The sequence below is a fragment of the Acinonyx jubatus genome, chromosome A2 (assembly GCF_027475565.1).
Source record: "Acinonyx jubatus isolate Ajub_Pintada_27869175 chromosome A2, VMU_Ajub_asm_v1.0, whole genome shotgun sequence".
NCBI lineage: Eukaryota > Metazoa > Chordata > Mammalia > Carnivora > Felidae > Acinonyx > Acinonyx jubatus.
The window spans coordinates 99,524,748-99,596,836 of NC_069383.1; positions in this window are offsets into that span (position 1 = coordinate 99,524,748).

Sequence of the window (72,089 nt, forward strand, 5' to 3'; positions counted from 1 at the left end):
GTCAGAACAGAGCCCAAGGCGGGGCTCAAACTCACAGACCCCGATATCATGACCTGAGCTGAAGTCAGACGCTCAGCCGACTGAGCCACCCAGGCGCCCAAAACAAATAAATAAACTTTAAAAAATAAATAGATAAATACCAGTAAAAGAACCTAAGAGACAGAGAGGGCAAGGGAAGTTTACAGGTAAAAATTTAAGAACACAGAACTAATAAGTGGCTAAGTCATGACATAAACTCAAGTCTTGATTTCAGCACAGGTTTTCTTCATAGCAGAAATTTCTTTTATAATAATCTACCACACTAGGAGGAAAGAATGACAAAATCCAGTCCATGCCTAACCACCAGCTGTGAAAATTTTACCTCCCCTCAAATCTGTAGGAACTATATAAATTTTGCATAAGGTAGTAAACTGTAACAAGAGAATTAGGTCATGATGTGTGTGTGTGTGTGTGTGTGTGTGTGTGTGTGAGAGAGAGAGAGAGAGAGAGAGAGAGAGAGAGAGAGAGAAATCCCTGCTCATCTGAGTACTGTGGATACATTATTAACTCTCCATTTCATTTAAAACTTGAGCAGAAAATATGTTCCAGGTTTCCTGGGTTTTTTTTTTGTTTTTGTTTTTGTTTTTCCTTTTTTGCCAATGTTGTTGGGTAAGGTGACTAACTACACTACTGAATTCTAGGAATCAGTGTGGGGGGCAAGCTTACATAAAGGTAATAAATAAATCAATGTGAAATATAGCAGTTTGTATCAGAGTTTTCCAGGATTTGTGACAAAAATCATTGACAGATATTTGTGAGTATATCATGTGCAGAAGTTATTTGCAAAAAAATAACTATGTATTCTGTCATGCCCAGGCAGTTTTAAAAAGCATGATTCTTAGTTTATGATCCTTGTGCTTTACCCTGAAGACAAGGGTTTAAGGGACCATAAGTATGATATGTCAACTCAGGGTCCTATCCAAGGACAAATCACTAGGAGCTGGATCATTTAAAGTCACTACCTTATTCTTAATGTGCTGGCCTCATTCAGAGCCAGCCTTGGTGACACTCAGCTGTGCATGATTTGGAGAAAAACCTCTGATCTCACGCTGGCTCTTCTCAGATGCTATCCTGCCATAAATGTTAGTAAGAACCACTTTTTAAATTAATAGACATTTTAAAGAAGTTTTGGGCTTACAGAAAAATCGAGCAGAAAAGAGGGCATTCCCATATACCCACTCTCTCTTCTGCATTTCTTCTACCATTAACATTTGGACAAATTGTAGTAAATTTGTTTTAATTAATGAGAAAAGATTACATATTATTATTTTTAAATGTTTTTAATGTTTATTTATTTTTGGGAGAGAGAGAGAGAGGGAGAGAGAGAAGTGTGTGAGCAGGGGAGGGTCAGAGAGAGAGTGAGACACAGAATCCCAAGCAGGCTCCAGGCTCTGAGCTGTCAGCACAGAGCCCAATGCGGGGCTCAAACTCACGGACTGTAACATCATGACCTGTGCCAAAGTTGGATGCTTAACCGAATGAGCCACGCAGGCCCCACAGTGATTATTATTGTCTTAACAATATTTAGCTTTCTGAATCATGATCATAAGATGTCTTCTCATTTATTTCGCTCTTTTTCTTTTATCTCAAAGGCTTTGTAGCTTTTTAGTTTAAAAGTATTACACTTCCGTTAAATTTGATTCTAGTTTTATTCTTTCTATGGCTACTGTGTCTTTTTTTTTTAATTTCATGTTTACATTATTTATTGTTAAGTATAAAAATACCATTAATTTTCAAAACATTTATCTTATATCCTGAAACTTTTCTAAACTCCTTTATTGGCTCTGCTTTTTTTGTTGCTGCTGTTGATCCCTTAGGTTTCTCTATAAACAAAGATCATGTCATCTGGCAATGAAGATAGTTTTATTCTTTTCCTCCTGGATGTTATTATTTATTTATTCATTTTCCTTTTCTAATTTTGCTGGTTAAAAACTCTAGTGCATGTTGAATAACAGGTGGTCGTGGATACTTGTGTGTCTTGTCCTTGATCTTGGATGCCAAGCATTCTATCATATTAAGTGTGTCATTAGCTTTGGGTCTTTTCAAAGCACACTCTAAAAAGTTAAGGAATTTCACTTTTATTGTTAGTTATAGGGTGTTTTGATCATTGTGTTTTGTTGGGTTTCACTAAAGGCTTTTTTCTGTGACTACTGAGAAGGTCATGAGGATGTTGTCGCTCATGCTATGAATACGCTGTATTCCATTTATTGATTTTTCTACTTTAAATAATTTTTTCATTCCAGAAATAAGTCATACTTGGTTATGGTGTCTAATCCTATTTATATTTTTCTGAATTCGGTTTGAAGATTTCTTCCTTCTTTTTGGTCTGTTTTCATAAGGGATTCCAATCTATATTTTTCTTGTAGAATGTGTCTTATTTTGGTATCAGGGAATTGCTGGCATAAAATGAGCTGATGAGTGTTCCCTTATCTTATATTCTTTGGGAACTGTTTGGGGATTATTGGTCTTAAATGTTTATTAAAAGTTTGGTAGAATTCACCAGTAAGGTCATCTGGGCCTGGGATTTCCTTTATAGGATATTTCTTGATTAAAAATTCAATGCCTTGGGGGCACCTGGGTGGCTCAGTTGTTGAGTGTCTGACTCCAGATTTTGGTTCAGGTCATGGTCATGATCCAAGGGTCATGCATCGAGCTCTGTGCTGACAGTGTGGAGCCTGCTTGGAATTCTCTCTGTCCACTTTCTCTGCCTTTACCCACTCACTCTCTCTCTCTCCAAATAAATAAATAAACTTAAAGAAATCAATATCTTTATATATTCATTCATATGTATTCATACATATGTTATTTCTTCTTGATTCAGCTTTGAAAATTTGTGTTTTTCTGGGAATTCACCCATGTCTTATAAGTAACTTTATTTGTTGGCATATAATTGTCCATAGCATTCTCTTTCAATTGTCATTTCTAAAGCACAGTAGTAATAGCCCCTTTTTATTCCTGATTTTACTAATCAAATATTATATTTTTTCTGTATCAATGTAGCTAGAGGTTTATCAATTTTATTGACTTTTGCATAGAACGAGTCTTGATATTTTTGGTTTTCCAAATGGTTTTGTATTCATTATTTCAATTATTTCTGCTCTACTCTTCTTTTCTTCTTCTTCTTCTTCTTCTTCTTCTTCTTCTTCTTCTTCTTTGTCTTCTTCTTCTTCTTCTTCTTCTTCTTCCTATTATTATTATTATTATTATTATTATTATTATTATTTTACTTCTGCTAGTTTGAGTTAGTATGATCTTTCCTCCCCCCCCATTTCTTCTTAAAGGTGTATTAGATTTTTGACTTTCAGATCTCTTTCCTAAACACAGGCATTTATAGTTATGTTCCCCTCTAAGCACTACTGTTGGTCATACCCTAAATTTCTGTATGCTGCATTTTCATTTTATATTCTCTCAAGTTATTTTCTAATTTTTGATTTGTTTTCTTTCATCCCTTGGTTATTTAGGAGTGTGACTTTAATCTTTACTCACTTGGGGACTGTCCACATTTTCTTGTTATTTATTGCTAATTTCATTCTGTTGTGTTTGCAGAGCAAATATCTTCCAATTTCAATCCTTTTCATTTTAATCCTGTGAGGCTGAAGTTTTTCATAGCTGACACAGTTACAAAGTTGTTGGCTTCAAGGTTACCACAGAGGTGTGGGGAGAAGGATGTCAATTCTACAAGGTAAAAGGGCACACAAGTCATGGTTCTTACAAAAATCTGGTCATTTTTCTTCAATAAACCCTCCTCAGATTGTTATATGCCTTTGGTTGGTTTCCAGAGTTATTAAAAAGTGGATTTCATTATTTTTGCCAGTATTCTCATTGTTTTTATGGAGGAGCAGGTTTTTGGATGTCATGCCGTAAGAGCAGTTCCATATTAATCATTAAACACATAAAATATTCCAAGTAACAGAGACTTTTCCTGTACAACCTTAATCTTCTGTCCTGGCAACTTTCTTTCCAAATACCTACTTGGAAAGATAGTATAGGCACTATCAAATATGAAAATAAAAATTATGAAAATTTAACTACCCCATTATTAGCTCTGAGTTAAAATGTGTTTCAGGGCATTGAGAACATGTCTAGGCACATTTGAATTCCTGTGAAATTTCTATTACTTGTTGTTGTTGTTGTTGATTTTAAATTCATTTGTCTGCTTAACAGGCAAGGCAAATGTTGTTGGAACTTTCTGAACAGTTTCAGGGATAAACTCCAGGCCCGAATCCTATGTATGATGTCACAGGACCAATCCTACACAATTCCTGAGGCTTTACTTGGAGGGGGAGGCTCCGCAACCCCCCCTCACCTGGGGTACCTTCTGGAGTGAGTTGCACTCAGGGACCCCAGGATGGACACATATATCTGTATTCCTAGCTCATATGGCTCCCAGTCAAGGTGATTTCAGCTGGGGTCCTTCTAAGGCATCGGGTCTGAGACTTCCTTATTGGAGATCCTTGAAGACACTTCTGTCTACTTTGACTTCTTACTTTATTGTGGGATACTTTCCTCCTTTCCCTTCTCCCAGCCTCTGTGTCCAAATAAATGGCAGGAGCCTTTTGTCCGGGGCTTCTTCTGCAGTGAGATAATCCCCCTTCCCCCATCTGTTGACCCACTTGGCACTTGCCCAGTGAAATATGGAAGAGTGGGGTCCCCTCACCTTTCCGGCCTCCTGTTTATACTATTTCAGTGAATGAATAAAGGCATGATCGTCATTTTTAGTTTGGCTTATCACCCTAATGGACCACCTCAACACCTGGCAGCTCTCTCGTGACACTTGCCATTCTCAAGACCTCTTTAGACCCTAATATACAAAAATACTCTTTCAGTTTTGTTTCTGAACCACAGTAGTGGGGTATGGATAAAATACCACGCCAGCCTCTCTGTAAAAGTATGGTATATTCAAAATCACTTATAATCGGGGCACCTGTGAGACTAAGTTAGCTGAGCCTCCGACTTTGGCTCAGGCCACGATCTCACAGTTTGTGGGTTCGAGCCCCATGTCGGGCTCTGTGCTGACAGTTCTCCCTCTCTCTCTCTGCCCCTCCCCCCCCCACACTCTGTCTCTCTCTCAAAAATAAACATTAGAAACAATTTAAGGGGTGCCTGGGTGTCTCAGTTGGTTGAGCATCTGACTTCCAGCTCAGATCATGATCTGACAGTTCTCAGGCTCGAGCCCCACGTCAGGCTCTGTGCTGATAGCTCGGAGCCTGGAGCCTGCTTCGGATTCTGTGTCTCCTCTCTCTGTCCCTCCCCCACTCATGCTCTGGCTCTGTCTCTCAAAAAATAAATGAATAAATAAATAAAATAAATGTTTAAAAAGAAAAAATTAAAAGAAAAAAAAATTAAAATTGCCTGCCTTCTTCTCTTTATACAGATATTGTGGCAAAAACTCTGGAATATCGAATCCTAGGTCTTCTATGCCTTTCTGAAACTGCTGGCTTCTAGGTCTCTACTACTCTGTTACATTATTCAAATCGCCTGCATTATTCTGGGATATTCCGTCAGCCTTAGCTGCTCAATTTTGCAGTGTTCTGCCCACTCCACAGCCCCACCCAGCACCTAGAGAACCTCCATGGTGCAGTGTTTTTGAAAGATGGCCACCAGGTGTCCTGGGCAGTGATTCTTGGCCCCCCGTGGTTTCCATCCCATTGAGCAACAGAGATCTGCTTACCACTGGTATGTTCCTGCGCTCTTCTCAGGTCAACTTCTGTAGCCCTGCTCCGCACAAGCGTGCCAAATGCCTCCTACTACGACTCCACTCTCAATCTCTCATTGCTTCAGAGAGCTTGGCTTCTGCCCATTTTGCACCCTATCGGGACTCCACACACACCTTTCCGTGACACATTTGGAAGCATCCTGATTCTTTAGCCAACATGCCATGAGGAGCCTGCTCTACCTGAAAGTGCCATTTGATTTGAAATTGTTATATTAAACAACTCATTTTAAACCTGTTCAAACCTCAGAGTATTTATTATGGGTTGACATGTACAGGTGCTAGACAAGGGGAAGCAGATTGTTTCACCATGGGGGACGGACTGCGAATACTGAGTGAATTAGTTTTATTATAAGGGGACACTATATTCTATGCAATCTCTATTCCAACAATAGTCAATTCTCAGGTAGCCGTGCCTTTGACCAGCTGGTCAGGTTTATGGCCATTTGCTTACCGTTTAAAGACAGGTAGTGTCTTGTTTTAACACTTAGAGCTTGGATGATATGCAGAATCCCTTTTTACTAGAGAGATATATGCATCTACTCACTTAAACAGATGCATGTGTCTGAACAGCTGCAGGTTTCAAAGTTATTTCCTGTACTTATTTATAAACATTCTGAATACATTCCCCGATGCTACCATGGCATTGCTATAAAACTAAAAATAAGAAGGGAGAAAATCTTCCAGATGCTGCCGACTCTAAGCCGAGCTGCTGTGCAGAGTAGGATCATAATGCCAATACTGTGAATACAGTTTTCAGTGAGTCTTGTGCAGCCTACTATCCATCTGAAGATTAATTGCAATTAAACAGTAGCAGGAAACAATCAGCAGAAAGGATCGTAGCAAATCACAATGTGAGTGGTTATTGTTTTTTTTTTTCTTTCTTTTGAAAAAACAGAAAATCCATTTAGTAGTTTCATGATCTAAATAATTCAGATTTTCTCAGGTTTCATTCTATCTGTGTGCGGTATCTCTAATTCAACTGCAAGTGTGAAATGTGAAACTCATATTTTCAAAGCTGGACTGTTACACTATGCTGTAGTCCATAGAAATGGCTTCATTGGTCAACCATAAAAAAACAAATTTAGCACAATTTAAACTTTTGCGTTTTATGTAAATGATAACTCTACGATGGGAAGGTACATCTTTCTACTTAAGTGAACACGGAAGATATTGCAGTGAAAGTGTTCCTTGGTGCCCTCATAAGCAGATCCACCTCAAAGCATATGGCCAAAGAAATGTTGCTGTTCTTTTGTATATTATAGACTGATGTATGGCTGCAAATCCCATTCCAAAATATGAATGAGATGATGTACTTAGAACTATCTAAAAATAAGTTTATATACAATAAGTTTATGTATATGTACACATACACACACGGGCATGTTTAAAAAAAAAAACTAAAAATATATATTTGTTGCATGTGAAAATGAATTCGAATTTAGCTACGAAGTTTCTTCAATCAGAAGAAAAAGGAAGACAAGTTGTGCAAGTGTTGCCTGGAAAAAAGTGGGCTTCCCAGGTCCTCAGGAAAGGCAAACCTCGTCTTGATGTTAAATTACAAAAAGAATACATGGCAGAGTAAATGATCTTTAATGCTGTCTATGCAATAGATGCAGATATATTATTTATTTGAACATTTCTAGTAGTGACTCTATATAACAGCCAAGAGCAAACTCCAAGCTACTGTTTGGGGCACCTGGGTGGCTCAGTCGGTTAAGTGTCCAACTTGGGCTCAGGCCATTATCTCATGGTTTGTGAGTTCAAGCCCTGCATCTGGCTTTGCACTGGAAATGAGGAACCTGCTAGGGATTCTCTCTCCCCCTCTGTCTGCCCCTCCCCACTCACTCTCTCAAAATAAATAGATAAACTTTAAAAAAATAAATAAAATCCAACCTATTGTTAGAATAAAATAGACACGTTGCAAGTAGTGATTCTCTTTTGGAACTGTTTTCTTTTTCTTTTTGAGATTTAATTAATCAGAGCAATACTATATTTATTAAAAAAGGAAGACAACCTTTTAAGAAGTCTAACAAAGTCCAGGTAACTCATGAGGAACTAGTTGTTGTTTTTATTTGGTAACACTGTTATAAAATAAATTTACTGTTATAAAAATACTGTTTTCCTATCTTAAAGTTTGTGGAAACTCCACTGAGACAGTTAATATATAACTCACTTTCAAGATTCTGTACTTAACACATTAGTAAATTTTTTTCATTTTATGAGTTTCATTTACCCCTTTTATTTTACCATAATCTTTTCTTGGTTTCCAAAATTACAGTTTTGAGGGAAGTCCTGAAGTTTTATACATAATAAGAGCTAACTTATATTGAGCACTTTTCTTGCCAGAAACTATGCTAAAAGCTTTATGCACTTACATCATTTAATTCACAAAAGAATCCTATTAATCTTGATATTTTAGAAAAAGAAAGTAAAGTAAGGCATATAAAGATTTACTGACTTTCCCCGGTTACATAGTTCAGTTATATCAGAGAGCTAGAGCATAAACCTAAATCTGTTTGTTTCAAGACCTTATATTCTTAACCACTACAGTATATTGCAATAAAAAGTCATTTAACAGTTTACTCTATGGTGTGTCCTAAATATATAAGAAAATTACTATTTTGTAAAACATGTGCAAAAATTGAGAAAGGCTTGAAAAGAAAATAAATGAGTTTTCTTAATAAAGACACTTCTTACAGTGCTTCAACTAAAATTCCAAATTAACCTAACAAGGAGATTCCATGGATCTAATTTATGTCTTTTGCTAAAAATGTTGTTAATGGACTTATGAGCCCTTTCTTAGAGTAAGAAAATTCCTTCATAAGGACAAAATTTCACACATAAATTTGTAAGCAAATCAATCCTCATTTCCTGGATTCCAGAAAAACATTATAAGCAAAAAAAAGAAAAAAAATTGCTTTTGGAGGGATTCTTACACTCGTCCTTTCTTTCTTTCTTTTTTTCTTTCTTTTCTTTCTTTCTTTCTTTTTTTTTTTTTTTAACATTCATTTATTTGTGAGAGACAGAGTGAGACAGAGTATGAGCCGGGGAGAGGTAGAGATAGAGGGAGACATAGAATCTGAAGCAGGCTCCAGGCTCTGAGCCATCAGCACAGAGCCCCACGCAGGGCTCATACCCACAATTGGTGAGATCATGACCTGAGCCAAAGTGAGATGCTTAACTGACTCAGCCACCCAGGTGCCCCAGAATTCTTACACTATTTCTAATTGTAAGGTCCTAAATAACAGAGGTGTGCCCAAGTTGTCTTTGTATCCTAAGAACTTTCTCAATATCTTAGGCAAAGTCAGGGCTTAGTGTATGTTTGTCAGAGGAACACATAAATTAACTAGTCAATGAACAGGTGTTTCACTATAACAAAATATTAATTTTATTGTGGCAGATATATCTAGGTGTTCACCAAATTGCTTTTCCTTCTTTCCTGTTTGCTTAGTCAGACCACATTTTCCAGATTTTTTATGATGTGGTTTGACATGTGTTCCTGTTAAGACCATGAACCCTACAAAAGTAAAAATTATATATGTCTGTGTTAAACTATGGCTTCATAAATCTGTCAATCTCCCTGTCTCTCTGTGCATCCTTTTTTTTTCTGTCCTTGATAATACAAAATAATATAACTATCAATAATTTGATACATAATTTAATAGAATTTTAAAATATTCATTTTCTGTATGTTGCTCTTTCCATATGAACTTAAGGCTGACTAGTTTAAGTCAAATGAAGATATGCTCATTGCTTTGTTTGTCTATGTTCCACAGAGTTTTATATATAAAGGAAATGTAAAATATATTCAAACAATTAGACAAACCATCCCACTATGGAGACAACAAATGAACATCATAAAGAAATGAACTATTGGCTGAAAGGAAATATATAAAATGGGATAAAATGATGTTTTGAATTAGCTTTAAATCTGGGGTGCCTGGGTGGCTCAGTTGGTTGGGCGACTGACTTCGGTTCAGGTCATGATCTCACAGTTTGTGAGTTGGTGCCCCGCGTCAAGCTCGGTACTAACAGCTCAGAGCCTGGAGCCTGCTTCACATTCTGTGTCTCCCCCTCTCTCCACCCTTCCCTTGCTCACGCTCTGTGTCTCTCTGTCTCTCAATAATAAATAAGTGTTAAAAAAAAATGAATTAGCTTTAAATCATTCTTAAATAGGGTGTTTAAGAAGTCTCAAAGTATAAAATATAAAAACAAGGTTAAACATAAAGTCTCAAGTAGAAAGAAAAGGTTATACACATATATTTGGAAATCCTCCTTTATGTTATGACATGCATTGTAGATTTGAGATATATTTGCTTTGAAATTGAAGGGCTTTTCTGTACCATGTTAACATATTTCTTTGTATAAATTGTTCACTTCATAAATCAACTCTGGCTAGACACTGAAACACAAATATTAGTGAACTTGTTAAGCTTCTGTCAGATATACTGCCTTATTGAGAGGATTTAAAAGCACTTTTAAAGAATTCCCTGAGAGGAAAATGCTGTAATGTAAGTTACATGGGATAGCAAGAAACTACAGTTGCAGTTTAAATACATATTTTTGCAGCGGTGCCTGGGGGACTCAGTTGATTAAATGTCTGACTTCGGCTCAGGTCGTGATCTCGTGGTTTGTGGGTTTGAGCCCTGTGCTGGGCTCTGCTGAACAGCTCAGAGCCTGGAGCTACCTCAGATTCTGTCTCCCTTTTTCTCTGCCCCTCCCCTGCTCACACTCTGTCTCTGTCTCTCTCAAAAAGAAACAGTAAAAAAAAAAAAAAAAATTAAACACAGATGTTTGCAAAGGCAGCATGAGAACTGTATGTATTCACGCCGTGTCTTTCATTGTTAACATGTCATATTCGTATGGTGCATTTAGTGCATGAAATGAACCAATTCTGGCACATTAGTAATCAAAATCCATACTTTATTGAAGACTTTCTTTGTTTTCACCAAGTGTTCTTTTTATGTTCCAGTATCCTATCCGGGATATCACTTATATTTAGTCATTATATCTCCTCAAGCACCCCTTGGCTTTGACAGTTACTCAGAATTTTCCTCATTCTTTTTTTTTTTAATATTTGTTTAAAGTTTATGTATTTATTTTGAGAGAGAGAGAGAGAGAGAACATGCAAGTGGGGGAGAAGGAAAGAGAGAATCCAAGCAGGTTCTATGCTCAGCGTGGAGTCCAATATGGGGCTCAATCTCATCACCACAAGATCGTGACCTGAGCCAAAATCAAGAGTCAGATACGTTCAACCAACTGAGCCACGAAGGCACCCTTTAGAATTTTCCTTATTCTTGAAGACCTTGAACATTTTGAAAATACTCATCACATATTTGTAGAATGATCTTAAATCGGGATTTGTCTTTTTTTTTTTAATAATTAGATTTGGAATATGAGTTTTTAGTGGGCGATACTACAGACCTAAAATATCATTTTCTTCCCACAATATCATGGATGCATGCTATCAATGTGACTCGTCACTGCTGTCATTAGAGTTAGGTTTCTCTACTGTAAAGTTAATCTCAACCCTTTTTCTCCATTGTACTCTTTAGGAAGAAGTCACTACACACAGCTCACACTTAAATGGTGAGACGATCAGCATCACCTCTCGCACAAGGAGTATTTACATAAATTATTCAGAATTTTTCTGCATCGGAGATTTGTCTGTCCTCTCACATTTATCCATTGATTAGTTCAAATATGTATTTATATCTATGGACTCAAGGATATTTATTTTATACTTAGGGTTGTAATCTAACACTTTAGTCACTTTGCTGTTCAAATTGGTCCAACTTTGATCTTTGATAGTCCCTTCAGTTGGCTCCGCTGTCTTTGACATACCGCATCATTGTTTCTATGTGAGACCTCGCTTCGGTTTGGGCACTACAAGATGATCCAGGCTCATTTTGGACATTCCTTGTCTCAAGCCTGATAGACACTATTGCAGAAACCAGAGAGAGAAGCTACCTGCTTCCTTGCACTTCCTTGGCAAATCGTATCAGAAAAAAAAAAATATCTGTGTGCTACATTTGCTTTTTGCCACTGATATTCTTGCTTCTAAGCTCTATCAGCTGGCAGAGTGAGAAAATATTATGTATTTCCATTGACCATATATGTATACATTTCTATAAACAACGTATCTACAATGTATCCTTAGATCTAAGCTAACCGTGAGTTCATACTGGTGTCTCCAAATCTAATCTAGTGCTGAATGGGTCAGTCTAAACTTACCCCCTTCCTACTCTGTGACCTCCCTCTAAAATAGTGATAAACTTGGCTCACATCATCTTCCAACAATTTATTTTATTGTTCAATTCCAATATGCACGTATAGTGGGTATTGTCAACAGATTGCTAGCTTATAACCCTATGGGGAACAACTTTTAGCTAGAGTATTGTATTTACATACAAATTCTGTTGATTTTAGTCTTATGGGCTTCATTCATTTCTTTTTTTCTTCCTTTTTTTTTAATTTAAATTTTAGTTAACCTACAGTGGTTTTAGGAGTAGAATTCAGTGATTGATTACTTACATAAACACCCCATGCTCATCACAAGTGCCTTCTCCAGTACCCATTACCCATCTAGCCCATCCTCAACCCTCAGTTTGTTTTCCATCATTAAAAGTATCCTGTGGTTTGTTTCTCTCTCTTCTCTCCCCCTCGCCCACCACTTCCCATATGTTCAACTGTTTTGTTTCTTAAATTGCACATATGAGTGAATAATATTGTATTTGCCTTTCTCTGATTGACTTCTTTCACGTTAGCATAATACATTCTAGCTCCATCCATGTTATTGCCAATGGCAAGATTTCAATATTTTTGATGGCTGAGTAACATTCCATTATATATATATATATATATATATATATATATATATATATATATACACACACACACACACACATATATATACACACATATATATATGTGTGTATATATATATATATGCGTATATATATACACACACATATATATATGTGTGTATATATATATATATATGTATATATATTCCCTTTAGTAAGGTTAATTCACATTATTTCTAATGGAAATAGATTATTTTGTCATAGTCTGTGTTTCATCCTGCTATCCTTGGCCTTCTCAATGTATATATTTTTAATTTACAGACATAAAGGTTTATTCCTTGTTCTCTAGAGTTCTATGAATGTTGGCAAACACATGGTTCCATGTATCCACCATGATAGTATCATACAGAGTAATTATACCTTTCTTTTTTTTTTTTAAGTTTATTTATTTTGAGAGAAAGTGTGAACAAGCAGGGAGGGGCAGAGAGAGAGAGGGAGAGAGAATTCCAAGCAGGCTCCACACTGTCAGCGCAGAGCCTGACATGGGGCTCGATTTCACAAACCATGAGATCATTACTTGAACGGAAATCAAGACCCAGAGGCTTAACCGGCTGAGCCACCTGGGCTCCCCTACACCTTTCTGACACTTTGCCAAGCTTCACATACACAACCCTCCCCACTCCCTAAGTCGCTGACATTCACAGATTTTTTTTTCTATAGTTTTACATTTTCCATGAGGTCATATAACTGGAATTGTACATGGTGAAGCCTTTTCAAAGTGCTTTTTTTTTTCATGTATCATTGTGAATTCAAGATTTATCATAGTGTTTCCACGGTTTGATAGCTTATTCCTTTTTATTACAGAATGGTCTTCTCTTGTGCAGATTTACACATTTTTATCCATTCACTTCCTGGAAGACAGATTGGTTGCCTCCAGTTTGGGGCAATTATGAATAAAGCTGCAACAACATTTGAGTGCATGTTTCTGTGTTTACATAAGTTTTCACATCAGTCTGATAAATACCTAGGTGATGATGGCAAGTCAATATTTAGCTTTGAAAGAGAGACGCAGCATTTTGTACCATCACCAACAACGAATGACAGTTGAAGTGCTTCATCCTCAGTAGTAGTTTGCATTGTCAATTATTTTTCAATGTTCATTTATTTTTAAGAGAGACAGAGACAGAGTGCGAATGAGGGAGGGGTAGAGAGAGGGAGACACAGAATCCGAAACAGGCTCCAGGCTCCGAGCTGTCACACAAGGCCCAAGCAGGGCTCGAACCCACGAACTGTGAGATCATGACCCGAGCTCAGGTCAGACGCTTAACTGACTGAGCCTCAGGGGCCCCTGCATTGTCAATTTTTAAGATTATAGCCATTCTAACAGTTATGTCGTGGTTGCTTTGATTTGTAATACTTTCTCGACAATGTTGGGAATTTTTTCATACATGCTCTTATCCCCTCCATGGATTTTTGGTGAGTTATCTGTTCAGATCTATTTTTTTTAATTGAGTATGTTGTTTTCTTATTGTTGAATTTTAAATGTTCTTTTTATATTTTCAGTACAGCTCCTTTGTTACTTTGTTACAAACTCCATTTGTGTTTTCTGAGTATTTTCCCCATTCTCTGGCTTGTCTTTTCATTCTCTTAATAGTGTCTTTTGCTGAGCAGAGATTTTAATTTTAATGAAGTCTGTCTTATCTATTATTCCTTTTGCACCTCACATTTTTGGTGCTCCATATAAAAGCCCATCACCAACCGCAAGCTTTTGTAGATGGTCCTCATTTTTCATTGAGTTTTTCATAATTTTGCATTTGACATTTAGGTCTCTGTTTCATTTTGCATTAATTTTTGTGTAATGTGTAATAATGTGTTCTGAAACATTTTTCCTTTTCCATATTCAAAATATGATAAAAAGATGATACTTATTAATATTAAATCAGCATGGTTGTCATAAAGGTGGAGTAATTTGAATCTGATTTATCCTTCAGCTTGAAATGACAAAAAAATAATAAGATAAAATATGCAAAACAATGGTTTGGCAGACACTGGCTAAGTGACAATGGATGAAGACATCTGAGACAGGAAGCAGAGAAGAGAGCCCTCTGGCTTTACTGGGGTATAGCACTGAGGTTATAGGCTGTTGTACAGATGGAGACAATGTAGACAGGGCACAATGGATGCTCAGTGGAGAGATGTTGATATGAGTCTGGAGAAAGTAAGACACTAGAATTCACAGGACAGAGCAACAGAGAGCAAGGAACTACAGAGAGAGAATACTCACTCTGGCGGTCCACTAACAGAATAATTGTGAGCACATGTGTGTAAGGAAACTATATAAGGGGGAGGGAATCATTCAAAATGATTAGACTCTGCCCAGAATACACATAGAGCTGGGAAGAGTGCCTGTTCCCACCAGCAAAATAGAAAAACTCATGATTCATGGATTATTGTGTAGAGTACTCTGGAAAACCCTGTTTCATAAGTATGGAATAATTAGTCCTAGATTGAACACTGTGCCAAGCCTTTTGTCATTTTATATAAAAAAAAAACAAAACGGATCAAGCTGTTTCCACAAACTGAACTGCATCCCAGAAAAAGACTGAATGCTATTTGTAGAAATACATAATATCTAAAATCCAGCAATGTCTGCCATCCAATCAAAGATTAGTAGATGTGCAAAAAGAGCAGAAAAATACAACTCATAATGAGGAGAAAATTTAATTGCAACCAATCCAAACTGACACAGACATTAGAATCAAAAGATTCTGATATGAAAGAAGGTCTCATAACTGTAATTTATGTATTCAAAAGTCCAGCACAGAAACTCAAAATATATGAAAAGATATATAGACATAAAAACTATAAGGTCTGAGATTAAAAATAAAGCACATAATGGTAGCTTGGAAAATGTGGAAGAAAGGATTAGTAAGCTAAAATACATAGAATGGAAACCATCTAATATGGCATAGAGGAAGAAACTTAAAGCATCAGTAATCAGTGGTATGCCATCACACAACTGAGTATATGTGGAATTAGAATCCTTGAGGTACAGTACATGGAAAATACAGAAGAATTCAATAAATAATGGCCATGTTTTTTTAAATGTAAAAAAAATATGTACATCGAATTCAAGAACCTAAAATGTTTCTAAGTACATAAAAAAAGAAACATAATAATCAAATTATTACAAACCAGTGATAAGAAGAAACTTTAAAGCAGCCAGGGATGGTAAGAAGACATGTTGTAAAGGAATAAAAATAATGACGATGACACATTTCATATTGAGAATAAATGGCATTAACATAGGTACAAGTAATTAAAAAGTAGAAATTTGAATCTAAGAATATATAAAGAAGATAATATTCTATGACTGAATGACATTTTTCTAGGAACACAAGTGCGGTGTAACATTTGAAAATCAATCAGTGTAATTCACAATATTAACAAATAAAAAAGTAAAACCCAAATAATTATCATCATGGATGCATAAAAAGCATTTGATAAAAACCTAATATCTATTCCTAATAATTTCTCTTGGCAAACTAGGAATATAAGGAAGTTCCTAAAAGTGATAAACAGCTTCCACCAAAGCCCAACACCTAACATCATATTTGCTTAATTCATTTCTCTTAAAATCAAAATCAATGTAAAGATGTTTGTTCTCACCATTTATATTCAGCATTGTGCTACAAGTCTCAGATGATGTATTAATGCCAAGAAAGAAAAGAGAAAATGCATCCAGATTAAAAAGAACAACAAAAAAAAAGAAGACTGTTTTTATTATATATAGGTGTTAATCTAGGTAGAAAATTCAATAGAAACTACAAAAATAGCTACAAGAAGTAATCAATGAGTTATTAAGGCTGTACAACAGAAGATATCTAGATGGCAGATGAGTACATGAAAATATATTCATCATCAATCATTAGGGAAATGCAAATTAAAACCACAATAAGTTGTCAATGCATAGCCACTAACATGGCTAAAATTAAGAAAACTGACAATATCAAATATTGGAAAGGATATGGATGAGATAAAACTTCTCATATGCTGGTATTGTCAGTGTAAAAGGGTACAGCCAATTTGGAGATGTTTGACATTTCTTTAAATATTATGTTTATATTTCCTAAATGACTCATGGATCCTACTCCTAAATATTTATCCTAAAGAAATAAAAGCTTCTGTCTATACAGGGGCTCCTGGGTAGCTGAGTTGGTTAAGCTTACCACTCTTGGTTTCAGCTCAGGTTATGATCTCACGGTTTGTGGGTTTGAGCCCCATGTTGGGTCTGCACTGACAGCACAGAGCCTACTTGGGATTCTCTTTCTCCCTCTCTCTTTCTGCCCATCCTGCACACATTTGCACCACTATCTCTCTCAAAATAAATGAACTTAAAAAAAAATAAAAAAGGAAAAAGAAAAAAGCTTCTGCCTATACAAAGTTTTGTACAGGGATATTCACAGCAACATTATTTGTAATAGCCAAAAACAAAGCAAAAACAAAACAAAACCCAAAAAACAAAACAAACAAAGAAAGAAAAACACTAGAAATCACTCAAATAAACATTAGCAATAAGATGGATGGTCTATTGGTATGCATGGCATGAATGAACCTCAAAATAATTATGCTTCATGAAGTAAGTGAGGAAAAAACACATTTTTATGACCCCATTTCTAAAAATTCTATAAAACAAAATAGAGCAGGAAGTGGCTGGGCAGGGAGCTCATGAGAGGAACAGGAAGCAGGATTGTGGAGAGACATAGGAAGCAGGAGTGATGGACATAGGAAGCAGGATGAGCCTCCGACTCTTGCTTTGAGCTCAAGTCATGATCCCAGGGTCATGGGATCGAGCCCCGTGTCAGGTTCCAAGCTGAGGTTGGCGCCTGCTTGAGATTTTCTCTCTCTCTTCCTCTACCCCTCTTTCCTGCTCATGATCTCCATGTATATAAAATGAAACAAAAAAAAAAAAAAAGAGAGAGAGAGAGAGAGAGAGTATAATATCACTCAATTAGGTACAGAATAGTCACAAACAATGATAAGATATTAGGACAATATGAAAACATTAAGAATGCCATTAAATTAATAGTACGAATAGTACGAATAAAATCTTTTTTAAAGTTTATTTATTTTGATAGAGTGAGAGAGGGCATGAGTGGGATAGGAGCAGAGAGAGAGGGGAGAGAGAATCCCAAACAGACTCCGTGCTGTCAGCACAGAGCCCGATGCAGGCTTGAACCCACGGACCCTGAGATCATGACCTGAGCTGAAATCAAGAGTGAGATACTTAACTGACTGAGCCACCCAGGCATCCCCAAATTTTTTACTACATTTCAATAAACCTAATGATTAATGGCAAAAATGTGAAAAACAAAGATTAACTCATACGAAAATTGGAGGAAAATCTTTATTAAACAACTTGGTGAATGAAGAAGTACAAACTAAAACTGCTTGATTTCAAAGAAAAAATGACAGTGAAATTACCTGTAAGAATTTCTAGAAAATAATTATGGTTACTATCAAAGGTAACTGTATTTCTTTAAATACTTATACTGATCAACATTAAATAACACAAGTAAATAAATTGAATCCATACCTCAACAACCTAAGAAATAATAATTCGTATAATAATGATAAAAGCAGAAAATGATAAAGACAAAAATAAAACATATAAGGTCACGCTTGTTTTTCTTTGGAAAATCAATAAGATAGGACATTAAATAACCAAAGCAGTGAGTAAAAAAGTCCTAAATGCTTTAAAAAGATATTTCAAAGGAAATCTTCACTGGCACAAGGATATTATTTAAAATGTGAAGTCATTTGGAAAAGGTACATGAAATAGAAAAATGTAAAGTAAAATTCAATTTACCAAAAGTGACCCCAGTATAATTAAAACATGTAACAATGTCAATCTCCCTAGATAAAATAGAGAAAGAAAATAGAACTCTCTCACAAAAAAAGCATCAGAATCAGATGAATACCCCAGAGAGTTTTTCCTTCCCTTCAAAGACCAGGAAATCCCAATGGTATTAATGTTGGTGTAGAAAATAAAAATCTCTGAATTATATTTATAAATCAAGGATAACATTAAAACCTCAACCTGATTTAAAAAAAAAAAAGCTACACAAAATTGAAACCAGACCAAAATATATAAAGAATACCAACATAATGGTCCTAGACATAATACAGTCTAAGATTACAAAATATATTAGAAGAAATAATATACTGTATCTAAGAGAGATTAACTACAAGAATATAAAGGTTTGCTAATCAATTGTTAGAGTTCACAACATAAAGGAAGTACAATGAAAACTTTAATATGATCATTTCCTTAGGTATTGAAAAGTTTTACTAGAAAAATCAACAATTATTTCCATTAAAAGCACTCAATAAAATAGGGACAGATGGGCCGTTACTTAACCTATACCTTAGCTCCAAGTTTAGCAAATATCCTTTAATTAATGAGGAACGAGTAGAAATATCCCCACTAATTTCGGGCCAAGGCAAAGCCTACTCACTGCCTTCATTAAGTTTTTCTTTCACCATTTTACCAAAAGTATTAGTTCATGCAATCAGTCTGTTAAGGGGAAAAAAAAAATATGTGAGATAATTGGAAGATTTAGAAAAGGTTAGGTCAGAAGAAATCGTGCGGAAATCAATTCTTTTTTAGAAGTGTAAGAAATCTGGGGGCAGAGTTGTTATTTTAGGCCTCTTTTATGCCATGAGTTTTTTTTTTATTTATTTACTTTTTATTTTTTAAGTTTATTTACTTATTGTGAGGGAGACCAAGAGCGCAAGCAGGGGAGGGGGAGAGAGAGAACCCCGAGCACTTTCAGTGCAATGCGGGGCTCCACCCCGTGAACCTTGAGATCACCACCTGGGCTGAAGTCAGGTGCTTAACCGACCCGGCCACCCAGGCGCCCAGACTTGGTGAGTTTTTAAACACTACGGATCAACTTAATTGATGTAAATAGTTGTGCTTACACAAATACTACGCTGTGCCTGTAACCCTACCCTAAGAGGACAAAGTGACTTTCTGTTAGTTAATGTGAGACAGGCCATCCAGAGGACCAGTTGAGCCAGTTGAAGTTGACCAGTGAGCTGGACCTGGGCACTGGAGGCTCCACGCCCTCCTCTGTCCTTGTAAGTGCCTCCCACTTGCCTCCCCTGCTCCCAGAGGCTGCCTCAAGGACACAGCCCTGAGATAGTGACCCGGTGCTGAGACCACCTGGATGCTGCCCATGACTGAGCCTCCTTAAGGCCTCTGTAGAAAGTAAGATTTGGTGAGCAGGGTGGGTATGTCTTCATCTTGCTGTGGGGAGGCAGCCTCCTGCGTAAATTCCCTCGCTTATTACACCTACCATTTGCCCTTCTGAGGTGCTGCCTCTGTCTTCGGTCTCTAGGTAGCCTCCCCAGAGCGGGGCAGATTCAGGACAACTGGCTGTGTCAGAACAGGGGACACCTTGGAAACTTGAGCTGCTTCAGTGCACTTGCTGGAGGGACTGCCCGAGTGTCCTGCAGCTCAGAGAACCCCTGGAGAATCCAGGACAGGCAACAGGAGGGTGTTGTGGTGCCTGGCGCTGAAACAGTGTCCCGAGCTGTGGACCCCAACACAGAGGAAAGCGACAGCACAGCCACAGCATCCCCAAGGAGCAGGGCAGTCCCAGTTCAGAATAGGCTCATGATGAGAGAATGCATTCGCTCTGAGCTTATTGATACGGCTGCCAAGTTCCAGAAAAAATGTCAGGAGGGTATCCAGGCATGGTGAGTGTGGCCAGGGGACACAGAGGCAAACCCATTTTTCTGACCAGGCAGTAAGCAGAGCAACAGCATCACCCTCCTGCCCTCTGGTAGCAACCGCATGGTTCAAGGAATTCGTTCCCGTATGGATTACATTGTTCTATTTTGCAGGGAGCCTTGGCTCCCCTTTGTTGGGGGGGGGTCTTGCTGGGCATGCAGAGCCCTGGAGGTACAACATACTCTTGGGAAGTTGGGAATGAGATGGGCCAGGTACACCGCTGTCTTTGAAAATGCAGATTGGGGCATTGCACAGGGATGAATTCTCCAGTTCTTCTCCCAGCACCTTGTATGGGATGCTGATTCCCATGCTGACCCCGGTGTGGGCCAAAACATTCATGATGTTGGGGGCGCCTGGGTGGCTCAGACGGTTGAGCGTCTGAATTCAACTCAGGTCATGACCTCACACAGTTTGTGAGTTTTGAGCCCCACATCTGGCTCTCTGCTCTCAGGGCAGAGCCTGCTTAGATCCTCTGTCCCCGCCCCCCTCCTTCTGCCCCTCCCCACTTGTGCTCTCTCTCTCAAAAATAAATAAACATGGGTGGGGGAGTGGTAAGATGATGTTGGGCAATCCATTCCTGAGCTGGAGGAAACTGACAAATCCTGGGAATGAGTTTTGTGGGACATTTCCAAGACATGGAGGAGGCTTGGGAGGCCAAAGTTTATCCCAATCAGCTGTAAAGGGTCTGATAAATACAACCCTTAAGCAAATGTGATTTGATCTCATTACTCTGGGGACCCCACCTGAAAAGATAAACCACATCCCACAAACTGTGTTGGTCCGCCTTTGGAAAGCCATGAAACCTGAAAATCAGTTCAGGCCTCAGGGATACAGGCCACACCGTGGAGATGCGATCCAAGCCAAGATGGCTTCCAGGTGAGGGGCCCTCAGAGGTGTTTTAGAGGCTCCTGTGAAACTCACTCCTCACTGATTCTCCAGAAATAAACAAAAGGCTTATCTGGACAAAACGACTCTTGTGGATACTGGAGCTGATTGTATTCTAACACCTCTCAGACATTTTTTGGCTCTCAGTGAGTTGTTGCCCTTGATGGTTACAGAGATCAAGCAGTTATGGGCAGGAAGGCCCTTTTGACCCCGCAAATTGGGCATTCTCCCTTCTGAGCATGTAAGTGTTTTGTTTCTCCAGTAGGAGAGAACATGCTAGGCGTGGATATCCTACAAGGTCAAACTCTGGAAACCTCTATCAGTGAGGTCGGCCTCAGGGTTAGAGTAATCAAACCAGTGCTGAGGGAACTGTCAGCTGGGAACCTGCCAGTAAGCTTGCCACACCCATGAAGGGTGGTTAACTGCCAGCCAGTATAGAAATTACCTGGAGGGCATAAGGAGAAAGCAGAAACTATCCAGGAACTGAACTGAGTGCATATTTTACACCCTGTCCATTGTGCATTCAACATCCCAGTATTGATGAGGAAGCAGAGGGCCAAGCTGAGGGCAAAATACAAGCTAGAACATGCCACTCTCTCACTTCCCCACCCCCACCCCAACGCCAGATATGTGTGATGTTCCTCAGGCATGACTGGTTGCCCAAGGACAAAGGAAAGGAAATAAAACAAATGGCCAGCTGATAGAGATCACAGTCCTACAGGACGTGGGCGTCTATCCGTTTACAAATATCTTAGTAAATTACAAGAAAAAGGCAACCTTATCCATGGCCTCATCTCCAGAAACCTATAGACTCAGTTTCCTGGAGCCCCAGCATCACCCTCTCCTCCATAGTGATGTGGGGAACAAAGGCAGGAAGGAAATGGTAGGAAAAAATTAAATTTCCTTATAATCTGCAGCCCATTGACAAATACTGGAGGCCAATAGAGTATAACATTTCTCCAGGAACCCTTTACTGTCTTAACAGCAGTGCCTTCCTAGAGGGAAAACAGCCTTAGTTAGACAATAGCAAGGCCTCAAGTATCTCAGGCGTCCTCTTTAGCACATCAAAGTCCCTCTGGAGGCCTCCCTTTTGACTTTACTTCCCCAACTCTGTAGTATAAAACCAGCCACTCTTCAGAACCCCAGTGCAGCCCTTTCTGCCCATGGGTCCTGTTCCTGTGCTTTAATAAAATTACATTTTTGTACCAAAGAAATCTTCAAGAATTCTTCTAGGCCATTGGCTTCAGACCCCCATGAATCCCACCATCCCCTAAAACCTCATCAGTATGGCCAATAAAAATAATAATAATAATAATAATAATAATAATAATAAAATAAGATAAAATAAAATAATAAGATAGTAAAGTTGTCTCATGGAAGATGACCGTGGACTACTGAGAACTGAACAAGACAGTACCCCCATCCATGCAGCCGTGCCCAACATTGCCACCATATTAGGTAACTTGGCCAGGCTCCTAGGAGGGCATTATACTGAGCTGGACTTAGCAAATGTCTGGGGCACTGAGTCACAGCATCAATTTGCCTTCACGTTGGGGAGGGGCAACAATGGACCTTCCAAGTGCTTCCTCAAGGTCACCTGCCCTCACCCCACCATATGTTAGGATGGCTGCCCAGAACCTGTCCCTGTTCTCCTTTCCCACCATCAGTAAAACAGGTGCACTGCATTGATGATATAATGTTATCATGTGAAGACGTGTCTCTGTTGCAAGACACCCAGCAGGGTTTGCTGGAACATCTATAAGAGAGATGATTGTCTGTGAAGCCACAGAAAATTTAAGGCCCAGGCACTGCCATGAGGTTTTGGGAATTGTTTGGTCAGGCAGGACATGCATCATTGCAGAAGCTGTGATTTGTAAGGTGCAAACCTATCCAACTCCTAAAAATGTGAAAAAGGTACAAGCTTTTGTAGGGATTTGGGGGGTTGGAGGACTTTCATTCCCTTCCTGACAAAGTGCCTTCATCCCTTACACCACCTGGTAAATAAAGATTGGGCATGTGTGGGATTGGGGATCAGAGCAGCGCACTCTCTTTAAGAAGGTAGAAACATGGGACTCAGTCGGTTGAGCATCTGACTTCGGCTTAGGTCATACATGATCTCAGTTTGTGGGTTCAAGCTCCGTGTCAGGCTCTGGGGTGGCAGCTGAGAGCCTGGAGCCTGATTCAGATTCTGTGTGTGTGTCTCTCTCTGTTCCTCCCCCCCCCCCCCCAGTCTCTCTTTCTCTCTCTCTCTCTCTCTCTCTCTTTCTCTCTCTCTCAAAAATAAGTAAACATTAAAGAAGAAGAAGAAGGTAAAAATACCGTGAAGCCAGTTAAAACTCTGGGCATCTCCTATGCAGGAATACCTTTTCAGTTAGGTGTATCTGTGACCCTAGAAGTTACGGGTTGGAGACTGTGACAGAGACTGCAGACAGAGAGAGAGCCCCTACGCTTTGGTTCCAGCTCAGGAGACAGAAACCTGATGCACCCTCTTCAAACAACATCTCCTAGCAGTTTACACAGGGTTTCTCCAGGTGGAGCTTCTCAAGAGGAAATAAACTTCAGTAGCTAGTGGGCTGAACTCAGAGTGGTTTGACTGGTTATCACACATGAGCACTGGCCATTAACCCTTTGAGGTGGCAGTTGTGTTATTCTAAAGGGATGGACCCAATGGCTTCAGCAATGGGAGTTGAGGGGTGCACAATCATGAACAAGCCTTTGTGGGGCCAACATGTATGTGGAAACGTATTTGGGGCAACTTGTAAGAGCCCAGGGCCATTCTGTTTCTCACGTCACAGCTCATAAGGCACTGACACAACCTGACAGTCAGAAAGCTTATGCCCTAGCTCAGGTACAAGTCCTAACAGACCCTTCAGGAGCCATAGATGACTTGGTCCATAGGAAGAGTGGCCACTGTTGCAACCAAATGGGATTGCATATTGCCAAGGATGCTGGATTACCCTTAAAATACAGTGGCATGATTAGTGCAGTAATAGCGTATCCTGTAGGTTCTAAACAATGCCCAAGGCGACTGCCAAAGGCGTCTGGGGTCATCCACCAGAGTTCCCAACAGGTAAATTGGCAATTTGGTTATTTTGGTTCCTTCCTTCTGAATGAGGGTATTAAATATGCCCAGGTTTGTATGGATACTATATCTGGCCTAACCTAATCTTTCTCCTACAAACCAGGCTGCCACTGTTAGGATTAAAGAGGCTGAATACCATGTATGGATACTTTCATCAACTACAAAATGATCAGGGATCTCAATTCAAAGGTCGTAATACACAAGACTGGGCAAAAGAAAACCATGGCGTTGAATTTCCATTCCATTCCTCTCCATTCCCTTCTATTCCATCTCCTCCATACTTTGTAGGCAGCAGAGTTGTAAAAAGGTAAAAAGGAATATTAAAGCAGCAGATTAAATTTCTAACAAATAAAACCATCTTCGCTTGGGTGAACTAAAGTACTGTCTCAGCTTTAGTATGTTTGAATGATCATTCGGTAGGGCTTGTTTCCCCATAGGCCAGCTGGGGACCCCCATGAAGGCACCGGATACTGCAAAGAAAGTGGTGGGAAACAGCCATTGTCCCAACTCTCACCATGGATCAATGTGCTATACTGTGGAGAACACCAAGTCCCATTGCTCCTGGGAAGTCATCATTTTCTGGAATTTGCAATGGGATATCCCCCTGGGATGGGTGAGTTACTTTGTGCCCCTGGGTGAGGGGGACCTATTCAGTCTCACTGGGGTTCCATTGTCCCTCTGAAATCTTCATCTGTTGAAATGCACCATGTCTGGAATGGAACATGCAACATTGAGAGAAGGGAGAATATGGAGGTCCTGGCATATCACGACCTCAGTCTGTCTTCTCATGACTGACAGTGCTGCCTCCCCTGGCTACCAGTATGATATGTACAACCAGCTCAAGCTCTTAAAGCTGCCAACCACCCTCTCCTCAAGGCCAGGCAGGCACACTCTGTGTTCCCAAGATGCAATCATTGGCCACTGTCTTTGTTTCTTATATTGGCCTGAAGGACAATACAGCATGCATACAAGGTCTTACTAAATTGCTCAGCAAACCTTGAATTATATCAACAAGGGCCCTTCTAACTGAGCACTGAAATGTTTCTAATACGAAAAGCTGTCCTCCAAAGTAGGTTAGCCTTGGACCATTAGCCATTAGCCAAACAGAATGTTGTGTGTTCATAACTGATGAGTCTGCTAATGCATTATATTTATTAAATTACATGAAGACACAAGTGAATGCCCTGAGTGATCTGAAAGCCTAAGCCTGTAGGACTTGATAAATCAGTTCAGTTCATTAGTTTCTTGGAGGAAATGTTGTCACCGATTTTGAGAAGCATTGTCTATGTTTCCTCTATATTTTCTCTATGCTTTTGCATGTACCTGTATTATTGCTGTGGCATCTGCCTCCAATGTGACCAACTGTCAAAGGCTTCTGAAATCCTTTGCTGAATGCTCAGGGACTACTCTGGAAAAGGCAGTTATATAATATTGTAAGAGCAGGTCACAAGTGATGGTATGTTGCAGGAGGTCATGAAGAGAATCCCCGATTTACCCCTGAATTGGGTCCCAGCCATCGGAAACTGCTAGCTCCCTCTGCTGACCTTGGAATATTGATCCCACTTGCTTTCTCTGTTCCCACAGGCTGCCCCACAGACATGTAGATAGTGCTAGAGTACTGAGACCATCTGGATGGTATATGTGACTGAAACCAGTTAAAGCATCTATAGAAAAAATTAAGATTTGGGGGCAGTTATGGAGATCTCCTGGCTTTGCAATCACCATATATAAGCCTCATATGCAAGTTCCCTTGCTTATTAAAGCTGCCACCTGTCACCTGCCATCTGGGGTTATCTGCCTCTGTCCTCAGTCTCTCTCTGCCCACCACCATGGCAGCTGGTTTCAGATTACACCTGGGAAGCTCCTGAATCAATAGCTAAACTGCAATTTAGCAAGTTTGCAAGAAAGAGTAATGGAATATTATAGCTGAGAGCATTGAATTTGAAAAGAAATAAATTGTATAAGATTAAACTCAAAGTACTGCAGTTCAATAGGTGTTCACGAATAAGGGACAAAAGCACTCTCTGGACATCTTCACTCCACCCAAACGAGGAGTCCCTTGCACATTGGAACCGATCTACAGCTCATACGTCCCACCCACTGATTCAGGCTACACGGGCTCCAATCATGGTTGAGGATCCTAGGGCAATGTTGCACAAGAAAGAGTTCCTGGGAATGGAGAATGACTCATGGTCTCTATTTCATGAGAAGCAATACAGTCAAGAAAAACTTATTTGCAGATAAACCTGATGAAGATTATAAAAATTACCCAATTTCTATGAAAAGAAATTTATCAATAGCTGGTGAAACTGAAGACGCAGCCTTCCACAGACTGAGCAACCTCTACAACATGCTTGCCTGTGAGTACGGACAGTATACACACAGATGAACATTGTAGCATTGTTCCTACAGCCAAAAAGAATAAATGCCATCCATTGCCAACAGGCACGTCAATATTTGTGAAAATGTTCATGTGATGGAGTACTGTGCATTGTGAAATGAATTAGTAAAGTTATCAGTAGCGACAGAAAGAAAGAACGAAAGAAAGAAAGAACAAAAGAAAGGAAGAATGAGAGAAAGAAGAGAGAAAGAAAAAGAAAAAACAGAGAGAAAGAGAAAGAGAAAAAAGAGAAAGAACGAACAAAAGAAAGATAAAAGGGGAGAAAGAGAGAAAGAAAGATAAAAAGAGAAAGAAAAAGATAAAAAAGAGAAAGAAACATAAAAAAGAGAGAGAAAGAAATAAAAAGAAAAAGAGAAAGAAAGAATGAATGAAGGATAAAAAGAGAGAGAAAGAAAAGGAAGGAAAGAAAGAAAGAAAGAAAGAAAGAAAGAAAGAAAGAAAGAAAGAAAGAGGAAGGAAGGAAGGAAGGAAGGAAGGGAAAGAAAGAAAGAAAGAAAGAAAGAAAGAAAGAAAGAAAGAAAGAAAGAAAGAAAAAGAAAGACAAGAAACAAAGAAAAGAAAAGCCTATGGAATTAAGGGCGCCTGGGTGGCTCAGTCAGTTGAGTGTCTGACTCTTGATTTTAGCTCAAGTCATGATCTCAAGGTCTATGGGATCAGGCTCTGGGCTGGGGTCTGCACTGACAGTGGGGAACCTGGTTGGGATTCTTTCCCTCTCTCTCTGCCCCTCCCCAGTTTGTTCTCTTTCTTTCTCTCAAAATAAATAAACATTAAAAAAAAAACTATGGGATTAAGTGTAGCATTTGCAAAATAAGACATGCAATAAAGTCGCATTGACACAAACTTTAAAAGTACACAAAGTTATGCTATACACAAGTGTGATGTATTCAAAGGAGTAAAAGCATAGATGTGCACACAAAGCTGAAGTACAAACTCCTTGGTGGAGCAGTGACACAGACAGGAGACCTGGAGGGGGAAGTGTCACATACAGAGATCAAATATTTGTGACATTTCTTAAACCGGGGATTCAAAATCATTGCTCTGTTTGCATTATTTCATAATGCTTTCTGTAAAAAGTTTAAAAATACAATCTTATTAAAATACTAATAGAAATGATTTCTGGGCGAAAATACTATTGCATTTTAAAGGAAGATTAAAAGGAGATTATTGGAAAACATACCGATCTGGAAATAACAGGACTATTTTAAACATCAGTGCTCTTAATCCCTGACCTGCCTTCTCGCTGGGAATATAAGAGATGTGTACATGAAACCGTGTAATCATTATAATTTGTGCAGGAAAGAGAAAGAGAGCAATGTGATCATATCGGAGGTTTTGTTTTGTTTTACTTTCCTTGGGGAAACTGTAGCTAGTTCTTGCATTGTAGGCATTCTGGAAATAGTGAAACGGTACAGCAAACATTGTAAGGTGCTGTTACCCTGGGAATGCAAAAGAATGGAGTCTAGCTGCACACACCAGAGACATGAGCAAAAAAGATATGCAAAGGGGTTTCTACTTCATTATTATTCTTTGGCATTCTTTTCTGAGTTTTTAAAACATAAATAGTCAAGGTATACATCTCGCTTTATACAAATGCTCCTTTATAAGTGTAAGAACTTTGGAAAGTGCTGAAAGATGCTTCTGTAAATTACGAAAAAATTGAACACAGAATTAGGCATCCGTTCCTAGAATAAATTGTCTTTCTCATAATTCTGATATACTGCTGAATTTGATTTGCTGGAATTAAATTAAAATGTTGGCAACTATATTCAGCTGTGAGATATATCTGGAGTTTCATTGTTCATCCTGTCAGTTTTTGGTATCAAGGTTATTCTGGTATTCCTTAATGAACTAGGAAGTTTTCCAACTTTTTCAGGGGTACTGAACATTTTGCTTAGAGACTGAGAATTTTATGGTTCCCTAAAGAGTTTTCTCAGAATACTCTGGACATTGCCCTTTTTGACTTAAAATTTTTGACATTAATGATTTCAGTTTGTTTCAGAGTTTGGTACAGAGTTCTGCTTTAGGTGGATTAACTTTATTAATTTTTTTCTCATAAAAATATCATCAATTTATTCGACTTTTTCAAAATCATCGGTATAGTGCCTACTGACACTCGGGGAGTATACGTACCTTAGTTTTAGGAAGCGCATTTTTTCCTTTTTTAAGCTGCTGCTGAATTTTATATCTAAGGAAAAATTGGCTATGCAAAAGCCAAAAAAAAAATTAGCCAACATTTTCTTGTAGAAATTTTCAACTCATAGATTTAGGTTTTTGACCCATTTCAAGTCAATTTTGTATGTGGTGAGAGGTAGATAAGTTTATTTTTTCTTATGGATATCCAGTTGTCCCGACACAATTTGTTGAAAAGACTAGACATTCCCCGTTGGATAAATGTGGCAATTTTGGCAAAAACCAATTGGCCATATATATCTCGATTTATTCTAAGCCCTTGAATCTACTCCACTGGTGTATGCGTTTATTTTTATGTTGTTAACTTCCTGTCTTGATTATTGTATCTCTCTAAATACACCAAGTTTTTTCATGCTGTTTTAAATGCTAATTTTTGTAATTAAAAAAATTAATACACTTTATTTTTAGAGCGATGTTGGGTTCACAGCAACTTGAGCAAAAGTGCAGAGAGTTACCATATACCCTCTTCCTCCAAACAAATACAACTTCTCCGTTATCATCATCCTCAACGCCAAAGTACTACATTTGTTACCATCAGTGAACCCACATTGACATACAATTGTTTCCCGAAGTCCATAGATTACTTTAGGGTTTAGTTGGTGTTGTACATTCTATGAGTTTTGAGGAATGTATAAAGGCATATATCCCTCACTGTAGTATCACAGGGAGGAGTTTCACTGCCCTAAAATCCTGTATCCCATCTATTCATCCCAAATGGAAACAAAAAAAATTAAATTTATTTATTTATTTTTGAGACACAGCGCAAGCAGGGGAGGAGAAGAGAGGGAGACACGAATCCCAAGCAGGCTCTGAGCTGTCAGCACATGTGAGCCTGATACAGGGCTCAGACTCACAAACTGTGAGATCCTGATGAGTTGAAGTCAGACCCTTAACCAACTAAGCCGCCCAGGAGGCATATATATATATATATATATATATATATATATATATATATATATATATATTTCTAATTGCTTGGCGAATCAACTGCTTCCCGGAACTAATTGCTTGGTGAATCAACTGCTTCCCTGAAAAATGTCAACGTTTGTCAAAGATATTGACTATTTACATTGTCCTTATAGTCTTTAGGTCTGAAAAATTTAGCGATTGGTCCCGTAGCTATTTTGAGTGATTCATGAAATTTTCAACGCACAGGATCGTTTATCTAACAATAAAGATGACTTTACTCTCTCTCAACACTTTCTTTCTGCTTTATTTTGTTTTTAATAAGCAGGTCTAGCATATGTTTTATCTTGTCCCTAAATATTTCATGTTTTGTTGCTTTTGTAAAAGTTATTGTTTTGTCTTAATTTAACTTTCTAAAAGATCTTTGCTAGTACAGTTACCCCTTGAACAATGCAACTGTTAGGGGCACGGACCCCCTGCACCATTGAAAATCTGTGTGTCATTTTTGATTCCTCCAAAACATAAGTACCAATAACCTACTCTTGCCTTACCAATAACATAAATAGCCGATTCGCATCTATTTTGTATGTCATATTTATCATATACTGTATTTTTACACCAAGCTAAGAAAGGAAAATGTTACTAAGAAAATCACAAGGAAGAGAAAATACATTTGCCTTACTGTACTATACTCCTTGAAAACAAATCCGTGTGTAAGTGGCCCCATGCCATCCAAACCCCTGTTGTTCAAAAGTCAACTATATATGGAAAACTAATTGTTTCTTGAACGTGCATTCTTTGTTCTTAAAATTAACAATTTTAACACTTTGATAGATTAACTTAAAATTTCTAGTAGCTCTTTTGCAGACATTTAGGAATTTCTATGTATGAAATCATGCCATATGCAAATAGGCCATTTTACTTCCAGCTGCAGGATGCAGGGTGCTGTTATTTCAAGTGTGTGTGTGTGTGTGTGTGTGTGTGTGTGTGTGCGCGCGCGCACCCTATCGCACTATGTGGGATCTCCAGAGCATTGTAATAGAAGTGATGGGAGAGATGTCCTTGCCTTTTTCACCATCTTACCAAGAAAAAGATCTGGTCTTTTGTCACTGTCTATGATGATACCTGTAGGTTTCTTGTTAATGCTCTTCATCAAGTTGAAGAAACTTCCTCATATACCTGTCATGCTGAGATGTCTGCCCTAAACGATATTTAATTGTATCAGATCCTTTATCTCAATCTATTATATGATTTGCCTTTTTTTTCAGTTTGATAACTTGGTGAATTTCACTGATGATTTTTAAATGTCAAACCAACCTCATTCTTGGAATAAACCCCACATGGCCATGGCATATAACTGTTTTTTATAGATCCTTTTATTTATTTTGCTAATAAGTTGTTAATGATATTGAATCTCTTGATATATTCCCACAGGCTACTGTGGCTCTGTTTTCCTTATTTTCAGTCTTTTTTTTCCTTTTATTGTTTTCTTTTGGGTGTTTTTCATTATTGTTTCTTCAAGTATTTGCTACAGCTTTTATATATTTCCTCCAAGAAATTATATTTTCCAATCTGCTGCTATTCATATTCAATTTTTTCCTAGAAATTCTATTTTTACTATTTTTATATCTTCCATTTTTCTCCTTACTTTGTTTATATTGGCTTATAAATCCTGGTGTCTATACTAATAATTTTAAAATGCTTGTCTCATCTTTTTAATTTTTGGATCCATGCGTATCCATTAATGTTTCTTTTCCTTATGGATCGCATTTTGGAGTTTCTTTATGAGTTTAAAAAAATTCAATTGGGCGCCATATTTTTATCCTTGAATCCTGTGAATTTTGTTGTCTTCCTTTAAAGGGTGTTAAGTTTTTTCTAGCAGACGGCTCACTTACTTGCTGATTATCTTGGTCATTTTGTGTTGATGTTTATTCTAAAACTAGTTTTGTCCTGCTATTACATGACCTGTGCTGGGTTTCTTCTAAATGGAAGCCTCCTACCAGGCAAATTATTTTCTGGTTGGTGGGCTCATGAATGTTTTCCTGTCTCATATCAACTTGGGAACATTTCAGCTTAAAGCTCACAGATCATCTTTCCCAGGCATCGGGGTTTCGCTTTACACATGAGCAGCTTGTATTCAGGCATATATTCAAGATGGCTTCTAGGCAGATATTCAGAAATTATTCTTTGCAAAGCTTCCTCTTCTCTGATGCTCTGCCCACAAATTTCAGCCATGTTGAGCTCCCATAGATCCCAACTCTGTCCCCTGAAATCCCCACAACCCGTATGGTCTGCTTCAATCCTCTCTTCTTAGTCTTTGAACTTGATGACACAGCATTTTTCTTCTTTGTGCAATGAATTGTTTCAAATATTTTGTCAAGATTTGTAATGCTTTTATGGCCAGAGGGAAATTTCAATCTCTGTTCCTACGTCTTGGCTACAGACATAAATTCTAACATGGATTTTCCCCCTCACAGTCTTACTGTTTCTTTTGCTTTGTTTTTTAATTGAATGAAATTGCCACTCTTGAACCTGTATACCCAGTTCAAAACTTTTTTCTCAACCTTTCTTCACATTTCTGATCATCTATAAGGTCTCACCTAGGGGAGAGGGTAAAAAAAAAGTATAAACTTCCAGTTATTAAAAAAAAAGGGGGGTACCTGGGTGGCTCAGTCAGTTAAGCATCCAACTCTTGATTTCAGCTCATGTCATGATGTCATCGTTGGTGAGTTTGAGCCCCATATTGGGCTCTGCACTAACAGAATGGAGCCTGCTTGGGATTCTTTCTCTCTCTTCCTATCTCTCTTCCGCTTCCCCGCTTGCACTATCTCTCCTTCTCAAAATAAATACACTTAAAAAAAAAAAAAAGAGGACGTGGCAATGTCATGTACAGCATACTGACTACAGTTAATAACACTGCATTGTATTTTTAAAAGTTGCTAAAACAATAGATCTTAACAGTTCTTGTCACAAGAAAAAAATCATAATTATGAGTGATGTTTCATGTCAACTAGAATGATTGTGGTGATCATTTCATAACAAACATAAATATGGAAGCATTATGCTGTTCATCTGAAACTAATATAGTGTTATATCTGTTAATTATATCTCAATTAAAAAAAAAGGCATTATAGCGTTGTCATAGATTCTCAGGTAGATCTGAAATTTATCCCGAACCTGGTTTATGTCTTTGATTCCCTATTACAGCTAATAATAACTATCTGGTACTTATTTGTTCAAGAAAATACAAGAGGATTAGCCTAAGATCTTCCTTCTCCATTCTTTTGGAATACCTCCACCTATAAACAAGATTACACATAAGAAACTGCATGGTTTTATGGTTGACAGCACAAATTCTGAAGCCTTATTACTAGGACTCAAATCATTTAACGACTCTGTAACCTTAGGAAAATTGCTTAATCTCTCAGTGTTTGTTTCTTCATCTACCAATTGGATGGCAATGATAATATGGCTATTTCACAGAATGAATGAGTAAATGTTTATAAAACAAATCAGCACATACATGGCAAAAATATTTTAACAAATACAGTTTTACTTTCTATAAATAGTTTCCCATTGTTGATGCCTAAATTCAAACCCAGTATATTGCTATATTGCTTTCGTAACTGGTCTCCCTGACCAGAAATTTTAGAAAAACTTCCCCAGTTTTACTAAATTTGATTGCACATGGAAATAAAGTGATTTTTAATGATATACAATCCCCCTGTTTATTATACTTACTGTTTTTTGTTTGCCGACATCCCTGAACTTCCTAGCATGATGGACTTGCTTTTAATTTGACCTTGACTTATCCTCCAGGATGGATTGGTTACCCATTTTTTTCTTTGTGTATCAAGTTAATTGCAGTTCTTAAACCATAAGCTTCTCTCATGTTTTGGTGTATGTGTACTTATTTTCTTATCAGCTCCTTCTTCTACCCACTAATTATAATTATTAACTTTTCAACTCTTAGCATGGCTATCATATCTGCTTTGCAGTTTTTCTTAGCTATTTAATTCCCTAATACTTTTCCATTACTTGCAATCTTTACTCAGCATTCATAGCACATTTGCATGTAGCAGTTACTACCACATGTGCTTCCATATAATATGTACTCGAGTGATTTGCTTAGCTTTCATAAGAAATAATGCATTTCTTGAGGGTCTTGAATTTTACAAATTTTCCCAATGTTTGTAAGGCATTCCCTATTCATAGCACAGAGATTTGCCAAACCAAAGGTTAATCAAATGTCTGCTAAATTAAAAAATGAAAGAATAAAGGTTGGGATGATAGAGAATATTCACAAAAAGAGCCATCATTTATCATGGGGCTAAGCATCATTGCAGATAATTCCCTAGAAAGGACTAGACTAGGAGTCTCCTGGGGTAAGACTATCCCTTTAATTCTGACCATGAGAATTAAGAAAACATACACACGCATGCAGACACAAACTTAAACAAGAGAAGAAATCGCTTTGTTGTGTTTTTCCTTTTGATCAGATATGGCACAAAGATAAATATTTATTATTTTGTACATGTTATCCGATATTTTAATCACCTTCAATTACATTACCCTAAGAGTAATTAGAAAGTTAGTGATATGGAACATGAAACTGTTCAATATAGGCTAGTTCAGGAGAGTGGAAAGATCTTTAATGGCATTTCCTGAGTAATCACTCCATGCAAGACATGGGGAAAAAGGGATTATATTTGTAACAAGGTGCTGACAAATACATAAACATATTAATTAGATTAATTATATTTCTTTCTGTAAACTAAGAGAACTTCCGTGGTGAAACAAATAGCTGTTTCCCCAATTAAACACAAATATATCTAATCAATGTCTGAAGTGGTGTTTACATGGAATGTTATGCTTCCAGAAAAGTAAACGAAAGTCTCAGCAAATTCTTTCTGTCTTTGCTTTGACTCAGCTATAATTACCACAAAACTAACTCTTGATTGCTTCATCGCTTGGTTTTCTGGAGGAAGCTAAAGACGTTCTTGTTCTTTCCACTTATAGGAGACAAACAGAACAAAACAAAACAAATCCCCTGCCAAAAATGTAGTTCGGAAGTTTTCTGTAGAAACAGGAAGTAAGCGTCAAGGTATGTGAGTTTGCTCTTTTACCGCCTTTTATGTTAAACATCCCTTATACTAAACAAAATATGTTACACAAAATACATTAAACACTTCTTTTTTTTTTAATTTTTTTTCAACGTTTATTTATTTTTGGGACAGAGAGAGACAGAGCATGAACACGGGAGGGGCAGAGAGAGAGGGAGACACAGAATCTGAAACAGGCTCCAGGCTCTGAGTGGTCAGCACAGAGCCCGACATGGGGCTCGAACTCACGGACCATCAGATCATGACCTGAGCCGAAGTCGGATGCTTAACCGACCAAGCCACCCAGGCGCCCTAACCACTTCTTTTATAGTAATCAAAGCCTAAGGTGCTACAACCGTTACCACAAAATGGGTGGTGTTTCTCCACTAAACTACTTCCTTGGTGACATAAAAATTGTCAGTTACTAACAATTTAACCTGAATATCTCGGGGTGATTTTTTTCCATCAGAATTCCACGTTGACACTATTTATAGTTTAATAATATTAAGCAGTTATGAAGTTTCAAAACAAATTTTACTGTCCCTAGTGGACCCCCACCCCATCTACTGACCCGCGAACATGATCACAAAATACAGCATATCAAGCTGATGAATAAAATGCGGTTGGGGGTTCATCTCCGGTGGACTAGACATACAAAGAATAAAGAACACTGAAGCACTGCTAAGGCTCTCATTCTCTCATTCGCCTCACACCCCTCCCCCCAAAAGAGCCAACCTCAATCCAAAGAGCCTGTAAACTGTGACCTATACAATAATGGACAGAGGACCAGGAACAGGAACTCCTCTCCTCACCCCCTCCATGCCCAGGTGAAGGGATAGACTTGAAAACACCGACAGGACGAAGCTAGGTTTGAATGAAGTATTGGAAGGTGCACAAGTTAGCCAAGTTAGTGGTGGAGGAAAGTGCTCTCCAGGCAGAGAAGTCCATGTGTCATGCTTTCAAGGTATGCGTGTATCAAGGAGTTGGGTAGATAGGCAGCTGAAGCACACTGAAAGTTACTCAGTCAATGCCAGGCTACACAAGGCCAACTTTGAATTTTGTTGAGTATCATAAGAAATGATAGAAACTGCAATACGGAAAATGCTGAGAGGCAAGTGTATGGTTAGTGATCGGGCCTGCCATTAGCCATCGGGCTATTGTAGTAGTTTAAAAAAGGAATTATGAGACTTCTAATTAAGGCAATTTTATAGTGGGATGCACCAGGACAAGGATGTATATATATATACATGTATACACACACATATACATACACACACAGATATATATGTGTATATCTGTATGTGTGTGTATATATATATATATGTATGTGTATATATATATCTGTGTGTGTGTGTGTGTGTGTGTGTGTGTATATATATATATATATATATATATATATATATCTCAGATTGAATTGGACACAATAGAATGAATCACAAAAAAGAAGTAGATTTGTAGGTGAAAGAAAAAGTTCAGATGGGAAATTTCAAGCTTACAGAGCAAATTAATGCAAAATGGGAATAACAATATGAGAGAAATAGGAGACATTTGATACAAATCAAGTTAAATTAGAAGGTCATCAACAAAAGGGTAACATTAGGTACCTGGTGCCAGGAAAATATTTTAATAGGATGTTTTATTCATTTTCCCCCTGAAACTAAGGAAGAAAGAAATGGGAATGTGAATAAAACATTGTGGCAATTAACCCACTCACAGATTTACAGCAATTATAATGACAATCAGTGACGATGTTCCAACTATTTAACAGCTAATATAGCCCACACACTTTCTTATCAAAATAGTTGCTGGATAAAACCCCAAAGCATTGCCACTGAAATGTTGACAAATATGTATTTGTAAATATTACTAATTCATTTGTCTGGAAATCATCAAAGTTATCACAATGAAAGGAGCCAGAGTTTTGCTGGACTTTATTCTACTTTATATATTTTATGATTAGGACTTTTATTTTGGATAATATATATGCTTTGGGGATGGGAATTGCTCTCCTCAAATATATGATCTTGCACAATCCTCTCCAGGTGTCAAAGTCTCCCTTGAGTTGCTACTGTCATGATGTGTTCTTTGCATGCGAAGGGGAACTCTCTCCATTTGCTCAGTGTCCAAAGTTTTGTCAAGACCACTATCATCAAGAACTGTGGCAGCTCCAAGATTTTCCTCTACTGGAAAGCTAACAAGTTAGCCTACGATGGTTTCATAGATGCAGGCAGAAGACCTGAGAATCCCAAGTGAGAGACAAAGGACTTTATTACTCACTGGACAGCAGAGAGTCTGGCATCACCTTCACATTGATTTCTTTGCCAACAGGTCTCTTTGGGGAGATGCAGAGTGGCTCGGGCAGGGATTGTCTACACAGAGGCTTAAACAACCAGAATTTAGAAAACCCCCAACCTTATAAGGTTGCTGCTCACAAATTTGTCCAAAATTGGTTTCAGATGGGGGTATTACCTTTCTTATCCTGGCCAGGAAAAAAACAAAAACAAAAAACAAAAAACAAACAAACAAACAAACAAAAAAAACGCCTTCAGCCTGAGAGGAAGGCTCCATCAAAACGAGGCTGTTTGCTGTGTATACGTCATTGAAATGAATGTCGGAAGCAAGGAAGTTAACCCCTCTTCATAGGAGGTACAGAAATTCAGAGATTCATGTCAGATTTTCTCCAAAAATTACCTTTCATTCTCCTCTACACATCCTAAGAAAGACTACAATATTTTGCCAAGAGATTAAAATTTTAGGAAAGATAGGAAGACATTTTACAACAAATATAACTTATAGTTGACCCTTGTGTGGAACTAGAGCCTTTCCTTAGCTGGTGTCCAGCTTAGATCATGGGTAGAGGTTTGCTGTTTCCCACGAACAGGGTATCTCAAAGCATTTTTCTCCTTTTTTTTCTTTTTTCTTTCTTTCTTTCTTTCTTTCTTTCTTTCTTTCTTTCTTTTTTTTTTTTTGTCTATAAGGAAACATACTCTTTAATAAAATAAAATGGCTGTTTTCAGAGTCCTCATTTGATTTCTAATTATCAGTCTTCTCTGTCAATTAAGGTGAAGAATGTATATTCCTTTCAGGTGACAATGTCCATCCTCCATAAACATAATCCCATTATCTTCGCCACATGGACAGAGGCAGATGATCACAACAAAGTCCATTACCCCAGTGTCAATACATCCCTCAGAAGTGAGTTATTCAGCTTCAGCTACACCAGAAGTAAAACATCAATATGCAATCAGTGTTTGTGTGTTCGGTTGCAGATCTGCTCAGAAAGCGCCAAGTGTCCCACAGAGAATGTCCTAGTCATTAAAGGTGCCAAGAGAGTACAGACAGATAACTTAGACCATGGGGAGAAGGTTTTCATACCTTATTCTGTCAAATATAGAATCTGCCACTTTGGCTCTCATGGGTTACCATGTTGCTATGGTGCAAATGTATTTCCCAAAATTCATACGTTGAACTCCTAACCCCAAAGTGATGAGATTAGGGGGTGTGGCCTCTGTGAGGGGATTAGGTCATGAGTGCTGAGCATTCATAGGTGAGGTTAACACTCTTATAAGAAGAGGCCTCAGGAGCATCCTTGCCCTTTCCACCAGGGCAAGGACTCAGGGTGAGGACTCAGGGAGAAGACGGCAGTCTGCATTTGGAAGACGGCTTTCCCCAGAACCTCAGCATCCTATCGCCCTGATCTGAGACTCTCAGCCTCCAGTACTGTGAGAAATAAATTTCTGTGGTCTATAAGCCAACTACGTAAGACAAAGAGGAACCAAGGTGGGTTGTTGACACATGATCAGAATCCCAGCTGTCCCATGAGTCATTGACAACACTTTGTTGTTTATAAGTCTGTTACATTTTGTTATAGCAGCCTGAAAGGACAGACACATGCATAGCTTCCCCATCATTCAGAAGAAGTTTAGGGTTATTTATGTATGTCTTCTTTATTCAGGCAGCCTACGACATGTGGCAGGGGTTGCAAACATTTCACAAGTATTGCACATCACGAAGCAAGGTCTGAATTGATTTACAATGCAGTAATCCATACGCTATCTTTCTTGTGCCTTCTTTTTTCCACTTCAAATCTGTGTGAACAGAGAATCGATAACCTTCTGATTACTACCCTTTTCCATCCAGCTCCTCCATTCCAAAAAGATTAACATACTTTGCCAGGAAGGAGTAAAAATCTGTGCACAACGCTCCTTTCTCTCATGTCTTGACTTCACTCCTGGTCAGTGTGAGAAGTAAGGGAGATGATTCATTTGCAGAAATACCAGATAAAAGCTGTGCTGTTTAGTTAACTGTAGGTTTACAACCTGTTGGAAAGATATACAACCCCCCACCCCGTCCACAATGGAGTCCCAGACCTTTACACGCTTCACTTCCTGGTTCTTCCCCTGTACGTTTCATGGGCTTATTTTCATGGGCTTTGCAAGGAGCATGTGCCAAAGAACAAAAGCAGGAGGGACTGAAAGTCTCTGCATCACCTCAGGGAATGTACATGTGTTCCAATCAGACTACTTTGGGCATAGGAGATGTATGGATAAAGGTACAACCTCTGTAGTGCTCAGCCAATGAGGAACCAGGGGAGGGACTTGCACACTAGGAAATAAATTGTCTGCTGTAACTGCCTGTCTGGCAGAAACCCATTCTTGCAAGAATGTTGATTAAAGCCTTGTTTCACTGTGCTCCGACTCTCCATGTTCCTCCTTTGATTGGGTCAGTGGGCTTTCTCACAGTCAGAAACAACAGCTTAAATATAAATACCCTCTCTGCCAGGGTCAACAGCGGTCTGTGATCAGAGTCCAGCCTAAATTTATATTTAGAAAAGAGTTATTTCAAAGAGTTTGGTACTTTTAAAAACAGATAACCTCTACCTGACCACGTGAAACAATTAAGTTGCGTTGAGCCTCAGAAGAGGTCCCACTGAGCTTTTCAAATGTTCTCATGCCAAAATGGGTCTTGGCTTTGCATTTGAATAACTTCATGGCAAATGTTCATGGGTTTCCCAGAGCAAAGGAACAATGTTTACATGGAACTCAAATCTTTAGTCTCATCCAGAAAGGAAAAATTTACAGAAACCCAGTCAAATATTTCCTGGTTTTTACCACTCTCATGAGATTAAAAAATCTCAGTTCTCAGTTTCAGCTGAATATCTTGTTATACACATTTGGTGATTTAACCATTTTTTTTTCTTTTCTATGCTTTATAAAGGAAATAATTTCTGCTAATCACTAAGTGGTCCCAATTAGAAAAGATGATAATAATCCAAGGGGATCCAAATAGATTGTTCTAAAGTAACAGAGATCAAATGAGTGCAACAGTTCACCTATGTCCAGGTTTCATGCACTCAATGAACACTAATTAATCAAAGCATATTGTTATCGAGCATAATGTGATGGACACTGCAATGCAGAGTTCATCCAAAGGTAAAAGTAAAAGTAACTTAGGTAAAAGGTAAAAGTAACTTAACTTTCTCAACCTTCTCTCCATTTTTTCCTACTCAACTTACAAATGTAATTTGCTCTTGAGACAAATAATTCACTGCCTTCAACCAATACATAAAAAGAAATATTTTACTCCTTTACTTTTTACGAGTAAACTTAATTGTGTTTTCTGCCCCCTCCCCAACCCACCAGGCTGAGGATACATTTAGCTTAAGGTGGGGCCAAAGTACTGGGATCTTATCTATTAACAGAATGTTGTGAATGAATCATGGGGCAGGTGGGATCCTGATCATGTGTTAGCAACCCACGTTGGTCCCGCTCTGTGTGATCCACAGCTTTCTCTGGTGACTCTGTATTGCTTCTGTAACAAGCTCCTCAAAGAGCCACCCCTCAGTGCAATCAGGCCAATTTTGTTGGCTAACTGGCACTTAATCGTTTAGGTTCCTACTCTAGCACAGAGATGGGGTAAGCAAGTGAGGGTGTTAGTCGTACTTGAATTCTATCCTTCCAGAGAGGAATGAAGGCAAGAAATGTGAACCATTTAACTTTCCTGTGAATATGATTTGAACATTCATACAAGCAATTATTTTTTCCTGACGGGTATAATTTTTTTTTTCCCACCTTTATCACTGGCACTACCAAAAACTGATTATGTCAGCATTACTCACTTCTGTGTCCCAAGCTTTGCTCTATCAAGGTCCCACACCTACGATGAAGTTGCTGTGGCCTTTTGAGGAAGGCTTCCCTTAATTGCCAAGGTCTGGAAACGTCACCCGGACTTTTTTTATGTGAAGGTTTCCAGGTACATAGTATATTTGAGGTCAGAAATTAACCATAATATTTCCCAAACTTGAAATTCTCTTTGTCACAGCTTTGCCCATACTTCACTAAAGTATACTAGCTGGGCTTCTCAGACCACCAGTTTAGTCTTTTAGTATTTTATTTGAGGATAAGAATTAACTTATATTCTTTACAAAAAAAATCCACCTAAAGCAAATACAAATTTTGAGCAACCTGAATGATTTAATATGAACATTAGAGACAAAGGTGAAAAAAATGAGCCAATCTTAATTTCTTTCCATAGGAAAAAAAATGAAATTGGTTTTGATTGATCAAACATTTTGTCTGTCAACTGCATTTTGCAACTTTTGAAAAATTTAAAGAACTGTGTACAATGTATGCTGTATATTTAATATCCAGTTTTTAAGATAAAATATTATACAATTTAGTATCAGGGCTTATATAAGAGCATACAAATTAATTCATTGATTAAGAGAGAAATAATTAAGAATTAATTTTTGATTCATTACAAGGAGGAGGATGATTATGTTAGAAAACTATTGGAATAATAAAATTATGAAAAGCCTACACGATACATCATGTCACTCAGAGCCAGAGGAATTTATAAAAATCTCTATGCATGTAATTAATTCCTACATGTATAATTATAATTTAAAAAATCATCTTTATTCATAGACCAGATATAAGTGATATGAGTTTGCAACTGTGATATCAATTTTAATATACATTCCTAAGGTATCTGAATGCACTTAAAACATCAATATGAAATGAGAAATCAGCTGGGCTTACAGGTTTAGCTGTGATACAGAGGGGCATCACTCCCTCTCTTACATAAAAGGCTGGACAAATGAAAATTTGCAATTTTTTCTTGAACTTTTCAGATAACTGAGGTCACAAAACAAAAATTCAACTCCACAGCTAGACGAGACAGAAATCTACAAAGAGAAACAGATCCAGAGCACCTAAGCCTGTGCTTGTTTGGAAGGTACATGTGCGTGAGCCCACACACACCCACACCCCCCACTCACATGCACATGCACACACACACGCACACACACACACAAAGTATATCAGCACATATATACACATATGTAAGTCAGAACACCAAATCAACTGATAAAATATTTAACTTGTGTTGTAGTCAGAATAATGCATTCTGCAAAGATGTCTATGCTATAATCCCTAAGACCTATGAATATATTATATTATATTATATTATATTATATTATATTATTAGAGAAAGATTTTCATATATGCCCAAAGTTATAGATCCTTAAATAGGGAAAGCATCCTGGATTATCTAGGTAGATTCACCCTCAAAAGCAGAACCTGTTTTCTGGCTGAAGGTAATAGTAATGTGGCAAAAGAAGTTAGAGAGAGTCCAACCATGAGAGTGATCCAATATGCTACTGCTGGCTCAGAGACATCAAGCCAACAGGGAATTACTGGAGAGAGGCTTCTAGGCACTGAAGGTGTCGTCTCATTAACAGTCTACAAGGACACAAGAACCTCAGGCCTGTGACCACAGGAACTAGGTTCTAACAATGCATGAATGAGCCTGGCAGCTGATTAGCTCCCGGAGCTTTCGGATATGAACTCAAGGGCTGATACTTCAATTTCAGCTTTGTGAGAACACCAGCCGAGAACCATCTGAGCCTCTCCATTCCCCACTGGGTTCCCCTGGGTTCCCTGGGGAATTACGAGATAATGCATTTGTGTTGTTTTTAGCTGCTTGCTTTGTATTAAGTTGTTATGACAGTGTTAGGAAACTAATATAACGAGAAACTTGAAATGAACTTGCTAAGGGTAGGATATGGGCTTGTGTGAGGCTTTTGTCGGCTGTAGTCATGGAGATGGGGGTTAGAACTTTTTCTAAAGTTTTACTCTAGGAACCCCATCAGGTGGTTGCAGAGAAAATTGGAGAGAATCTTGATAACATCCCCTCTGTGAGACTGCCTGGGGGGGAGCTGCCGCCACTGGTGAAACTCCCATGTAGCCTAAAACCCACTTTCAAAATGGTTAGAGAGGGAGGGAGCCAAAACATAAGAGAGTTCTAAAAACTGAGAACAAACTGAGGGTTTATGTGGGGTGGGAGGGCGGGTTGGGTGGGTGATGGGTACTGAGGAGGGCACCTGTGGGCATGAGCACTGGGTGTTGTATGGAAACCAATTTGACAATAAATTTCATAATAAAAAATAAATAAAAATAAAAAAAAACACATTTACTATATACATAGAATAAACGAGTGGAAAATGAAAAAAAAAAAAAGAACAAAAGTTTTCACATGTAGAGGAAGACCATCCACACCTAGACTCAAGAGGCTTCAGGAAAAGCCCTGCAGCTGGAGGAAGGGACCCTCAGCTCAGTGCCCGACGTGGGCTCAAACTCACAAACCGTGAGATCATGACCTGAGCTGGAAACCAAGATTGGGACGCTTAATTGACTGAGCTACCCTGGCGCCCCTGTCAATGTATCTTCTAGGGAGAATATTTACTATCTGAGGTTTTTGTTTATTTCTCTCTCTCTCTCTCTCTCAAAAAGAGGGAGAGAGAGATAACTGCTTGTATAAATTTCTATGGCTTCTAATATTATTAATTAAATGATCCTCTCCATAATATTTTTATTCATTTCGATACCACACTTAATTTTTTGGCACAAAGAAATATGAGGCTCATTAAATAATAGCATTATATGCTATACATTTTGATATGTAAGTGTGATGTTTCCCTATGAGATCATGCCCAAAGTACAGCATAAATCTAACTATAAGAGCTAAAACTATAAAACATCTGCAAGAAGGCATAGCAACAACCACCTGCAAATTTAGCTCAAGAATTTCTTCCATGATACCAAGAGTGTGATCCATTAAAATGTTAACATCCAGTTGGAATTTTTCAAAGTTGAACACTCTTTTGCTTCAAAGGATATTTCTAAGAAAATTTAAAAGGCAAAACACAGACTGAAAAAAAATATTGTAAATCACGTATCTGATAAAGGAATCTCATGCAGAATATACAAAAATTATCAATACACAGTAATAAGAAAAAATAAGACTAATAAAAATGGACAAATTGAATAGACACTTGATCAAAGCAAATGTATTTGGAAAATAAGAACATTTAAAAGTTGCTCATCATTAGTCATTATAGAAATGCAAATTAAAATTGTGAGTTACCACTCTACATCTATTGGAAAGCTACAATTACAAAGAAAGACCAAACTAAGTATTGGTGAATATGCGGAGTGAGAGTAACGTAAAATGGTACTTTGAAGAATAGTTTGGTGTTACAAAATTAAATGTGCAGAGCACCTGGGTGGCTCAGTCAGTTAAGCGTCCGACTCTTGATTTCAGCTCAGGTCAAGATCTCATGGTTTGGTTCGTGAGTTCGAGCCCCACATCAGTCGTGTTGACAGTGAGGAGATATCTTGGGATTCTCTCTCTTCCTCTCTCTCTGCCCCTTCCCTGTTGGCACTCTCTGTCTCTCTCAAAATGAATAATTTAAAAATGTTAAATGTGTACATACATATACTCAAGACATTCCACTCCAAGATATTCACTCAATAATTACCTGTACAAGATGGCTTATGACAGTTTTATTAATAAATAAAGACTGAAACCAACCCAGACATCCATCACAGGTGATTGAGTGAACAAATGCACAATATTCACAGAATGGATGACTATTCAGCAGTAAAAAAGCCTGGCTCGTGAATGCATGCTATAATATGGAGGAATCTCAAAATAAGTATGCTGAGTAGGAACTCTGGAAAGTGCAATTTATTCTACAATGACAGAAGTAAGATTAAGGGTTGCCTGAGAGGAGGAAAAAGAATGAAACTGGTAGAACCAAGTGATCACAAAGCAATTCCAAATTATTAATGTGACCCTTCAATGATTACTTGAGGATTATAAGGAAACTTTTAGAGGTAAGAGATACGTTCATTTTCCTGAATGTTATAATGATTTCACAGTTGTATACATACTTAGTTTCAATCATGTGTAATGAATTTAATCTTTTATGGAATAATTTGCCAATTACTTTACAAAGTTTTACTTTTACAAAATAACTGATGGTGTTTGAATTCCATTTTCTCAGCTAGGTAAGCATGGTTTTAAAAGACTCTTATTTTTTATGTATGTTGTCCAATTTTCAGAATTATTTTTATAATATATTTATTTCACCATATTTTGGTTACTATGTCTTTTTTTAGTTACAACATTTTTTCATTTAAGAGAAAATTAAGATTCTTTTTTTATTATTTTAAAGTTTATTTATTTTTTAAAATCTTTATATATTTTTGAGAGAAAGAACATGAGCAGGGAAGGAGCAGAGAGAGAGGAAGGCACAGAATCCCAAGCAGGTGCCAGGCCCACAGCTGTGAGTGCAGAGCCCGAGGCGGCGCTCAAATCCACAGAACATGAGATCATGACCTAAGTTGAAGTCGGTCCCTTAACCCAGGTGCCCCTAAGTTTACTTATTTATTTTGAAAGAGAAAGAGAGAACGTGAGCGTGGGAGGGGCAGAGAGAAAGGAAGAGGGAGAATCCCAGGCAGGTTCTGCTCTATGAGCGCAGAGCCTGACCCAGGGCTCCATCCCATGAACTATGCGATCACGACCTGAGTCAAAATCAAGAGTCTGATCCCCAAATGAATGAGCCACCCAGGTGCCCCAGATGTTTTCATTTTTATTTCCCCAGTATTTTATTTGTAGCTATTTGGTTTCATTTTATTAATTAATTTATTTAGTTAGCTTATTTTCATTTATTTTGCAAGACAGAGAGCAAGCAGGGGAGGGACAAAGAGAAAGGGAGACAGAATCCCAAGCAGGCTCTGTGCTGTCAGCGCAGAGCCTGATGCAGGGCTTGGACTCATGAACCGTGAGATCATGACTTGAACCGAAATCAAGAATCAGATGCTTAATGGACTGAGCCACCCAGGTGCCCCTGGCTTCATTTTTAGGTATGCCTGTTTTATACAAAATCTGGGTCGATATTTTTGTTTGACCATATATGAGAATCATGGTTTTTGTTTTTGTTTTTGTTTTCTTTTGTACCAGGAGAATTTAATCTTTAAAATTTAACAAATCTCTGGTGACACTGATATATTTTGTTGTTCAGTTCCAGATCACTGCAAGAAAGTGAATATAGTAATAAAGTAAGTCAAGCAAATTTTTTGGTGTCCCGATGCATAGGAAAGTTATGTTTTACACTGTGTTGTAATCTATTAAAGGTGGGAACTTCTAAATCTATAAATTAATTGATATATCTTCTATCGATTCATTTTAGTAGTTGGAATATGAAGACTGCCTTGTCCTTCTTTAGTATATATTGTATATCGTTGTGTGCTTATATGTGTATACTGTTCTTAAATCTCAATCAGCTTATGAACACTTACCTTGTCAGTGTATAAATGAAATACAGAGTTAAATATGTCCTGTGTCGATTTGACTAATACCTGCATCATATTGATAATTTTAACAGTAATTGTGATGGATACGGTGGTAAGGTATTCCTTACCACATCTTTGTGATTAGGTGCAGTGATGGTTTGGATTTTACAAAGAAGGAAAGTGAGCCATGGGGAAATTGAGAAAGTTGCCTGTGGTCACCAGTAAATGTGAGCTTCATATGAAACCAAATGGTGTCAGCTCAGAACTCATTTCTGTTTACCAATTCATACTCAATTGCCATTTGATAAGCTATTCACAAAAATCAATTATAGATGAGCTGATGGTAATCTAAGTTCTAGTATCCAGTCTTGGGAATAACACATGGGTATTAAAGAATTTGATTTTTTAGAGAAATTGAAGGTAGAAGTCATGATCAGGAACCTAGTAAATAAATGGAGTCCTCCCCCGAGTGATGGAAAATAGAATTATAAGGGACAATTTAGGGTGGAGAGTGAGGTAGCTTTACTGATGTCACATAGATCTCAATAGAGCTGAATGTGAAATACAAGGAGTTAGAATGCTCGGTAGTGTATTATTTCTACCACACTTTATCACCTGTGAAAAATAGCTCACGATATGGCATTGTAATCAAAGAATTACCAAAAGCTAGACAGAGGTAAATATATATCCCATGAGAATAGCATAGTGATGAAGGAATCTGATATTCTTTCAGGAAAGAGGTTTTCATATTCAAGACTATTTATTTCAGGATCCTTTATTTCTGAAAATGTCAGAGCAGAATTTCAGCAGGGATTGAATCTGAATCTGAAAGGCTGTATCTTTGAGGAGTTCTCCTGTAATGGAATAATAGTAGGATTTATTCAGAACACTAGGTAACTGTGCCATTCACTTATCTGTCTGAAAATTTGCGAAATATACCTTCATTAAGTCATTTTTACTTAAAAATTTCTTATTCTAATTGACCATGTTGAGAACGATCAGGCATGCTGTATACATATGGTGTGTGATTTTAAGCATATGGCCCTGTGCCCCTGAGTCAAAGTAGGTATCGGAGTAAGAAGGACCCAGGAGTCATACAGCAAGCCAGACTCTCTGTCCATCATTTAATGAAGCAAAGGACATAGCAATTAGGTGAGGCAACAAACAAATGACTATGGCAGGATACTGAGGTTTAATGCCACAAACTATATTCAATGAATTGTGCCTTTTCGATTCCCACACCAAATTTTGGTATTGTCCTTTGAAATTTATATTTAGAAAAAAAGTGGAAAAGTAGCATTTAATGAACACTTCCTGAGTGCAATCCATGATGCAAATTACTATAAATCTCAAAATTACCAGCATATGGAGAGACAAATTAAAAATACCCAGCAAGTTTTGCTAATTGAGTGTTACAGATTATCCTGGTTTGATAAGTTAGATAGTTATATAAAAAGAAAAACAAAACCAAAAGAGAACAACAATATATCTTACTGGAACACTTGTATAAGTTTTTATGAACTCATTTCACAAACTTTACTGAACCACGTTGTTCACATACAATCTCTTCTGTATTGTGGGTAGGCATAATTTTAAAAATATTTTGCACTTTACATTTGGTTTTTGATTACAATAAATCAGTTATATACAAACGGAGACTGGATTCATAGCTGTTGTTTTTTTTTTTCCTGTATCGATCATACTTCAAAAGAGGAACAACTCTTTCAATAGTAGTGTATTTTAGATAACTTTCTTTTATTGAACACCTTCTACCTCTAAAAGGTCAACTCTTAACATTTTAGAAATTATTATTTACTGAAGACATTTGAAACTAATTACTTCAACTTCTCTATCATTTATTTTGGGATTTAGTATTAGCAGCATTGCCTACTTTTGCAAAAATTAGAGCATCAAAGTATTACCTGAAAATTAAGGGGACAGGGAAATTTTCACCAGGAATCTCACTTTTAGCAATTATAAAGTGATTATTTTGAACTTCTCCATGGAAATAAAACTTAAAAATTTCATCTCGTGAAGACAATTAAAATACTCTAGAATATTCACATTTAAGAACTGAAAGACATCATTAGATAATTTCACACCTTGTAAGTCAAACTCTTTTTCATTTGAAATAGGATCTGAATTTAATTAGATACGTATATGCCCCGACTCTCCAGGGCAATAGATATATTTAAAAGAATTTAGGTACCTGAGACTCTAAAGGCATTTGCTAGAAATATGCATTATGTGTCATTTAAAAGTAAGGAATGGAAGGAAGTAGATAAATTATGAAATGAAACCAAGGAAGAGTGACTTTATTTTAGAAAAATCAGTTACAGTGATATGTTAATAGGTTTTGTCATAATACAGACTGACATCCTCAACTTCTAATAAAACCCTAAAAGAAATCTGTATTTTAAAATAACATCACTAGAAACTAGTCTAATAATTACTTTTGTCTTTATAAAAATGACGTATGGTTTACTTGATGTCATTCGTTCATCCATTCGTTAAGTATTTATTGAGTGTCCCTACGTGATAAACAAAGCATACGATGATGGAGAGATATCAAAAAAAAGGGTATAGTCCTTGCCCTCCAAGAAGTTATAGTCCAAAAAAAGAATGCACAGACTCTTTTATTTGTTTTGTTTTGTTTCCTTTTACATTTTCTCCTACCACCAGTATGGTTGATTATTTCTTTCTTATCAAAACTCTTTCATCACACTCTCCCCCTGGCCGTGCTGGGTATAACTGTATATCGTTGCCACTATTACGACTTTCAACGAGAACTCTTTCTCAGTGTTATGGCCCATTCTCCCCGTGAAGATCCATGGCACTGCTCTCATTATTACCTTCCTGGCATCAAAAGGGACATGCCGTCCTAGACCCCCAGTACTAACCACTCACCATTTCTCTAATCTTTGTTGCATTCAGGAAGCTTCGGACAAATAAACGATTGCGATTTATTGCATTGCTTTGTATGATATTACACTGAAGTATTCTCACCGAATTACTCTGGAGCGTAGTCAATCAGTTGTGTCCCACACACCGTCTGCTCCCTCTGCATGTTGTTTCAACTACAAAACATGGATAGCCCCGTACCTATTGCTTGAAATGGGTTAGAGAGTCTCCCATTATGTACTACTTTTCATTCACCACGCGTCTCGTATCCATACTTATTTTGAAAGACAGTTATTCTTTCTACTTATAGTTTGGGTCTTTTGTTGTTTTTTTTTTTTTTTTTTGTCCATATGGCATGTTTGCTTTAAATTTACATTACTGAATGAAAAATTAATCTTATGCTTACATTTTGGAATACATTCGCTAATTTGTTTTAATTCTAAATGTGAATTTGCTTTTCAGGTTCCGTTTTTTTTTTTTTTTTTTATGCTTTATTAAGCAAGAAATACATGGTGTCACATCGTGTCTCAAAGCCTGTTCAGAGGTCAGTGCCACACTTGAATGATGTAAATAAAGACGATGTACTATGGACTTCCGCAGGTGCAAGCAGAACTTTAAACAGTGTAAGTGAAGAAATAGAAGTAAATTCCAAAAGAGCAAAAGAAATTCCTTTTTTTAAAATTTCAACTATGACGCAACTGAACGTAAGAAAGCAAAACAAATCATAGAGAGTTTTAAAGAGGATTTAATTACCAAGGATTCAAAACCATATGAAGTTGTTGATAGCAGACAACAAGGGGAATTTGGTCACATATATATAAAGAAAACTTTCATAATGAGGCAAATCAAAACCACTTGAGAATTATAAATATGTTGTAAAGCTATTGGCATAGTATAAATAGTTAAAAATAAAAAATGGCAACTGATAAATGTAAACATACCTGAAATTAAATGCAAATGAAATAATTATTAAAACTATAAATTTAAATACATTATATATATATACATATATATGTCAAAAGTACAAAAGTATAATGCACACATTTAAAATTACTAGAAATTAAAAATATATACTTGGAAAAATATTTTAATAATGAACAAAACAAAAATATAAAAACAAAACATTCCGGCGCCTGGGTGACTCAGTCAGTTGGACATCCGACTTCAGCTCAGGTCATGATCTCACGGTTCGTGAGTTCAAGCCCTGCATCAGCTCTGTGCTGATGGCTCAAAGCCTGGAGCCTGCTTCGGATTCTGTGTCTCCCTCTCTCTCTCTCTCTGCCCCTCCCCATCTTGCACTCTGTTTCGCCCTCTCTCAAAAGTAAATAAACATTTAAAAAAAATAAAAAAACACACATTGAACCATATATATAATGCAGGCATACCTCATTTTATTCCACTTTGTTTTATTGCATCTCACAGAAGTTGCATTTCTCTTTTTACACATTAAAGTTTTGTGGTAACCATGTGTCGAGCAAGTCTGTCCACGCCATTTTACCAACAGCATTTGCTCACTTTGAGTCTCTGTGTCACATTTTGGTAATTCTAACAATATTTCAACCTTTTCTAGTTTTATTATATTTGCTATGCTGATCTGTGATCAGTGACTATGATTCACCGAAAGCTCAGATGATGGTTAGCATTTTTATCAATAAAGTATGTTTTAATTAAGATATGTGCATTGATATTTGTAGACATTATGCTCCCACCCTTAATAGACTACAAAATAGTGTAAAACATAACTTTTATATGCACTGAGAAACAGAGAAATTATTTGACTCACTTTATTGCAATATTCACTTTATTGCAGTAGTCTGGAACTGAACCACAAAATATATCAGCTTAAGTAGAGATTTGTTAAACTTTAGAGATTAACTTCCCTGATTACAAAGAAAAAATACAATATGATTCCCATATTTGGTCAAACAAAAATATCTACCCTAACTCTGTGTAAAAAAGTACATATCTAAAAACAAAGCCATATAACTACAAAGAAAATATGGGGAAAATGAAAATATAAACTTGAAGAACGCCTGGGTGGCTCAGTTGATTGAGCATCCGAGTCTTGATTTCAGCTCAGGTCATGATCTCTTGGTTTGTGAGATCAAGCCTTGATTCCGGCTCTGCACTGATAGCATGGAGTCTGCTTGGGACTCTCTCTCCGTCTCTCTCTCTGTGTCCCTCCCCTGCTCACACTCTCTCCTGTCTCAAAATAAATAAACTTAAATATATCTATTTTTTCACAAGCATGACTTTCCATGATTGTATCATATTTTATCATACGCCCGTCAAAGACAGCAGCAGACAGTAGTTCAACCAGTACAAACAGATTTTATTAAGTAATTATTCGTAGGGGAAAGAGCTGAGCCCCATCCTGATTTGTGGTTTAAAGGGAGAGTGACAGAGGAGAAATGGTGTGGATTTGTCAGGGAAGCAGAGACATCACAGAAAGTGGGGGAGTGCTGGTTGGCCCATGTGACACCCAGGTGGGTTTGCTGACTGACCCTCTTGAAGTTAGGCTCCTACCCACCCACAGGGCACATGTCTGCTCACTCGGATAAACAGTGACCGCTTCTGGAAGCCTTGAGTTTTCTCCGGCAGGCACTTTGAGGGGAGCCAGGGTCACTGTAGACAGGTGCCCTTGAACGGTTGGAAACTGTTAGCACTCTAGTGTCTACAGGCCACGGCTGAGGCCTAACCGACAAGAGGGCTCAGAGGAGACTGACTTGACTTTGCTCAAGGAGATCTTTTTTATGACTGCCCACTATTTTATGTTAAACAATATATAAGATTTAAGTTAGTGCCATTGTTTTATGATCACTGATAGTGATGTAATTACATATATTCTGACTTAATTATTTATTAAATTTTATTTATTTTTAATTAATTAAATTATTTATTAAATTCATTAAATTAAATTATAATTAAGTGAATTTAATTATACATTAATTATTATATATATTTATAATATATTAAAATTTTTTTTAGCATTTATTTATTTTTGAGACCGAGAGAGACAGAGCATGAATGGGGGAGGGTCAGAGAGAAAGGGAGACACAGAATCTGAAACACGCTCCAGGCTCTGAGAAGTCAGCACAGAGCCCGATGCGGGGTTCGGACTCACGGACTGTGAAATCATGACCTGAGTCGAAGTCGGACACTCAACCGACTAAGCCACCCAGGCACCCCTATAATATATTTTTATATATTTTATATATATTTATATATAAATATTTATACATTTATTTATATAATATATAATATATAACATATATATTATATATTATATAAATATATAAATATTATATATAAATTATATAAATATATATTATATTTATATTATATTATATATAATACCTAGATTTCTTATGTATTGCAAATTTCCTTGCAGATAATTATAGAATTGTGAACTCCAAAAACAGTTCATGAACATTTTTATTTCCCTCTTTACCTTTTCCTTACTAATTAGCTCATATATAATGGGCAGTTTTTCTTTGATTTGTTTTTCTACATTATTGCTAGGAATTATTTTGTCTATGATGCCTCATTTGTCTTATCATTTATTATACCACTTTTTCATAACGTTGGTGCTATGGACTGAATTGTGCCCCCCTCCCCCAATTCATATAAAGTTCTAATCCCTAATATAACTGTATTTGGAGATGGGGCCTATAAGAAGGTAATTAAGGTTAAGTGAGGTTATAAGGGGGAAGGGAGGCAGCTCTGTTATTAGAGGATTAGTGTGCTTATGAGAAGAGCACCTAAGAAGTTGCTCTCTCTTCTCCTCCGTCTCCATCATGTGAGGACACAGCGAGAAGGTGATGTCTGCAATCCAGGAAGAGAACTCTCACCAGACACTGAAGTCCCATAGTATCTTCAGCTTGGACTTCCCAGTCTCTAAAACCATGAGAAAATAAATTTCTGTTTTTCAGCCATGCAGACTATGGCATCTTGCTATGGCAGGCCAAGGAGATTAAAATAGTTGGTAATTTTCGTGTGCCTTAATGTATCAATATATTACTTTCTACTACTTATATTATGATTCTTGCAGGTATAAAGCAAAAGATTAAAAAAAAAGATGGAATTACTGTTTTACTAAATGGTTAATAAATTTCCTCAGCATTTTTTATTGCTACTCAAGTATGGTAAAATTGATGATACTACCCTGTTACATTAAAATAGAAATTTCTCATACGTATGCTAGAGAGAGTTTGCTCCTGGGTTCCTGTTCTATTAAACTGACCTAACTATTCTGCTATTTCCACATAATTTCATGTTGTTACTTTAACATCTGTTTTAATATATGAAGGTTCAAGTCCATTTCTATTATCTGGGGTCAATTTAGCCCAGTGCTGTCCCATATATATATAATCTAGCTGCATATGCAATTTTAAACTTGGTACTTCCTAGTCACATTTTAGGTGTGTGTGTGTGTGTGTGTGTGTGTGTGTGTGTGTGTGTGTCTGAATATTCAGACTTACCATATTTTAACTACTTAATAGCCATAGAGGCTACCAGTTACAATATTAGAAAGTGCAACTCAAGCTAAGGCACTTTGTTTTAAAGATAAACATTACAATTATTTAGCCCAGTCCCAGAAATATTGTGAAATGAAATCATGCAGTGTTGTAGGTGAATTTTAAAAAGATGTCGAAGCTTACATAATTTGTTAGCATGAAATTACTTGATTAATTACAGACATGGGTTAGATACCTCAACGTACAAACAAGGCTTACTTTGTGATAGTGATAATAGGCTTAATGTTCTGTCCCTTTTTTATCACTGACAGATTTTTCTGTACAGACAGGTTAATACAATGCATAGCTAAATAGGACTTTTTTACGCAGAAGACTGTTCTCCTAAGGACTGGTTTCCCACCAAAGAATTTGGGTAGCGATTGAAATAGTAAAATTTTCTTGGATAAACTTCTATCAACTACTGCAAAATTAAAACAAATAGTGTGTAGGGCGCCTGGTGGCTCATCTGGGCTCAGGTCATGATTCGAGCCCCGCGTGGGTGCTCTGGGGACAGCGTAGGGCCTGCTTGGGATTTTCTCTTTCTCCCTCTATCTCTGCCCCTTCCCTCCTCGTGCTCAGTCTCTCTCTCTCTTTTTCAAAATAAATAAATAAACTTTAAAAAGTAGGATGATAAAACACCTGCAGCCAGCAAAATACCATGGAAGAGGCTATTCAGTAGATTCATGCCGAATCACTTCATTTGCATCCAATTCTACTAGCATTTTGAATAACTGATGCTCTCAGTACCCTGAATATAGACATTTAACCCTGTAAAGAATTTGAGTTGCTATATTGAACTAGTATTATTAAATGCTGTGCCATCAAAGTAATGTAACGGAAAGAAAACTTCAACTTAACCAAGAATGTCCATTTATGTTGAAAAGGTCACTACTGTTCGTTGTCTGGAATGTTTAAGGACGTGACAGAAGGAAAACATTCAGAATCAGAGCCACGGCACTTGTCTTAGTGATGATGTGGGCTATGCCGCTGTGAGCTTCGGGCTGTTCAGAGTCAAGGCGTCAGCAAATAATATTGCTTTACCAAACACTGATTTAAATAGAAATTTCAAAATGCTAGGTTAGTGCTCTTATAAAGAACATGGTCTCTTTTCACATAAAAATACTGAATTGGAAAATGAAGGCCAAACGTATGACATGTTGGCCGCACATAGCTCATGATTAAATTATTTTCATTTTTTCTGTTTGATCTGTAGAAACTGTCCATTTTACATTTTCATTTTGCTTCGGTCGACTAAGACTTAGGTCACTGCTGCTTACAGGACCATTTTTCCCTCAATCAGAGCTTTCATCCGTCTTAACAATTGATTTTTGTGAAGTCAATTGGATAGATCAAGCAGTTAATAACATTTTTTTTTCCTGGGCAATAGACAAAACAGTTACAGTAATATTCTATCATCCTATATTATAATTTTATTGGAGATAGAAATATAGCTGATCTGCACACTTACAACCCACTTATTCTCTTGAAAATACGACACGATGAGTGATATTTACCTTTCATCTTCTAAAAACTTTCAATCTGTACTCATATTGGCACAGTTCTAAGCTGAGCTTTATTTACATTTCAACTATTTTTAGAACTACTTTCTTGCTCATTATTCAAAATTTGTTTATCTTTGGTTATCTTAAAATACCATTCGTTCTATGTCCCTACTATCTAGGACAAAGCAATGCATATATGTTGCTAAACACATATTTTGAAATGAGTGAACGAATGAATCATCAACCAATCAATTCAAGGAGTCTGGTAAAAAATGACACAATATTTCAAGTAAGAATAAGTATACGGTCTATGGTAAGCCTATTTTAGATCTACTACAATTGAAAGGATGAGGTTTCTGCCACCTAATCTTTTTAAGCTGCTTTTGTGCTAGATCTGTTCTTGTTGTTCATATTCCTTAATATGCAGCCAGAAAACCTTGCTAACTCACTGCCTTATTGTCCTTACCATCAGATAATACCTTTTCCATATGTCTTGTACACCGCAGGTAAATTAACTTTCATACAAAGATATCAGACCTTTCAAATCTTAACTAGTTTCTCTCCTTATATGATAAACTACCATGGCAGATAACACATTTCACAGAAGACTCCACCAACCTCTCTGGCCTCAACTATAATTACTCCAAAACAGAAGAAGCTCTACTAAGGCACAGTAATTGATAAAATCCCAGGGAAATGAAAACTAAATTTAACTCTTTTTTTTTTTTCCAGAAAACAACAAGTCCCATGCCAAAAGAAAACACACACACACACACACACACACACACACACACACACACACACAAAGACAAAACAAAACAAAACAAAAACCACAACTATATAATCACTCATTCAACCCATAGTCATTGGGTGCCCATTGTGTTCCAGGAAAGCTAAGAGAAAACCAGTGGAAAAGATAAGTTTCCTACTTTGATGGGACTTGCTTTTCCAGTGAACATAAGGATGGGGAGGAGTGGGAAATAAAAACCAACAGGCAAACCAATAAATGAACAATGTAATTTCAGATGTCATATATTTGTGGACACCTGACCTATCTATTATGGGAAAGTCTGAGAATGAGTGTGAAAACCGAATGCAAAGGGCGGGGGGGAAAGCCCACCATTGGTGAGATCAAACATGGACTACTTATGAAATTAAAAGACCAGAGCTGATAAGACTGACAGGATTGAGACGCTTACTTGCTTTGGAACAAATTAAGGGACTTAAAACAACAACAACAACAACAACAAATAACCTCAGTAATCCAGCTAAATATTGTTATGAGACATTTTAAAACATAAAGACAAGGAGCGCCTGGTTGGCTCAGTCGGTTAAACACTGGACTTCTTCCCAGGTCATAATCTCATGGTTTGTGAACTCCAGCCCCTCTTCAGGTGAGCTCAATCCTCACTCCCAGTGAGCCCTGCTTCCCTCTCTCTCTCTCTCTTGTTCTCTCTCTTGTTCTCTCTCTTGCTCTCTCTCCCTCTCTGCCTTCACTGGACTCTCTCCTTCTCTCTGCCCCTTGCTCACTTGCACCCTCTATGTCTCAAAAAAACCCATAAAGATGAAATTCTTGTCTAACACCCATGATAAACAGAATACAAAAATATTGTAAAGACAGGCTGTTATTTGTCTTACGAGCCGGTGTCACTGCGCAAAGGGAACAGTGCCCTCCTATCAGACACTGTTCCCTGTTCTCTACCACATGGCTTTATGAGGGCTGATGAGGGCATGACAATCAATCGGGGAAGGCAAGGATTCAAATATTATGCTACTTTTTTTTATTTCTAGAGATTCAATTAAGTTTCCCGTTTGGCTCAAGACTCGGGCAGATGTTTTGAGAAGCAAGACACATTTGCTTTTGCCTCTGGTCCCACCAGGGCTCAGCAGCTCACTGGGGCATCAGATGTGATGTGGAGGGTGAGAAGGAAGGTGGAGAGACAGGTGCTCTGCCAACCAGTCACTGTTATGATTTTAGGGACATTTTACTCGGCAAATCTTCCCTGTAGATTTAAAGGGTAAAGATGAACCGAGTTTTGTGTGGGAGTGATGTTAATCAGTTGACCTTCAGTATTATCCTGCTCCTTTATTTCATTTTGTTTTACATCTTAAGACAGTAGCAACAGCTTGTCTGTCACTTTAGAATGTAACATGTTTTATTATTATATCTGGTATTATCTTTGACTTGAATTCCAGTGTATATGCTGTTGTATCCAATAGGCTGAAGCATAACAGATCTTTCCAACAGATATTGTACCCAGTGACAACATTCTGTTATCAAGATCATTACATTAGCTTAATATTATATCCTCAGAGGACTTTCCTTGTTAAAATATTTTATATATTTATACCTCAGCTTTTTAGAACAAAATGTGTTACTAATACTGAATAAATAAAACACCCACCGTATTGCCTAAGTTTATAAAGACAAAACGTGGGATCTTTTGGCACTGAGTTTGACCACTCTTTCAAAGTCTTTCTCAATCCAGGAGGATCTTGCTTTTATTCAACAATACAACTGAAGTAACCTCATTACATAGATGCTCTGAATCACAAACAGCAGATCAAGGAATTACACTCTTGAATGCAGTCATTTTATTGGCTAAGAACACCGAGAACAGAAGCGGAGATTTAAATATACTCTTCATTCTATAAAACATGATGCTGGATATCTCCATTTTGATTTCATTTGATAAACTGTCACCTCTGAAAATTAAACTGTAACCTTATTCACCTCCATCATAGGGAAAGCAGATGTTTAAACTTTCCCATCCTGACATAAGTATATGGAGAGTCACACAATTCGAAATCTAATTAGTGTTTAATAAGCCATTTGAAATGATGTCATTCAACTCTTACAAATTAATCCTGCTCTTTCAACACCTGCTGGTATTTTGCAACAGTAATTATTTCATGACAAAAAGAGGCCTGAACCAGTCCACATTAACACAAGCATCTCTCCTGACTACTCAACGCGTTTCTCTCCGAAAGATGTTAATAACCTCCTCCTGGCTTAAGTGGAGAGAAACCGCAATAGACATAATGAGACTTGCTCTGAATGGAAGACCGTTTACTATTCTAAAATACAATTTCAAAAGGTCAAAGAGAAAAAAGGACCTTCCCCAACCTATTGAGAATCTTTCAGAGATTCCTTAACGAAGCACTTGTGTATTCATTTTTCAAAGAAATCAGACTTGCAGTGATGGCATAAGAGACAAGGCAATTTAACAGAAAAGTACTCTCGCTAAAAATGGGAGTCTTAAAATGAAGTAGCGTATCTTTATTTTTAAATACATGAAGTAGCGATATAACTAAAACTGTCACATTTTTGTCAAATCTTTCTGAAACCTGTGTTTAATATCTCCAAATCACTGACTGCGCTGGTTTGACTGAAATTCAACTTAGAGGTTACCATTTCATTATTAGCAGTTTTAGTTATGAAATTACCAGGAGCAAGAAAAGAGAATAATACTTATTTCACAATGTCTCTGGGATTATTAGTTACAGTATGAATGTGAGAATGTCTCTCACAGGTCTGCTACTGATTTAGAAGTCCCAGGAAACTCTAGAATGAAGACAAACATTTAGGGCAACTCAAAATCCCCAAACTTGCCTCAACACAACAACTACACCTTTATCGGAAATAAAATTCTTAGCATAGATTATTAATGGTGATTTAGTATTACATTTCTCATTTCAGTCATTCTAATTCATATTCCTAAACGCAAAGAAGAACGTGTGGTCACATCACTCAACTCATTTAATTTGACCATGTTTTCTTGCTCTAGGCCTTGTAATCAAAAGAAATTTCATTCAAAAGAAATTATTTTGGGGCGCCTGGGTGGCTCAGTGGGTTAAGCATCCGACTTAAGCTCAGGTCACGATCTCGTGGTCTGTGAGTTCAAGCCCCGTGTCGGGCTCTGGGTTGACAGCTCAGAGCCTGGAACCTGCTTCGGATTCTGTGTCTCCCTCTCTCTCTGCCCCTCTGCTGCTCATGCTCTCTCTCTCTCTCTCTCTCTCTCTCTCTCTCTCAAAGATAAATAAACATTAAGAGAATGATTCCTCCTTCAAATGAAATTGACTTTCCTTGACATGTTATGTTAATAGTATCTATTCCTATTTTTTTATTTATTTATAGGGAGGCCTACGTTATATTTTACAATCTTCATAATGAATAAATAAAAAGAAAAAAAGGTAATCCTTTTCAAAAGAAGTTTTCGCCTTGAAGATAAAGCCTTGGCAGAATGTGGTTCTGTCTCTAATGGTAAGTTGAAAATATCCACATAAGCAGTCAAATGGTAGGTGACTCACTTGTGTAAATATAATGAGGACGTTGACCATTTGTGTGTGTGTGTCTGTGCGTGTGTGTCGTCTAAACTTTTGAGTTAATATAATAGAAACTGTTATTTGCCAAACCAATATCAAATTCTCCGCATGCTTTATTCCCAGGACCTTGATTCTGTTAAATGAATATCACACCTGACCTCCTGTGAACCCAAGGGCGGTGAGTAAGTAACAATTCATGGAATGAATTGAAAAGGTAATATTCCTCTTCACTGTCTTTACTCCTTTGTAAACGTGTGCAGTGTAGCAGGAGGGTGGTCCCTTGCAACCATGAGACAAAAAGTCAATGAGAAAATCTAGATCCTAAGGTTGACTGCAAAATAGGAGATGTGCTTTCTGGCACTTCTGTGGCGTTGCCTTCTCTGCTGGACACAGCTTTCCCCTCTCCTCTCCCTCCCGTCTGACTTGTTGTCATGGGAGAAAAACAAAATCTTGTTTTTTTGTTATGCCACTGCAGGTAGCATTCCTAATGCTTACAGCTGTATTCAGTCCATCTGACAGAAGGAGCTAGAGAAATAATATCCATTATCCCTACAACAGGTTATTAAAAGGAATTTTCTTCTATCTAGGAATATTTGCTGAAGCTCAGAGGTGTATGAACAAAGCCTAGCCCAGTCCATCTGCAAGAAAAAGACTAAATAAAGAGCAGAGAGAGAAGAATTTCTTTTCAGAGGACTGTTGCATTCCAGAAAAAGCTCCCATTTCCAAGCCATGTGAAGGAGGTTTAAGGAAAATTGGAAAAAGTGGGGTTTTCCATCTATAAAAAAAATTGTATTGTCCATAAAACCAGACATTAGCTGTCTCTCCTAAGACAAATTACTTTATGTTTCTGTGTCTGTGCTATCGTTTTTCATTCTACCAGATATTATCTTATTCTCATGACCACATGCAGGTCAAATCACTTAAACAGCAGAACATTGTCTTGTTATTTAGAAAAGTAATGGCTCCCCTATTCTCTACACATCTGAGTCTCTTCCTCTTTCACACATAAAATTCTACAGCTGAATATCTATATTCTTCAAGAAGTTATAGAGCATTTTGGGAAGACCGACCATTTTCAATGTATACAATGCATCTTCTCAAGGCAAAAGAGTGGTTTACGACTAAACTGAAGATACGTATTTTATGCTTTTAGCTATTAATTTTTAAATCTTATCAATGTTATGATTCATATTATGAACTTCTATCCTCATCCCATTTCAGATTAGTGCCTAATTGTTCTCTGGATGGTCAGGAAGTAAAAATTTCTGATTTTCTATTATACTTGTGGTTTTATATTTGTTACTCGGTGCGTCTTTTTATTACACATAATCCTTCTTTTAATCTACACACAGCCTACACTGAAGTGGGGAGTTACACTTCACCTTCTAGAGGTTGGAGTACCAGCAAAATTTATTGGGAATTCTTTTGCCTAAGAGATTTGTCTACTCTCCCATATTTATTTATTTCTAAATGTATTTATTTAATTCTATCCATATGGACTCATAGATATATATTTCATATTTCGTATTATAATCAAATACTATGTATTTATTTTGTTGATCAAATGGTCCATCTTTGGGGGACCCGGCTGGCTCGGTTGGTTAAGGTTTGGGCTCCTGATTTCGGCTCAGGTCATGATCTCGTGGTTTGTTGGGCTCCGGCTCTGCATCGGGCTCTGTGCTGATGGCACGAAGTCTGCTTAGGATCTTCTCTCTCCTCTTTGTCCCTCCCCCACTCACGCTGTCTCTGTCTCTCTCTCAAAAAAGTTAATGGCCCATCTTTGACCATTAGGAATTTATTCACTTGGTCCCCACATCCCTTTGGTTCATCCCAATCATTTGTTGTTATACGTTGTCCGTTTGTTTCATTAGCACTTTTTCACTTACTGGCCCTGGAAGGTACAGCAGCCATACGTACCACGTGCACTTCTCGCTGTGGTCCTAGGTTCAGTCCTTTCACCATGGAATCCCGTCGCTTTTATTTCCAGGACACTACGCTGTTGTATATTAACCCACGTATTTCCACAGATTTGTAACTATTTCTATATGTAACCATCTATGTGTATACTGTGCTAAATATGCGCTCCAACTCTAAACCAGTAGCATGATGATCATTCCAGTGTCTTCCCTTTGCTTATTTGTAATTTTCAATGAAAGCAAGGGAAAACCCAGTTTGCAGCTTCCACCAAACATTTACTTAATGGTTTAAAACTAGTGTAGTTATGGGGCACGTGGGTGGCTCAGTCGGTTAAGCATCACACTCTCCATATCCATTAAGTCATGATCTCACAGTTCATGGGTTGGAGCCCCCCATCAGGCTCCACACTGACAGTACAGAGCCTGCTTGGGAGTCTCTCTCCTCCTCTCTCTCTTCCTCTCCTTCTCTCATGTGTGCTCGCTCTCTCTCTTTAAGTAGATGAATAAGCATTAAAAAAATGTGTGCTTGTGTGGTGGCTTCACAAGTTTTAAACCATAACTCTGTAGGAAATAATTTTATCTACTAAAGTACAGTGTTTATGTGCACCGTTCTGTTGTATCTAGTCCTACTAACTCCATTGATTTCCAAAGTTACTTAGCTCACCATCATTTTCCCCCATCCCCTTCAGTGAGGTTCCCTCCTATTTTTCTAATACAGTTAGATTTTTATGCCATGGTCTGCATTTCAGCTTTTCATGCCTGCACCTCCTAAATTATTCTAATTTGCATACATCAAGGTCCATTCTTTGTCCCATAAAATTCTATGGATTTCCATAAGCACACAGGCCATTCATATGTTTCTTTTCCTTCTTGGTCTGCTTCTGCTTTTAACTGATTATTTTTATATAGTTATACTTTTGCACTTCTTCTTTTAGCATCTTCATTACACTTCTCTTTTTTATTTTTTTTTAACATTTGTTTATTTTTTAAAGATAGAGATGGAGCATGAGTGGGGGAGGGGCAGGGAGAGGGAGACACAGGATCTGAAGCAGGCTTCAGGCTCTGAGCTGTCAGCACAGATCCTGACGCAGGGCTCAGACCCATGAATTGTGAGATCATGACCTAGGATGAGGTCAGGCACTTGACCGACTGAGCCACCCAGGCGCCCCTCCATTACACTTCTTTTTGATTTTTTTTTTTAGTCATTGCTATAGAGTTTGAAATATGCATTTCTAAATATGAGAAAAATCTGTGTTTTTCCTTTATATTTGAAGGATAATTCCACTGGATACAAAATTCCATAGCAGGTTATGTCCCTCTCATCACTTTAAGTACGTCACTGTACCCTCTTTTGGTTTGCATGGTTTCTGGTGAGAAAGTACTATAACTCATAAATCTTATCCCTGTTAATTTCTAGGCCAACTGTTTGTTTTCCCCTACATTTTTGCATTGTTTCTCTTTGTCTTTGGTTTTCAGAAGTCTGAATACAGTATGTTTAGGTGGAGTTAATATTTATCCCGCTGGGTGTTCTCTGATCTTCATAGATCAAAACATAATTCTTTGTGTTCTTTTTTTTAAAAAGTGTTATTCATTTTTGAGAGAGAGAGAGAGAGAGAGAGAGAGAGAGAAAATGAGTGGAGGAGGGGCAGAGAAAGAGGGAGATAGAGGATTCCAAGCAGGCTCTGCCCTGAGAGCTGGAAGCCCAATCTGAGTTTCAAACTCACCAACCACAAGATCGTGACCTAAGCCAAAGTCCGAAGCTTAACAGACTGAACCACCCAAGTGCCCCTATGTGTTCTTTTACTTATTTAAGCTTCAAAACATGTGCACATGTTTACAAGATTATTTAATTTTGATTAAAATATATGTCTTTAGCAATGAACATTGTTCATTTGACTGTATGTTAATGCTATAAAAAGTTAAATATCTAAGCAATATTAGATGCAGTTGTACATATTTTTCATTTATTGATGGAAATGTAACCCAAATTAAAAAAACAAATTGCGATACCAGCTTCATAGTCATTCATATTGTTGGGAAAGTCATGCAAAGTACAGCAATATCTTACTGTAGCTGAAGAAATTTTATGCCAATCTCTCATATTTTTAGCAGCAGATTTCTTCAGTAATAACAACCATTAAGACAAAATAGTCTTATTTTGTAAGTGTAACTCAGAAGATGGAGTTAAAAACAAATGAGTATTTTCTCATTTTAGGGTTTAATAAAAACCCAATAAACTCACATTTGCGTGTGTCTGTGTGAGAACACACAGACACACACATGCACATACAATTCAACACTTACACATTCACTGATGGTGGACCCATTATCAATTATCAGTGGTCTCTTTTACCAATAAAATACACACAATGAATCACACAATAAAGTCATAAAACTATCTTTTACTCTCACCAATTACATTACAGGCTTGCCTTCCAATGTTTCAAAGTTTTCTCTCAAAGCATATCTTCAGCATATAGAGATGTGCAACAAAATATTTGAAAAAAGAAAATGTCATCTATGCATCTATTATCAGCTAAACATGTAACTTTCTAAAGCCTTAACATCCAGTCAAGTGGACAGCTGTCATTATTAAAGATATATATTTTTATCAAAATTAAAGAAACTTGTAGACATGTATACTTTGTAAGCCTAAATAGATAAAATAACACATAGAATTATGTTTTGCACATAGTACAAACACATGATTTTTTCAATTTTATTTTAAAATATCAAAATTTTGGACCCTTTCAACTCTTTGATTTGAATTGTCAAAGTTTTTTTTTTTTTTCTTTAAGTTAGAAAACACATTAAAATCTATTAAAAGTCTTGGGATGCCTGGATGGTTAAGCATTGGACTCTTGATTTCGGCTCAGGTCATGATCTCACTCACGGTGGTGAGATTGAGCCCACGTGGGGCACCGCGCTAAGTATGGAGGCTGCTTAAGATTCTCTCTCTCCCTCTCCCTCTGCCCCTCCCCCATCCCTCTCTCTGTCTGTCAGAAAAAATCTATTAAAAGTCTTTATTGAATGGAAGATACTATCCAATAAATTAGAAAGCCTAATGCTCTTTAACCAAATTAAAATAATATATTAATTTTATAAAATAAGCTTATGATCTATCTCCCCACTAACTCTCTTCCTCCCCTCCCCCTCTTTGCTCTTTGCTTTAGGTTATCTTACTAGTGATTTAATAGAGTTGACAAGGATTGATGAGGAAAGATTATAGAGCTACATTCACTTCCAGCAAGTTTTAAATTTCAATGCCAGTGTTTTGGAGATTCAGATACATAGATATATATGTATATAGATATAAAGATATATTATATATGTATCACATTTTATATATTAAACATAAATAAATTTATAAAATTATATTTTCCCCAAATGTCCAGCATTCATATCTTCCAGCTACCAGGCTTAATTAGTTTCTAAATGTATTTGCACAAATTGGTCCTATCTGCTTATTTCCTCTTTGAACCCACCCATTGTTTTTTTGAAAAATTCATATAAATCTATTGTATAGATGTATCATCAGGGAGTGAAAAGTGTTTCATTCATTAAGAGTTTATCAATTATTGACCTTACAATTAGTACCACACATAATAATTTTACCACACATAATAAATGTTTTATTTCACATGTATGAAACTATATCGGTAGATTGAATTCCACTGTAGTGAAGTTGCACTAGAATTTCAAAAAAATATTTCTTTTTTCTTTCAGTTTGGTGAGGTCTATTTGACAAAAAAAAGGAATATATTTAAAGAGTACAATGTGATGATTTGAAATATGTATGCATTGTGAATGTATTCCCATAATCAAGTTCATTAACACATTAATGACCTCCAATACTTACATCTTTTTTTTTTGTATGAGCATATTTAAGTTCTACACTCAGAACATTTGAATTATACAATCTACCATGCTATATATCACATGCTTAGATCTTATTTGTCTTATAACTGAAAGTTTGTACACTTTTACCAATCTCTCCCCATTTTCTGCTCCTCTAACCCTTGGAAATCATCATTCTACTCTCAGTATATATGAGTTCAAAACATTTTCCCCTCTGGCGTATTACACTTAGCATAATGCCCCCCACCCAGTTTTGTCCATGGTATTGCAAATGACAGAATTTCTTTTTATCCATGCATGTTTTTAGGTCTTACATTCAAGCTTTTATTCAATTTTGAGTTGATTTTTGCATATGATATAACATAGGGTTTGTTTTACTCTTTTCATTTACGTATCCAGTTTCCTCAACACTATTTCCTAACGGGACTATCTCTTCTCCATTGCATATTTGTGTTGCTGTTGTTGACAATTAATTGACCATATATGCATGGTTTATTTCTAGACTCTCTATTCTGTTCCACTGATATACGTGTCTGTTTTTATTCTAATACCATAATGTTTTCCTTATTGTAGCCTGTAATATAGTTTGAAATCAAGAAACATGATGTCTACTGATTTGTTATTCCTTCTCAAATTTTGCTTTGGCCATTTGGAGTGTTTTGTAGTTCCATACAAATTTTAGATTATTTTTTTTCAATTTCTGCAAAAAAAAAAGCCACTGAGATTTTATAGAGAGTGTACTGAATATGTAGGTTGCTTAGGGTAGCATAGGCATTTTAGAAATAGTAATTCTTCCAGTCCACAGACATGGATTGTCTTTACATTTATTTGTGTCTTCTTTCCTTCTTTTACCAATGTCTTACAGTTTTCAGCGTACAGGTTTTCCACCTCCTTGGTTACATTTATTTTTAAGTATTTTGTTATTTTTGATGCTACTGTAAATGGGTTGTTTTTGTCATTTCTCTTTTTAATAATCCACTATTAGCATACAGAAATGAAGTTGATTTTGTATGTTGTGTATCTGCAACTTTACATAGTTCATTTATTAGCTTTAACAATTTTTTGATGAATTCTTTAGTACCAAGTCATCTGCAAACAGAGATAATCATAGTTTTTCCTTTTCTAATTTGGATGCCTTTTGTTTCTTTTTCTTTCCGAATTGCTCTGGCTGGGACTTGCAATAATAATTTGTATAAAAGTTGCAAGAGTCACACGTCGTCATGTTTCATCTTAGGAGAACATCTTTCTGTTTTTCACCATCGTGTATGATGTTATCTGCAGGCTTTTCAGATAGGGCCTTTATTATGTTGTGGTACGTTCAGCCTATACCAATATTATTGACGGTTTTGATCATGAAAAGATGTTGCTGCCAAATGATTCATCTGCATCCATGGAGATGATCCTATGATTTTTGTCCTCCTTTCTATTAATATGGTGTATCACATTCATTAACTTGCATATGTTGAACCTTCCTTGCATCTTAGGAATAAATTCTGCTCAATCCTGGTATGTATCCCCTAAATGTGCTGTTCAACTCAGTTGGCTAATATTTTGCTGAAGATTTGTGATCTATGTTCATCAGGGACATTGGCCTGTAGTTTTCTTTTCTTGGACTAGTTCTGTCTTTTTTTTTGGGGGGGGGGTATCAGGGTAATTCTGACTTTATAAAATTAGTTTGAAAGTGTTCCCTTCTGGATACAGGAGTGCTGATGTATAGGGGAACTTGTACACCAATGTTTATAGCAGCGCTCTCAACAATCGCCAAATTGTGGAAAGAGCTTAAATGTCCATCAACTGATGAATGGATAAAAAAAATGTGATTTATATACACAATGGAATATTACTTGGCAATGAGAAAGAATGAAATCTGGCTTTTGTAGCAACGTGGATGGAACTGCAGTGTGATGCTAAGTGAAATAAGTCATACAGAAAAAGATACCATAAGTTTTCACTCTTATGTGGATCCTGAGAAACTTAACAGAAGACCAAGGGGGAGGGGAAGAAAAAAAAAAGTTAGAGAGGGAGGGAGCCAAACCATAAGAGACTGAAATACTGACAATAAACTGAGGGTTGATGGGGGGTAGGAGGGAGGGGAAAATGGGTGATGGGCATTGAGGGGGGCACCTGTTGGGATGAGCACTGGGTGTTGTATGGAAACTAATTTGACAATAAATTTCATATTAAAAAAAATGAAAGTGTTCCCTTCTATTTGTTGGAAGAATTTGAGAAAGATTGGTGTTATTTCTTCTTTAAATATTTAGTACAATTCAGTGTGAAGCCATCTGGTCCTGGGCTTTTCTTAGTTTGGAGGAATCGGTTACTAATTTAATCTCTTTATGAGTAATTGATCAGTTCAGATATTCTACTTTACCATAAGTTGACTGTGTCCAGGAATTTATCTATTTTTTTTTTTTTTGGTTATCCAATTTGTTGCCCTCTTATGATGCTTATTAGTAACCTCTTATGATCCTTATTATTTTGTATTATCATTTCTAATGTCTCCTATTTAATTTATGATTTGATTTATTTGAATCTTCTCCCTTTTTTGTTCTTATTCCAACTGAAGTTTGTCAGTTTTGTTTATTTTTTCAAAAAAAACAGATGTTAGTTTCACTGATCTTTTCTATTGTCTTTCTAGTCTTTATTCTTTTCTGCTCTGATCTTTGTTATCTCCTTTCTTCTGCTAACTTTGGTTGGTTCTATGAGATCTAAGTCTTTTTTTTTTTTTTTTTTGTATTTCTCATTGCTTTGGTATTTTTAATATTTTCTATCTTTGTTAAAATAGCATTTAGTTCATCCCTAGTGAGCAATTTTAGGATCATTATTTTGAACTATCAGGTAAATCACTTATCCCCATTTCATTAAGGTCAGCTTCTAGAGATTTATCTTCTTCTTTTTTTAGGACGTAGTTCCTGTTTCTTCATTTTTCTTCATTCTTTGTGTTGCTTTGTGGACTTTAGATAAAACAGCCACCTCTCCTAGCCTTGACAGACTGATCTCATATAGGAGATAAACTCTTCTATCATCCTGGCTTGAGCTCCCGTTTGCCATTCAAACCTTTGTGAGTTTCCAAGTTTCCATCTTTGTTTTCAGTGGCTCCCAGTAAATGAAGGTGTGCCAGGATGTCAGTGTCTCAAAGGCATCTTCGCCTGTTCATGCTTCCAAAAGACTACTCATTTCCTTTCCCTTCAGCTCCCTGAGGCAGGCTAATAAGAAGCCCAACCTTCAGGCAGCAGCTGGGAAAGTCAGGATGTTAGATATGAAATATAGTCCTTCCCTCTTAGGGAGAATGTAGGAAGGAGGTGTTTTTACCTACTTGCCTTTGCAGACACAGCAAGAGAGCTCTCTGGGAGTGTTTGTGCAGCCAAATTGCCACCTTGTTGGGATGGCTGGGTGGCTCAAGCAGTTGGGTGTCCGGCTTCAGCTCAGGTTGTGATCTCAAGGTTGGAGGGTTTGGGTGCCACTTGGTGTTCTGTGCTGATGGCTCAGAGCCTGGAGCCTGCTTGGGATTCTGTGTGTCTTTCTCTGTCCCTCACCCATTTGTGTTCTTTGTCTCTTCCTCAAAAATAAAGAACTAAACATTAAAAAAAAGTGATACAAATTGCCACATTTGTTGTTTTGTAGGGTCCCATGGGATTCATGAATGCTGGGTTCCCTCACTGTTCAAACCTGAGAGATTTGGGAACCAGTTTCTCTACTGGCAACCATAACAGTTGAGGTGGTAAATGTTTGGACAAGCTCCTTTCAGGGAGAAGCTGGAGACCTGATTTTCCTTTTGAAGTGAGCCATGGGAGACAGGAAGGGATTTGCCAACCAGCTCTTTAGACTCCCTGGAAGACCTCTTGAGGGTCACTCTCTTGAGCCCAGAGGGCATACCTACAGGAAATACTTGCACACAGGCTTAAAAACTGCTTTTTTTACTGTTTCTTACGGACTTGTGGAAGTCATAAATGACAAGCCCCGTTGACTGTTAGAGCTAAATGATTTGAAGACCCATCCCTCGGAGGACAGCTGCAAAAGTTAGGGTGCTAGATGTGTGGACAAGTCTCTTTGAGGGAATAGCTGGAGATTAATTTTATTGTTGGAAAAAGCCAAAAGGTAAATTTGGGGAAGTGCCCAAAAGTTCTCTTGGGCTCCCAGGAAAATCACATCAGAACCTGAATGCAGACTGCTTAGAAGCCAGGCTCCCAGGCAGCAGCTAGTAAAGAATAGTCAAACTCCTCCAGGGATAATCTGGGAAATGGGCCTTTTTGCCTGTTTCTTTTACACTTAGATGTAGGGAGTACTTAGCTCTGTGGGACTCATATAAACAAGTTTTATTGGTTCTCAGAGCTAGGAGACTTGGGGGCCCATGTCTCAGGTGGCAGCTCTTGAGGTGTTACATGGGTGGACACACCCCTTCCAGAGAGGAGCCAGGGATTTGGTTTCATTGTTGAAGCAAGCCAGAGGGAGAACAAAATCATCCTTCTTAGAGGAGGTATGAATTTATCTTCTTAACTATATGTAAGTAAGCCAATCTGTCCAGCCTCGTCAGGAAAAAGTACACTCACAAACTTAACTCCCGTTATTCTGAGGGTGCAAGACAGGTGCTAGATGGATGTGAGTGAGGCTCCCTCTGTGATCTGTCCTGGGCAATATCTGTGTCATCTATTCCCTTCCCTTCTCCAGCTCTCAGACCCCAAGTAAAGTACTTCCTCTCCACGGAGACACGCAGCCTTGTGACTGGCAATTAATTTTGTGAGAGCCTGAATGCCTTGGCCTTCTTTACTTCTCTTTCAATTCCAAAGCAATGCCTGTATTTAAGCTATCTTGAGGAATACAGGTTCTACGGACATCCACTATGCTTTTTGTTTGCTGGCAAGCAAGGTTCTTTGGTGATACTTCCAACACATTCGAAATACAAATCAAACACTCCCCTTTACTTTAACTCAAGCCCCCATTCTTTTCTGCGCAGAAGCCACTAGTGGCTGGTCTTTCTACTTCTAGCTTTGGTCCTTTTCAAGTGCACTCATGTGTGCATGGAATCTCGCCATCGCCGGAAGGCATGAATAGTGGCGTCCCAATGAGCTGGCGGGGCCTTCAACGCGAAAACATGAATAATTATATATACATATTTTATTCTGCAAGTGGGAACATTTTTGTTGAAATGTTTTTCACATTTTCATTGAAACTTTCATTTCACGTTTTCATTGAAATTTTCATTTTTTTGCCAACTTACAGGAGATAAGCAATCCGTGATTTTCTCCCAAATATTTGACACATGGGAGATACTAATAGATAATATAATTAGAGACTGATAAATAAATGGAATAATCTGTTTTTTTTTCCAGTACTTTCTCCCATGCCCTCTTCCTCAAATCAAAAACAAATAGGATAGAAAACAGTATGCTAAATAATGCTCAATTTTTTGTACAATTTAGTGGGATGGAAATGACTAATAAATTAGTCTTCTTTTTTTAAGAAAATCAGTTTGTCAATTACTTTGTGATTGCTTTAACATAACAATAACTTTTTATCTTCTGTTGTCCTTATATAGCATTTTAATCTTTTTATCTCATTTGCATTTCTGACTTTGTGAGGGAAATTACCCAACTTAAATGTACCTGTAGGCTAAGTAGCATGGTCTTTATGAAGAAGAGATTGTACCCAACTCAGCAGGAATGATCTATGGGCTCAAGCACCAGACTTTGTTCCTAGATTATCGTTCTTATTTTTCGAATGGGCCAAGACATCTTGTTGTTGTCAATGAAAAAATAAAAAGAGTATCAGTTAGTAAGGAGATAAATACTTTCAATTCCTGCCTTTTGGTAAAAGGGAAAGGAGTTGTGTGTGTGTGTGTGTGTGTGTGTGTGTGCGCGTGTGTGGGTCTAAGTGTCCTTGTGTCTGTGGTGGTGATTGTAGAGACTGGTAATTGCTTCCAGGTTCAAGTTTTAAATTATTAATTTGAACAGGCCCTTTTCAGCCTGTAACACAGTTTTTCCTTAATACCACTGCTTTTTACAAAGCTCTGTATATTTGTTTTAAAAATATGTTTTAAAAATATGTTTTAAAATTTGTTTTAAAAATATGACAATGCCTCTGGAATTTTGGAGAATACAGACTTCTTCATTCTAGTCCCAAATCAGATCCATCTACAACTTCCACAAGGATTATATATATAATACTTGTATGTATATATATAATATATATGTATATATATGTATGTGTATATATATATAATGAGATTACTACCTTTACTTAAGACTCATCTAAAGTTATCTATGTGGAGAATCAATATATCATTTTCAATCAAAAGTTTAGTTATTATATCAGATTTTTCACTTAGTTATTTCTTATATCCAGCAGAAACTCTGAAAAGTTGCTCCAAATGTTGGCTAGAATGGCATCAACATACTGAAATTCACGGCATGTAAACTGTGTGGGAGGGGCATGCACCGTCCTAACTAGCTGCTGGCTTTAGAAGCAGAATATATTTTTAAAAATTGGACCTATTTGTCAGAGGCAA